This window comes from Heterocephalus glaber, unplaced genomic scaffold (genome assembly GCF_053883595.1).
Source record: "Heterocephalus glaber isolate CG9 unplaced genomic scaffold, H.glaber_assembly_v1.0 deba00001503, whole genome shotgun sequence".
Lineage (NCBI taxonomy): Eukaryota > Metazoa > Chordata > Mammalia > Rodentia > Bathyergidae > Heterocephalus > Heterocephalus glaber.
Genome location: NW_028258323.1, coordinates 2,367,598 through 2,439,686, shown reverse-complemented (window position 1 = coordinate 2,439,686; position 72,089 = coordinate 2,367,598). Strand labels below are relative to the sequence as shown.

At 39.8% G+C, this 72,089-nt stretch overlaps 1 protein-coding gene and 1 long non-coding RNA gene across 2 annotated transcripts; one reads left to right on the top strand and one right to left on the bottom strand.

Annotated features, from left to right (window-relative positions):
- Window positions 1-29,746: 29,746 nt before the first annotated feature.
- Window positions 29,747-64,875, top strand: Sparcl1 (SPARC like 1). Its single transcript, XM_004870552.4, has 11 exons — window positions 29,747-30,553; window positions 48,512-48,576; window positions 51,521-51,670; window positions 52,038-53,030; window positions 54,395-54,467; window positions 55,167-55,285; window positions 56,116-56,236; window positions 57,433-57,569; window positions 59,077-59,225; window positions 59,836-59,984; window positions 64,419-64,875. The coding sequence occupies exons 2-11, from the start codon at window positions 48,523-48,525 to the stop codon at window positions 64,445-64,447; spliced, it is 1,974 nt and encodes a 657-aa protein (XP_004870609.1). The 5' UTR covers window positions 29,747-30,553; window positions 48,512-48,522; the 3' UTR covers window positions 64,448-64,875.
- LOC147825472 (uncharacterized) lies at window positions 41,098-50,079 on the bottom strand. Its single transcript, XR_015440737.1, has 3 exons — window positions 48,947-50,079; window positions 44,044-44,195; window positions 41,098-42,564 (listed from the first exon to the last, which is right to left on the bottom strand). It is a non-coding gene; the product is annotated as an uncharacterized LOC147825472 (long non-coding RNA).
- Window positions 64,876-72,089: the final 7,214 nt, after the last annotated feature.

Genomic DNA, 72,089 nt, shown 5'->3' with positions numbered 1-72,089 from the left:
TTGTTTTTGCTAAAGTAAAACTTCAGTATTCAGGTTTAATTGTAGTGTTGGGACCTGCGATAAATAAGAGGCTTTTAGGTTACAGTTCAGGTACTCAGTCTCTAAAAGGTTCGCCATCACTGAATTAGGCTAAGAGGTCTCAAAATTGAGTGGCTAACACAGAGTAGAAAGTTTATCCCCCACTATGGAAAAGTCCAGAGGCAGACAATCCAAGATTGCTGGGCATCTCTGCCATCTTCCTTCCAAACATTTCATCTCTAGGTCCAAAACGCCAGCTCCAGTGTTCTCTATCATATCTGCATCTCAGGCATGAAGGAGAAAGAAAGGAAAAGTGCTCCTTGCCCATTCTTTTATGAGCATGACATGGAAGTGACACACAAGCCTGGTGTTGCCACTCAGTAGCCAATGACTCGGTCATAAGAGCACAACTTGCTTCCAGTGACTCTGGGAAATTCAGTCCCCAGCTGGAAAGCAGAGTACCAGCTATGACTTGGGAGGTTTAATATTGAAGGAAAAAGGAAAACAATTTTGGTAGACAATTCTCAGTCTTTCCCACAGTGCCCTGGTATTTCTCATTTATAGGCAGGTCCTCATCTCCGCCATTTTCAGAATATCACCAAGTCCAAGTACAATTGAAATCAGCTGGAAAACGGGGATGTTTACACTCACAGATGCTGTCCAACTTGCACCCCAAGGAGTCCCATGGTCCTCTCTAGAGACAAGAGCAAAGTGTGTTCTTCTCCTTCCTCTAGCACCCTGATAGCCTTACCAACTTAATAACAAGGCAACTGGGTAAGAAGATGAGAAAATTTGTTTTTAAACTCCATAACCAGAAGTCCCTTTGGAGAACTAAATTTATGGTTTTAAATTGTTTTCAACCTTCTCACATTGCCTAGTAAATGTAGGAGCAGCATTTGTAGTAATAGCAGTAATTGTTGCTGTAGATAGTTACTACCTCATTTATTAGCGTGACTACTATAAAAAAAAAGAAGCAAATGTTGGAGTACATTGCAACCTTGGGGTATTGCTGATATGAATGTAAAAAGATAAAGCCATTGTATAGTGGGTCCTCATAAAATTAAAAATAGAATTATTACATATCTAGCAATTGCACTTCTGAGTAGATATGCAAAATAGTTGAGAGTAATTCTTAAGGAGATATGTTTACACCCATGTTTATAGCAGCCTTATTCACCATAGTTACAACTCGGAAGCAGTCCAAGTGCCCACTGACAAATGGACAAGCAAACTCTTACATATGTATCTGATAGAATATTTTTCAGCCTTAAAAAGGAAGGAAATTCTGATACATTCTATAACATGGACAAACTTTGAGGACATTATGCTATGTGAGATAAGCCAATCACCAAGGGATAAAAACAGTGAGATTTTACTCAAGTGAAGTACCTAGAGTGATAAAGAACATAAAGGCAGAAAGTGGGAGGGAGGTTTCCAGGGGCCAAGGAGGGGGTGTGTTACTGTTTAACAGGGATAGGATCCCAGTTTTACGAGAGAAAGAATCCTAGAGGCAGATGTTGGTGATGGTTGCACATCATGAATATATTTAATACCATTAAACTAGGCATTGTTAAATGGTTAAGAAAGTAAATTTTATGGCAAATACTTTATATCTATAACCACAGTTTTTTAAATTGAGAGAAAAAAACAATAATAGCTTGTCTTTTGTGGGGGGCTTGCTGTGTGCCAAGGCTTTCCTAAGTTATTTATCTTAATGTCACTGGGTCTTTGTGACTATTTTGTACAGTGAATAATTTGCCCCCTTTCAAAAGCAAGGAAGCTGAGCAGAGTGAGGCGAAGCATCTGCCCAAGGAGCCCGGCAAGCAAGCAGCAAAGGCAGGATGCTAATGCAGGCTGTCAGACCACACATGCAGCACAGTGCGCTTAGTAGGGCCCCTCATGCAGGCCTGTGACGGACACATCACCTGTATGTTAGCTCCTGTCAGGCTCATGACACTCTCATGGGACATTTACAGGTGGAAAGTGGGAATTTTAAAAGTAGAAAATTTTCAGCTATCGAGTGAAGAGACAAGGATTAAACCCAGGCCATGTGATCCCCATCCTACATGGCTACACAGCTCCTACCAGCACCCACTGCAGATTCTGGGGCCAAGGGCCACATAAACTAGTGTGATTTGTCTTTATCTTCTCGGAACATTTCTGTTCTTCCTCTCATTCAGCCCAAGTGCATGGGGAGTGTCCACAAGGGTCTGTAAAACTAGATTTGTTTTGTCTGATGAGTCATCTTCGTCTTGTGTCTGTTAAAAATGAAGTTGTTTTGTCTCACTGTGGCCCTGACAGGTATTTAGGGTTATATCCAGAGATATCTTGAGTTCATCATTTATGTCTGACCATAAAAATAAAACCAAATGGCATGCTGCAGGTATAAGCAGAAAGGTTGGGGGTATAGAGGAAGAAGGTAGAAGAAGTCATGTGAGTGACAGGAAATGTCTTAGCCATGCTATTTCAATGCCTCCCCTTCTTCTGCCTGTCTCTGTTAGACACACACATGTCCTAAAATCCACTGGAAATAGCCGCCTCTGCACAGCGACATCCAGGAATCTACCCACACCTTGGTACCTGTCAGTGAGGCAAATCCTAGAGAAAATTAGGGTGCAATATATGTTACCCTCACCTCCATTGTGGTTCCTTCTCTTCTAGTTGTGTGGTATCTTCAAGCTCTCCTCTTCACAACACAGATTCCTCATCAAAGCCCCTCTGTTACTCCTCTGCCAGCCAAACTACTCTCTTACTCAACAGTCACATATGGACTGGTTGTAACCAGCCAGCGCTGGTTTGGGTTCTTGAGCCTGCTGCCTGTGAGAAGTCAGCATTCCTGCAGGGCCAGGCAGGAAATAAACACAAGGCATTATGAGTAAGTGAATTGGTTTGTTAGGAGATCACTAATGCTATATAAAAAAGGGGAAAAGGGATGTTGAGCAAAGAAGACAGATCAAAAGAGCCAAGGAAAGAAGGAAAAGGTGTAGTTTGCAGTATTGAATAGTGTGGTCTGAAGAAGTCTTCTTGAGGAGAAATTGGAGCCAAGACTTGAGGTTGATGAGAGAAGTGAGCCCATAGGATAAGCAAGAGAAAAACATCCGGGGCTCCAGGACAGCCAGTACAAATCCCTGGGCCACAGTGACTGGGCTGTTTGGGGAGCTGGGAGAGGCCAGCGATCTGAGGCAGAGTGAGTGCCCAGGCACAGAGCTGTGGGACATGGGACAGCGAGGTTGTGATGCCTGCAGCTCCAGGCCTTGGAGGCCAGTGTGAGGGGTTTGGATGTTATCTAAGAGTGATCAAGCACAAATGAAAGGTAAGTTTCATTATATTTCTCCTCTTCTAAGAAAACGTAAAAATATAAGAAATACCTTAATGGGGAGGACCCACGACTTATTCAATTTAATCCTCTATAGCTAAAAGCTTTCCAATCTGTGGAGGGGGCAACTTTTCCTAAGATCTCTCTAAGCCCAGATGCTCTGGCCTAGCCCCAAACCTCTTCACAACCATTAGAGGTCTTTGTAGAAGTGCACACAACCCCATCTCAAGACCCATTCTTTTAGTGAGGAGATGCGCTGTATGTAATAATATGAGCTTCCTGCCCTGCAAGGGGGTTCATTGGATCCTCCATTTGAATAAAGTCACTGCCACCATGCCAGCCTTATGTCCACAAGAGCCCAAGACCTCTATGAAATTAAATACAAACAAACGTAGTTTATTCCAACAAAAATTGGGAGATTTAGATGTCTAAGGCATTAGGAGACTAATTTAAAGCCACAAAACTATTTTTTAAACCTCAGTTTATATTTGTGAAGTGATTTCATTGATTTATATGTGCTAATTATTATTTAGCCATTAGCTAAGAGGGACTAGGTGGAATAAAATTATTAAACACTCAAGTGAAAATACTTATTAAAAACTAGGAACATTTTATTCATCAACTTCATCTGTAAAGGGCACTCTATTTGTTCAGAAAGTTTGCTGAAAAGCTATTGGCCAAAGCCTGAGACCTCACAAGGATGCTTCAGTTACAAAAGAGAGTTGATGAAATGCTGAATCTGGTAAATTAGTGGGAAAGAAATCAGAAGATGGAACGGAAGTACCCTTCAAGAAAAGGAAGAAGCCAAGAAAGCCAGGTGATCACCAGGAGGACAAGGACAGAGACTGCAAGAAACATTCTGCCATAAGAGGACCAAGGACAGACTGAGAAGAGCCAAAGCCCAGCTGTGGACTCCAGAGCGGACCTCTGCCCCTGTGTCTGGGCCTCTCTCTAAAATCTCTCAGGGGGAGAGCTGGCATGTAGAATCTGGGCTTCCTTAAATTCTTTAAACTTTGAAAAATATCAGCTCCAAGGAAATGAGCTGTACATGTGGAGAGACACGATTCTCTCTGATAAATACTAACAGTACCCTTCCTTAGGTCTGATTATACTTGGGTGGTTCCTGGCACCTGGGTCACTGCCCCCACCCAGTGGAAGAGATAACGGATACCTATGTGAACCCTGGGGTGCATGTGATGACACTGTTAAAGCAGCAAGAAAGCAAGCACTTTAGAAAGGAAAGGGGACACATTAACTACAGTGTGGGGCAAAGTTCTCCACCTCAGCACAGCTGGCATCCTGGAAAGCATGGTCTTCAGAGGAGTTGGGGTAGGGGGGTCGTCCTGAGCACTGTGGAACAGCACCCCTGGCTTCTACCTCAAAGAGGCCAGCAGCATTTTCCCAGCCATGACAGCCTAAAGTGTTCTCAGGCTCTGCCCAAGGCCAGACACCCTTGTAGAAACCAGCAGTCACAGGGCAGCCCTGTTGTACATCTATAACTCTAAGCTCCTGCTCCAAACCTATCCCAAAAGTACACCTGTGCTGACACAACTGTGCTCTTGAAAACTGAAACTAGGTAGCAATCAGAAACTGAACAGAAATAAAAATGTTTCAGAATATTAATTAGACCTTCTCTGTGCTTAATGCTTTCGCAGTGGCTGCTGCAGGTTTCACACAGATCCAAGACTATTTTATGAAAATTGGGGTTTGCTAATGTGATCAAGAAACATAACCCAGGCAGCCAGGGATTTAGCTCAGTGGTTCCACCACCTGCCTCTCAAGTACAAGGTCCCGAGTTCGATCCCTGGTACCAAAAAAAAAAAAAGAAACATAACCCATATAAACAATTTCATCAATGGCTAAAAGGAACTGGAAGGCCATGCCTTTTATTTTCTTGGTCAAAGGGTGACCTGGTCCCTTCCTCTCTTCTTTCAAGAGACATGAAGACCTAGGTTAAAAGCACTCAATAATTAAGTCTTGTCTGGCTACAGTGTAAAAATAGGCATTGCTCTGTCTGAACAGGAAAACAGCACTTCCCTGACAACAGCCAAACATTTTAGAGCTGTAAAAGATGTTTACTTTTGTAAAAAAGCCTTTTCCTCTAGTGTTTATTTGGGGACTGTGTAGGTGTCTGGAACAAGTAAGCAGGTATATAAGGCTCAGAACATTTCCTCAGAGATGGTGACAGTCCCAGCTTGCTACCTCTGTGGCCAGGAATACAGCTGGTGTCCTGCACAGCTTCCTCTTTTGAACAGTGCTGACTACAATGAAATAGTGACAATGGTCATAACCTCTGGGCTTGTGGCACACTTTATATTTATTCATGCATCAACTATTCACTCAACAAAGAGCTACTGATGATCTATGCACTGTTGACTGTAGGAATCCACTGACCAAACAAATCTCTGCCCTTGTGGAAATTTTTTAAAAATAAAATATAGAGGGCCAGAAATTTAGCTCAGTGGTTCCACCACCTGCCCTCCAAGCACAAGGACCTGAGTTTGATCCCTGGTACCAAAATAAATAAATAAATAAAATATAGATAGATAAATAGATATAGACATATAGGTATCTGTACAGTAAAAGTTATCAATGAAATGAGAAGAATTGAATGGGGCAGCACTGATAAATTTTCAGTAAAGAGTCAGCTAAAATTTATTTTAGACTTTGTGGTCCATCTTATCTCTCAGCTCTGCCACCATGGGCCAAGAGCAGCCATGTTTAAAACATTAAAAAAAATAAATAAATGCATCGGTGTCCCAGTAAAACTTGATTTCAAAAAACAGGTGGTGAGAAGTCATAATTTTCTAACCTCTGAGATGAGGGGAGAAGAATCCGAAGTTAAAGGGAATGGCCAACTTTAAACAGGGTTATCAAGGTGCACCTTATTCAGAAAACAATATTCAATCAAAAACTAGAAGAAGGAGGGAAGTTGAGCCGGTCCCGGGCCCGGAAGGAAGCTCCCCCACCACCATCCCAAGCTCCTAGGGCAGAGAAGGTGAGCCGGTCCCAGAACCCAGAAGGAAGCTTCCCCACCACCATCCCAAGCTCCTAGGGCAGAGAAGGTGAGCCGGTCCCAGAACCCGAAGGGAAGCTCCCCCACCGCCATCCCAAGCTCCTAGGGCAGAGAAGCTGAACCAGTCCCAGCACCCAGAAGGAAGCTCCTCCACCGCCATCCCAAGCTCCTAGGGCAGAGAAGGTGAGCCGTGTGGGTGCCAGAAGCACCCCCACCCCGTGGAAATGAGAAGACATGTAAACAAGTCTCAAAAACAGACTTCTGGATCACTCACCTACAGCAACCCCAAAGGGAAACAAGATGGAACAATCTGATACTCAACCACCTGGACTCTCTGAACTGGCAACAAAAGAGGATCTGGGAAAAATGAAATCAGAAATAATTGCTCAGGTAACAGCAAAGATTTTGCTCATGGTGCAAGACATGATTAATAAATCGAGAGAGGACACAGATAAAAAAAATAGAGGATCTGGGGAACATGATGGAATCCCAACATAGAAAACAAATGGAATCCATGAAACAGATGCAAACAGATTTCCAGGAGATTAAAAACTCCATCGAAGGGCTGGGGATTTAGCTCAGTGGTTCTGGCATCTGCCTTGCAAGTGCAAGGTCCTGAGTTCAATCCCCAGTACCAAAAAAAACAAAAAACTCCATCGAAAGTCTGAGCAGCAGAATGAACCAATGTGAGGATAGAATTTCAGATACAGAAGAAAAGATTGCAATTAGTGACCAGGAAAAGAAAAATTGCTTTAAAATTGTAAAAGAACACGAGAAATCAATCCTGCAGCTGCTAGACGATGCAAAGAAGAATAACAAAGGACTGATCAGAGTCAATGAAGAAACAGAAGAGAGTGCAGATGACATAAAAAAACTGTTCACAGAAGTGATGGCAGAAAACTTCCCAAGGAGGGGAAAAGAACTTGACATACAGAGAAGTAAGGCATATAGGACTCCAGCTAGCCTTGATCAAAAAAAATCTACACATAGGCATATAACAGTTCGGATTCCAGAAATCCAACAGAAGAACAAAATTTTACAAGCAGTGAGAGAAAAGAAATCACATACAGAGGAAAGCCCATCAGAATCACAGCAGACTTCTCAATGCAAACCCTCAAGGCAAGAAGAGCTTGGAGTGATGTATTTCAAGCCCTAAAGGAAAACAGCCTCCAACCCAGATTGATGTACCCTGCAAAACTATCTTTCAAAATTGATGGAGAAATAAGATCCTTTCATGATAAAGAGAACCTCAGGAACTTCATGAATATCAAACTGGCACTCCAAAAAATTTTAGACAATATGCTAGGAAAAGACAATGAGGATCACAACCCCAGGAAACCCAGCAGAATGAATCCATTGGGTGTGACAAATTAAACGCAAAGCGGGAGAATCTAACAAAAAGAAAAAGTCATGACAGGGCTTTTAAAACTTTTAAGTTCATCTCCCTAATGAGTATATAATTCAATCTTGTTATTGTACTGATTAGTATTTTTCTGATTCTAGAGTTGCACACCTTTCCTTGTGCTGTACTGGCTATTTATCATCTTCTTATGTCTACTTTTTAATTGGGTTGTCTATTAATGAGCTCTAAGAATTCTTTATATATTCTGCTCATAGGTTATATGCATTGTAAATATGGTCTGTCTAAGGACGACTTTTCATTTTAATGATGTCATTTAAAGTTCTAAATTTTGATGGAATCTCATTTATCAATTTTTTTCTTTTATACATCATGTCTTTTGTATACTAGGTAGTTCTTGCCTACCCTAAATTCATAAACATTTTCCCTTATAATTTCTTCTTAAAGTTTTATACTTTTAGGCTTTCATATTTAGGTTCATAGATCCCTTCAAGTTATTTTTATGTATGGAAATAAAGGGTTGTGGTTAATTTTTTATATATGGATACCAGGTGTTCTAGTGCCATTTGCTGAAAACACTATCACTTCCTCGGCTCCTGAATTGAATTTCTATTCTATAAAATGCTAATGTTAAATAATCTTTCAAAACTCAGTGGACCATATATGTGTGGTTCTATTTCTAGGTTCTCTGTTTTATTCCAATGATCTATATGTCTTTCCTTACACCAACACTGCCTTGATTACTGTAGCTTTAGAAGAAGTCTTAAAATTAGCTACTAATTCTTCCAACATTTTTTTTAACTTTTCTAGGTCCTTTGTACTCCTACATAACTTTTACATTTCAATTTCCAATTCTTCATTTATAGCAAGTATATATAGACCTGAATTTTTACATATACCTTGTGTTTTCTAATCCTGCTAAATTCAAATACAAGTTCTAGGGGCTCCTAGAGATTTCTTAGTATTTTCTCTGTAGATGATCATTTCATCTACATATAGAGATTTTGCTTCTACCTTGCCAATCCTATCCTAATTGTGTCGTTTCATTGCCAGACTATTTTGGTGGGGCCTAGGTTTCAAAGTTTAATAGACAAATAAAGAGTAAGCATATCTGCCCTTGTTCCCCACCTTAAGGAGAAAGCATTGTATCTTCTCCATTCATATAAGGCGTTCTCACTGGAAGTATGGACTACATGTCTTTTATCTGTTGAGAAGGTTCTGTTCTACTTCTAGTCTCCTGATAGCTTTTACCATGAACAGCTGTAGAATTTAGCCCAATACTTTTTCTCCAACTACTGACAGGATCATATGGCTTTTTCCTTTCTTCTGTTAAAATGATGACTTTTGGGGGTGGATCTTCCAATGCTGAACCAACACTGCCATCCCTATAACAAAACCACTTTCTACATACTGCCAGATCTGACTTTTAATAGTTTGTTTTGTTAAACAGATTTCTATGTTCATACTTTTTTCTTCTATTATCTTTATCCAGTTTTAGGATTAGCACAATGTTGAGTTCCTAAAATGAGGGGAGAAGTGTTCCTTCCTTTTTTCTGCTTTAATTATTTGATATAATTCATCAGTTAAAATGTATATGAGCCTGCTGTTGTCATATAGGTAGGTTTTCAAGCTAGGAATATACTTTCTTTAATAGGTGCTATTCAAATTTTATATTTCCTCCAGAGTTAGTTTCATTAATTTGTCTTCCAAGGTACTTCTTAGAAGTTGTCAAATTTATTTCAAAACAGATTTTTGAAATATGCTTCCTATATCTTTTTAAATTCTGTAAAATCTGTGGTAATGTCTCCTAGATCTTGATATTGTAATTTTTAAAATGTATAATTGATATTGTGTAACAGGAAGAAAAGGTCTAAAGGAGCAGGGGAAGTGGGAGGGGTAGGGGAATGGGAAAAAGGGAAAAGAAAAAATATGAGAAAAGGAAAAAAATGGAAACAAAGTCTTTGCAAATAGGGAAAGGTGGAGGGGTGAAGGGAGGGCAGAGGAAGGGGAAAACAATAAAAATCAAGATACTCATGTAATGGTACACGATCCCAATGATGAATGTAACTGTATTTTATTCCAAAAATGTACCAATTAACTTAATGGGAAAAAATTTTTTAAAAAAAACTAGAAGAAGGTGAACAAATCAGACTTATAGTTCTAAACAAAAAGAACATTCCAGGTAGTGGGAGCAGCTAGTGCAAGAGTCCTGTGGCAATGACATGTTTGGTGAGTTTGGAAGTCCGGGAAGGAGCCCTGTTTGGCTGAGGCAAAATGTATAAGAAACCCTATCTACAACCACTCTCGACTGGGATCTCCAATTGGTTTTCCTGTTTTTCATTCTTTTTCCTCTTCTATATTAAATCCAATATGTTACTATAATGAACAGTGACTCAGAAATAGGCTTTTTCCTGACATGGGAAAGGTAAGAGGCAGTGACAGGTTCTGTTTTATCTGCATGACAGCCTTGTTTCAACTGGGTACCAAGAAGAGAGGTAACAGAGGAGACAGGGGCGGGTGACCACGAAGTGTCCCCGGCAGCCTCTCTCCACCACACACTCAGCACAGCACAGCTCAGAAAACAACTCTGCGGAGGGGAAGGGGATGTAAGAAGAATTAATCTGTGTCATGAACACATACCAGCTCCTCACGATGAAGGTGATCATTGTGTACTGCAAATATATACTAATAGGGGCCGGGGATTTAGCTCAGTGGTTCTGCTGCCTGCCTCAAAAGCTCAAGGACCCGAGTTCGATCCCCAGTACCAAAAAATATATATATACTAATAAAAATTTCTTAAAACAAATAAAATTGATTCTAAAAAGCAACTATAAAACACTGCTTTCTTACTTACATGGGTTTATTCCTGGGATGCTCTGGAAGAGACAACTAAATGTCATGCCTACCAGGACCAGGAGGCAGAAGGCGGGGCTGTCATTTTGAAGCGGCCATAAACTGGTCCTCTACAAAGAGTTCTGTATCCTGCACGCTAGGAAGGATGGATACTACAAGCCTCCTCCCTGCAGCACAGGAAGGCCCCCGTGCTGTGGGGTCCCCCGGCTCAGCCAGGGTGGGACATCACGAGCAGTGACAGCCATGGGCATGAGCGGGCCTTGGTAGCCAGAGCAGTGTGTAGAACTGGTTCCATTCCATTCCAGGTGGAGTCTGCTCTTGATGCAACTTGGAATAATAGATTTTTGTTTATACCCACCTTGTTCCACAAACATGCTTCTCCTGAAGGGGAGACAGAGGAAGACAAAAAGCAGCAAGTGGAAAGATACACAGGACCTGCCGGCTCTCCCCCTCCAGTCTGCCCCATCCCTAACCCCCACTGTGTAAAGTGCAAGTCAGTTCACCTGCAATTCTTCTTCCAGTTGCCAGAATGCACATTGGTTCCTTCCCTCCCCACTGTGGTCCCCGAGGTCAGAAATGTCTCCTACCCTTTAGGTAGCACAGCTGTGGGGAACCCCCTGCTTCGCACTCAGAGCAAGTGCCCATTTTCATGGCACTTAAGTTTGTCGTGATACAATCATCTGAATGATAAATAAGCATCTGTTTCCTCCACTAACCAGAAGCTCCAGGAGGACAGAAATCCCTCTTTGTTCCTTGCTCTGTCTCCAGCACCCAGCAGTGCCCAATGGAGATGGACACGCCGCACTTACTGGTAGAATAAATGAAGCCCCAGCAGGGAGAGGAAAGAGTTCTGCATTTGAAGCAAAATTTCTCCCCTGGGTACTCAGAAAGAGAGCGTTTTGAGAAATTATAGACAAAATCCTTATCTTGATACAATAATGCATTTTAAAGAGCTATTTTTTAAGGAATCCCTCAACACAGGGACTGAGAGAGGCCAAGTCATGACTGAAAATAAATCATTCGAAAGGAGCCAAAGCAGGGGACCCAAGAACATGGTTTTCTCAGGGTTCTGGTTTCATGCAAAGGTGGAAAAAAAAACACAGCATAATTGAAGAACAAGGACTGCATGTCCTTCAGACTTCACCATGAGGATTTATTTCAGTCAGGAGAGTGGCTGTTTAGAGAGCTGACCACTGCCAGTTATATTCTCTGTAGATGCAGAAAGAGAAGACCCATGTTCGTTCTTTGATAACCAGCTGGAGAGAACATGATCGTTCCAATTTTAGCATACGTATTGCCGAAGAGAGCACAAGGAGAGAGCATGATCATGATGGGTCCATTGACTGCACATAGGAGGAAGAATGACTCAGTGCGCTCCTCTGTGAAGATCGCGGTGGCTCGCACTGCCCTCTTGTGGCCACTTCAAGCACACTGCCTGGACACAGAAGGCAAAGGAGAAAGCAAGGGCCTTCCTGCAGGTCAGGAAATCTAGGGATTGTATTTTCTTTAGTCCTTCGAGAATTTCAACTTTTAAAAACTGGTAAATGTTTAACAGCATGCTAAAACAAAGGCCTATCAACTTTGTATTAAATTTTCATTAGCCAATGATTTTTTTTTTTTTGCTTAAATTCTTTTATTGGTACATTTTAGGTATACAATACATTTACATTTGTCATTGGGGCTTGTACCTGTACATGATGTATTTTGGTTCTTATTTTTTCCTCATTACCTGTGCGCCCTTCACCCCCTCCACCTTTCCCTATTTATATAGAATTTGTTTCCATTTTTTTCTTTTCTCATATTTTTTCCTTTCCCTTCTTTCCTTTCCCCTTCCCCTCCCACTTCCCCTACCCCTTTGCACCTTTTCTTCCTATTTCACATTATCAATTATTCATTTTAATCATTTTAACTCTTGTTTACACTATCAGTTTCTCACACTAGAGAAACTATTCGGTATTTACACATGTGTGTCCTATTTATATCACTTAAGAGTGTCGCCTCAATATGCATCTATTTAGCTATAAATGACTCTAGTTTCTCATTCTTTATGGCTGAGTAGTACTCCATTTTCTTAAAAAAAAAAACCCATCTTCTTTATCCAGTTTCCAGTTGATAGGCACTTGGGCTATTTCCAAGTTTTAGCTATTACAAACTGTGCTGTTATAAAAATGGGTGCACATATATCACTGTGGTATGATCCTTTTAATTCTTTTGGGAAGATCCCCAGCGGAGGAATAGCTGAGTCAAATGGGACCTCTAGTCCTAGTTCTTTGAGGTATCTCCATACTGATTTCCACAGTGGTTGCACCAGTCTGCACTCCCACCAACAATGGAGAAGGGTTCCTTTCTCCTCATACCCCCACCAGCATTTGTTATTGGTTGATTTCTTGAAAGCAGCTATTCTTTCTGGGGTGAGGTAGAATCTCAGTGAACAAAACCTCAGTAGCACTGGAACTAGCACAAAGAATCAACAACTGGGATCTCATCTTATTAAAAAGCTTCTGCACTGCAAGAGAAGCCACCAACAGAGCTGAGGCAACCTACAATGTGGGAAAAAAAAATTTTAGCAGCTTCACCTCAGACAAAGGATTACTACCTAAAATATATAAAGAACTGAAAAAAATCATACCCCCCAAATTCAAAGACCCAGTTCAAAAATGGGCATCTGAAATGATCACTTCTCAGACAAAGAAGTAAAAGCAGCAAATAAACATATGAAAAAATGTTCAACATCACTGGTCATTCGAGAGATGAAGATGAAAACAACACTGGCCAATGTTTTAGAAATGTTTAAAAAGCTTAGCATTTGAGCCAAAGCAAACATAGGAGAAGGCTGGTGGTTCTTAGCTCATTGTCCTTCCTTCTATTTGCTTTCCCTCCATTTGGTCCTCTTCAAGTGACATAGTGACAATAGACCTGGAGCTCTTGGGAAGCATGGGAAGGAGCAATCAACAGAGTTCCAAATACTCATTTTACAAATATTTATTAAGTACTTGACACTGTGGAGAATCAAGACTATAAAAGAGATGATCCTCTGCACATTGAGGCCACACTCTTGAATGAAATAAATAGGACACACATGTGTAAATACCAAATAGTTTCTTTGGTGTGAGAAACTGAAAGTATAAATGAATAACAAAATGTATAACAGATAATGCGAAATAGGAAGAAAAGTTCCAAATGAGAAGGGGAAGGGGGAGGGGAAAGAAAAGAGGGGAAAGGAAAAAATATGAGAAAAGAAAAAAATGGAAACAAAGTCTTTGTAAATAATGAGGGGTGGAGGGGTTGAAGGGAGGGCAGGGGAATGGGGAAAAAATAAGAACCAAGATACTCATGTAAAGGTACAAATTCCCAGTGATGCATGTCATTATATTGTATACCTAAAATGTACCAATAAACTTAATGAACAAAAAAAAACCAAGTGATCCCTGCTAGAAGGTGTGACATAATAGGGAAGAGGAGACCCTTTCACAATTAATGAGGGTACACCATAAAAAGTTCCAAAGGTAAAAAGTAAGTTAAGATGCTCTTCCCCTGTGACCCAGGACAAAAAATCAGAGATGAACAGTGAAGGGAGGAGGTTGATGAGCCACCCCTTCTGAGCCAGGGTGAACATGGACACAGCGCTGACTCTGAACCAGGTGACTCCAGCTCTTCATCGCCAATCACAAGCTGGCAGAGTCTGCAGAAAGACAACTTCCTACCAGACACAGCAGAGGGAGCTCCTTGGGTAGGAGGCATCTAAACTCCTTGGGTACCAGGCCCTGGAAAGGTTGGGAGGAGTTAACCATGAAAGGTTCAGGCAGAAGAAACACTGGTCAATGTTTAAACATTTTACTTAATACTAAGTAAAAGCAGAGAGGCAGAAAACTACAAGGCAAAGAAAAGAGAAAAAGACTTTCAGATAAGCAAAGGGCAGAAGTTTTGTAAAGCAGCAGGTGGCTTCAAGTGCCTGGCTCCTGAGAGAAGCAGTGACCTGGTAGGCAGGAGGAGCTGCGCAAGCTTTTAACCAGGAAAGCAACATGATGGGAGAGGGAAAACAGTGAAAACAGTGTGTAGGATGAGCCAAATTGGGGTGAAGTGAATATCTGTAATTATGGCCAAAAGTGGGTGGGTGGAGGCCCAACCCAGCCCCCAGACTTGTTGTATTTGGCCTAAACAGGATAGATTAATATTTAATAATCACATATTTAGACTCTAGCTTCTCTTCAAGACAGTAAAATCCTCTAGCAACACCAGATAGATTTCTCTGGGACAATAAGACTGCATGGGTTGAGTAGCCACCAGCACCTGTGGGTGGACCTCTCATTTTCCAGTCCCCAAGTTCCACCTTCTCACCTGGTACAGAGACCGACCATCAGCTGCCAGGGATCCTGGCCCACTCCTGTGACCTCCCCAGTTCCTGAGAGCAGTGGCACTGGGAGTATGAGTCCCCAGCGAGGAAAGCAGCTGAAGTGAGTGATCTGACCAGGCTGATATCAGGAATGTGACTGTGGGAATAAAGAAGGGAATATACAAGAGAAGAGTGTCCTGCTTTTTTGCCAAATCTCAACCAACTTGTACAGCAAGTGCTAACTGAAGGACCCTAGTTAGCAAAACAGACTCCATATTGCTGCTTGACCCACCTGCCTGCCCTTCAGATGAACTCAGAAGAAGGAAGCTTAGCAACCTCCTCCCCTTAGAAAGTCTCTTTAGAAACAACAATTAACCAACTATTGTTCTAACTGCAGGACGTTCTGCTTCTATACCTTTTGCTTGCTTTGCTAGTTCTATCCCATAGGGGGCCTAGAAACTGTTGGCCTTAAAGGTGTATAAAACATGTTTGTCTCCCCCTAGTCGGGGCTCGAGTCCAGTGCTTGGCTCGGGTCCTGGCCAGTAATAAACTCCTGTGTGGATTTAATATCGGCCTCTGGTTGGTTCTTTCTCTCTGGGTCTAACACTAACAAGATGGGGGAAATCAGAGTTATGAACATTTGACTGCATTTCCTCAGGAAAACAACAATAATATTTTCAAAAAGTTATTCTGCCTTGTCCCTTCATAAAGGTTCATGGAGAAATAAGCAGAGTTCCACAGGAAAACACAGGTAACTGGGTTTTTCCAGCCAACATGATTCTTCCCAATTGGTTATACCACAGCAAACTGTGGACTGTGTGCACAAGGCATGTTTTAGCCAACTGGTGAGGCTCACTGATCAAGGGGGAAACACTGATGTGCAGAACAGATGGCTGGAATTCTACTATTTCATATATAAAATACAGATAGAGATGTAGCACTTAAGCATACGGTTTATCTGTGGTTTCATAATTTTATGGGGAAAAACATGTTCAAAAAGCCCCTTAGGGGAATGATACTGAAATTTTTGAAAAATAGGAAACTAGCAAGGACAGGCATTGTGTGAATCATTCACTCTGTCTCTTTTTGAGTTGTCAATGAGTTAATGCCAATGGAGCTCCACATCATCCTAATTTGGCTCTCCTGACACTGCTAGACCAAGCCAGACATGTAAAATCTGTATTGCTCCTTCACCACTGAAAAATCAACAAAAGTATGAAAACCCTTGTTCAAAGAAGAAATTTCCAAAGTAAGATCACTTCATTACACAAGCAGCCCTTCCTAGTCTAAAACATTTCACTCTGGGAACTCAATTCTACAGCCAGAAAGCATCAAACATTGTTGGAGGAGGACAGCTTTTGGCTACTAAGGGCAAAGTGACCTCACTATGAGAAGGCCCAAGCATGAACTTCTGTCATGGTGAGTAAGACACACCCTGCTAGTAAAATGCACTGAAAATATAATGAAGTCCAGCTGTTCTTCCCTTGGGCAAGAGATTGAGACACCAAGGATGCTGATAAGTCGGACTCCGTGTCTCTTCCCAGGTGAGATCAGAACAAAGGAGCGGCTGTGTAGCTCACATTGCTAGTCCACAGCCAACCCTGATTCCCACACAGTCAGTGAGGGCTCTGTCTGAGAAAAGACAAGGATGCAGGACTCCAGGGACCGTGTGAGCAGCTGCTGGATATGCAGAGCTTGACCAAAAGGATCCATTGCATTCCTCTGCCTGAAAATCATCATTCCTCACAGAGGGTGGTAGCAGTCCATGTGAAAAGAGGAGGTGTTCTACATCCTGTTCCAGAAGGCTCTGCAAAGCAGTCACCAGCCTCGATCATCCTCCTGACAGGTGGCAATCATCATCATTATTTACTGAGCTCAAGTACAATCATCTGAGCTGGGACTTGAACTCAATTTTGTCTGGCTTGGCCGTTCTTGCTATGCTTCCTCCAGGAGACAGTGATTTTGAGCATACATTCCACCCTCAGAGAAATTGGCTGGAATAATATAGCTAGCGAGGTGGAACTTATTCCTAGTTGTGCTCAATGGCATCAGCGATTAGCAAGGTCCCATCAGGCCTTTCTGATGTCCTTTGATGGTCAGCTAGGGAGGCAGTCAGGAAGGACTGAAGAGACAACAAACTGCAGGCAATGAACTTCAGCCCCAAATGTCCTGAAATATGTGCCCGAGTGTAACTCTTTGAGCTGGGACTCAGACGCATGTGCCTTGCACCTCAGCAGTCCACGTGGATGGCCAAATACCACCGGGCTGGGGCCTTCTGGAATCTTTCAACAGTGATTAAAATCCAAACAACAAAACCTTAAGATTCCTTGCCATTGTGATGAAGGACTTTGGGAAGATGGAAAGGAAACAATGCCTAAAGCAGAGGTATTCACACAGAGATGTGACATACTGTCATGGGTTCACCACATAAGCATCTGTAGACATTGATTAAACTGAGCCTAAGAGCACTTCCACAAGGAAAAACTCAGTGTGAAGATGTTCTGTTTCCTTCTCCACACCAATACAACCTTATCTCTTTGATTTTCAACTTTTATACCTGTAAAACTCAGCCCTACACCTCAAAGTTACACTTAATCATTATCTTCTGGACAACCTCAGAGACTTCTCACATGTCCACAGAGTCCCAATTATCCCATGATGTGACTCATTCCATGGTCTCTCACTTGGCCCTGTGGGAATATCCTCTGCCTGGGAAGGAAGATCCACGAGGTCAGCTGTGCTCTGAGGCCCACAGTTCAGCCACCTCTCACCGGGGATTGCCTCTGCTGCCAAGCTCCACTATCTTTGCCAGACACCACCACTTCTCACAGGCACCACTGCTTAATGCCACCAACCTTCCCAGGCACTGCCCCTACTGAGCTCTGACTGCCAGTCAACACCTCTACCGCTAGCACCAGGAGTGATGGACCATGCCAAAGCAAAACTGAGAAGCCAGAGTGGCTCTGTGTCCTCAGGAATTCCCCATATAGCAAAGCCTACTCTGCTTTTTGTTACAGTGAGCCACATGGGTAGAAAAGCAGGGCTGCGGAAGCCCCAGTGTTTTCAAGAGATTTCATGAAAATTGCTTGTTCTGTTTAAACCATTCCCCCCTTCCAATGAGTCCCTGACAGCTGGACTGGGGTCAAATCTAAGAGAAATAAATGATTCCACCATCCAGCTACTCTTACTGCCCTAATCTTGTCTGCCTCACTTCCTGCTCATTTAGGTCTCTGGCTCCTCCTCATGGCTCTATCCCACTCATCCTTCACATCAGGCCAACTCTCTGCAGTTGTCGATTAAACTAGACTCTAGTCACAGCCAGAGGACAGAGGTCAGAATCAACTGCAGATAAAAATTACATCTGGGGTTTTGCTGATGGCAACATTGAAGAATAAAAACCAAACTATCACCATTTCCAGAATTTCTTTTACTGAATTAAACTTTAGACTGATCTCATTACCTATTTGCTGGGATGCTGTAGGAAAGAGCAAAATTAAACTTAGAACTGTAGGGATCTGTAAGATCACTCTCTTCTCCTCTGTGAAATGTCTTTATGTTTTTTTACTGAAATTTTTTACATTATGGAACATTACAAATTCCACCATAAATCATATTTTCCTCCTACTCTTTGGTCACCCAAAATTTTAGTGCTAAATCTGTAATCCACCAAGTATGAGTTAAATTGTGTCCCTCAAATGTGGGTTAAATTATGTCCCTCTCACTGGTATGTTCAAGTCTCAGCCCCTGGTACCTGTGAATGTGGCCTTGTTTGGAAATAGAGCCTTTGTAATGTAGTCATAAGGTCATCCTGGATTGGGGTGAGGCTTAAATCCAATGCTCAGTGTCCTTATAAGAAATGAAGAGGATGTGCCATGTGGAGGAGAAAATACTATGTGAAGCCAGAAATATATTGGCAAAGACTGTTGGGAGCCATCAGAAGTTAGGAAGAGGTAATGATTCTTCCCTAGAGCTCAAGGAGAGGACGTGGACTTTCCTACACCTTGTCTTTTGACTTTTAGCCCCTGGAATTTGGAAAAACAAATTCTTATTTTTTTAAGCCATCTAGTTCTCGGAAACTGTTCTGGCAGTCCTTGGAAATCAATACACAGTTTGGCTCTGAGAGTGGAGTATACTACTATAATAAATTCTGAAAAATGTTAAAGCAGCTTTAGAATGGGGTGATGGTAATAGTTGGAAAAAAGTTTAAACACCTAATAGAGGAAAGCAAGGGTTGCCTTGAAGACACTGTCCAGGTGGGTGTGGTGGCACATGCCTGTAATCCCAGCACTTGGGGGGCTAAGGCAGGAAGATTGCCACAAGTCTGAGGCCAGCCTGGGCTACCTAGTGAGTTCAAGGTCAGCCTGAACTACATAATGAGACCCTGTCTCAAAAAACAAAACAAATGGGCCAGGGATTTAGCTCAGTGGTTCTACCACCTGCCTCACAAGCGCAAGGTCCAGAGTTCAATCCCCCCGGAACCAAAAAAAAAAAAAAAAAATTGTTAGTAGAAATATGGACATTAAAGGAGATTCTGGTAATGTCTCAAGAAGAAGTGACGAGAACTGCAGTTGTTGTCTAAAGGAATATATATGTTATCGTGATCAGATGTCGATAGAATATAAGTATTAAAGATGTTCATAGGGAAGACTAAAAGAAAGAGATAACATGTTCTTCAACCCTGGAGGAAAGGTAAACCTTGTTAAACAGTGTCAGGAATTTGGCTGAATTACGATCTGCTGTTGGACAAAAGCAGAACTTATAAGTGATAAACCTTGGTATTTGGCTAAGGTATCTTTTTCTTTTTTTTTTTTAATTTGAGGAGACTTCAAAAAAAGTGTGGAAGGTGTAGTCTGATTTTCCTTTGCTGTTTATAATAAGATATGACAGGAAAGCCATAAATGGAGCAAGAAACTATTGAGCAAAAAGGAACAGCAGCATCAGGTTTCAAAAATTCTCAGAGAGCAAAACTATGAGAGGCCACTCTAGAGAGAAGACTGGGCTGCGACAGGACAGATGAGGTTTGTGAGTGGACGAGGGATCCTATCAATCAATCTTCTTCGCAGAGGCAGAAACTCAGATGGATTCATTCAGACAGTGCTGTGTGGGGTCCTCTTGTCAGCTGGCTTGGACCCCATAGAGTACATCCAAGAGCAGCAGGGCCTTGGTGAGTACTACATCGGCAAAAACGCTGGCAGCCTGAGCTGGAAGGCACAGAGATGAGACAAAAAGGCTCTCAGACTTCCAAACTTCTTTCTGGTGGCAACCACTTGGTAGCCTTTAAGAGAAGGAAGGAATGACTGCTGCCATGGGCTGGATGCATGTTCCTCCAAAGTCCATCTGCTGAGTATCTCAGAATGTGACTGTATTTAGAGACAAGGCCTTAGTGTCAATGTGCCCTAATCCAGCACAGCTGGCAACCTGAGAGGAAGAGGCGATTAGGACAGAGACACCAAGAACAAAGACCACATGAAGATACAAGAAGGGTCAGTCATCTGCAAGCCAAGGAGAGAAGCCTCAGAGAAAACCAACTGTTCCACCACCTTGATCTCAGAGCCTCTAGTATTAAAAAAATAAATAAATAAATTTCTGCTATTTGAGCCACCCAGTCTGTGGTATTTTGTTATGGCAGCTCTAGCAAAGTAACACAACTGGGAGTATAATTCAAAAGCTTAGGCTGGGGATTTAGCCCAGTGGTTCTGCAGCCTGCCTCGCAAGTGCAAGGTCCTCAGTTCGATCCCCAGTACCAAAAGCTAGTGCAAGTCTTGAGAGCCAAGCTTCTGTGGGCCAGAGATCAGAAAGATCACAGCTCCAAGGCAAAAATGATAATTACCAAGCTGAAATATAATCAAATTCATTGTACTGCATTTGAATTTGCTTGGAACAAGTGACCCTTTATTCCTTCCATTTTCTCCCTTTCTGAAGGAAAATATTTCACCTGTGGCATCATATTTTAGGAGCAGATTGTTTGTTTTCCAGTTTCACAGATGAAAAGAAATTTTCCCCAGGATAAATCTTCCACATACCTAATTTAAATGATTTATATGATGTTATCTGGAACTTGAGCCAATAATATGTAGATGTGATTTGGAACTTAGAAGCGATGCTGAATTAAGACATTTGGAATCAGTTAATATAACAAGATTGCATTGTGCATCTGGGGAAGAAATGGATTTGGGTGGGCAGATAGTGGAATGTCACTGAATTGTGGCCTCCAGAAAGATATATTCAAGTTTCAACCTGTGGCCTTGTGAATGTGACTTATTTGAAAAGAGTCTTTGCAGATGTAAACTTATTAAGCTGAGGTTGTTCTAGATTACAGTGGACTCAAAATCCAGTGGCGGGTGTTGTTACGAGAAGAGAAGAGCACACACCGACATCAAGAGAAGCCCCACAAAGAAAGGCCCTGAAAAGATAGAAGCACAGATAGGTGAGATCCACCTACAAGCCAGGGGGCACCAAGGATTTCTGAGACCCACCAGAAGCCAGGGAGATACAAGCACATTTCCTTCCTGAAAGCATCTGGAAAGAGTGTGCCTGCTGACACCTTGATTTCAGACTTTGAGCTTTCAGAGCTTCAAGAAAATTAATTTCTGTTGTTTTAAACTCTTCAGTTCATAGCAATTTTTATGGCACCCTTAGGAAACCAAAGCACACCTCTTAAGACTCTATAGATCCATAGGATTGTTATTGGTCTAAGCTTCATTTCCTTTAAATTTTTAATTGAGAAATAACCTCATATGTTTTTATTGTGTGTAAGATCATGTATTAAAATAGAGTAATACATTTTTCAATGATGTGGACATAGTCTCAGAAGTATGTCATGTGATTTCATCATTACACAAAGAAAGGGGGGACTTAGATAAACTAAGATGAAAACAATACCACCAGGCAACACGATCTGTGGGACCACCATTGTGTATGTGCTCCATCATTGACCTGACCATGCAGCACATGACTGTATGTAGCGAAGGGCTAAATCTAGCTAATTAGTGCTTTACCACTCATCATTATTGTTTTTGTAGTGAGAAGACATATAGCCACTGCTTTTATATTTCTTTTCATTTGATGTGCATTATTTTATTTATTTATTTGTTTATTTTTCCATTAAGTTTACTGGTACATTTTAGGTACAATACAGTTACATTCATCATTGGGATCTTGTACCTTTACATGACATATCTTGCTTCTTGTTTTTTTCCCTTCCCCTGCCCTCCCTTTACTCCCTCGACCCTTCCCTATTTACAAAGACTTTGTTTCCATTTTTTTTCCTTTTCTCAAATTTTTTCTTTTCCCTTCTTTACTTTCCCCTACCCATCCCACTTCCCCTACTCCTTTAGACCTTTTCTTCCTATTATACAATATCAATTATACATTTTTAATTACAATATCAAGATTTAGAGGACATTACCACAGATTTTACAGAATTTAAAAGGATATAAAAAGCATATTACAAAAATCATTTTTGAGGGCCGGGGATTTAGCTCAGTGGTTTTGCCGCCTGCTGCGCAAGCGCAAGGAACGGAGTTCAATCCCCAGTACCACCCCCCCGCAAAAAAAGAAAATCTTTTTTGAAATAAATTGGACAACTTCTATGAAGTACCTTGGAAGACAAATTAATGAAACTGACTCTGGAAGAAATATACAATTTGAATAGCACTTATTAAAGAAAGTATATTCCTAGCTTGAAAACCTACTTACGACAGACAATACCAGGCTCATACACATTTTAACTGATGAATTATATCAAACATTTAAAACAGAAAAAAGAAGGAACACTTCTCCCCTCATTTTAGGAAATCAACATTGTGCTAATACTAAAACTGGATAAAGATAATAGAAGAAAAAAGTATGAACATAGATAAAAATTTATTTAACAAAACAATTAGAATTCAGATCTCTGCCTTTATATTTTTTAAGAGTATAATATACCCTTATCAACAATAACACCCTTGCAGATACACAGATACTTTGAAATTCATTCCTCTTATCTATGTGTAATTATGTGTCCTTTGACAAACATCTCCTCCTCCCCTCAACTACTTCAGCCTTTGTGTAATCACCATTATACTTTCTACTTTTACAAGATCAACTTTTTCAAAGTCTATGTGTGAGTGAGGCCATGTGGAATTTGTCTGTGTTTGGCTTATTTCACTTAACAGTGTCCTCCAGGTTTATCCATGTTGTAGCAAATGGCACAGTTTCATTCTTTTATTTTTTTATGGCTGTAAAGAATTCCTCTGTGTGTGTGTGTGTGTGTGTGTGTGTGTGTGTGTGTGTGTGTGTGTGTGTGACATTTCCTCTATCTACTCACCCATTGATGGATGTGACAGTTAAGCGTGGTTGTGTCAACTTGATTGGACTGGGAGCTGCCCAGAGTTTTGGTGAAGGCACACTTCTGGATGTGTCTGGGTGGGTCATAAAGGCATGGCCTGGGTACTGTATATGGTCCCTGGCCCCCTCTCTGGTGCTGGTCCCCTGCTCTGATTCCAGGCTGCCGTGAACTAAGCAGCTTTGCTCTACCACACCCTTCTGCCACAATGTTTCTGCTTTGGAGCCAGCTGACCATGAACTAAATCTCAACTGAAACCGTGAACCAAATTAAACCTCTCCTCCAGCAAGCTGTGGATGCCAGGTATTTTGTCCCAGTGACAGGAGAGCTGACTAATACAATGGACATTTAGGCTTATTCCGTATTTTAGCTATTGTGGATAGTGCTGCAACAGAAATGCAGGTGACTTTTCAACATACTGATTTCAAGTCCTTTGTATATATGCCCAGCAGTGGGATTGCCAGATCTTATCATAGTTCTATTTTTAATATTTTGAGGAACTTCCTTACTGTTTTCCAGAATGGCTATATTAATTTACATTCATACCAACAATCTGTTTCCTCTTCTCCACATCCTTACTAGCATGTGTTATCTTTTGTCTTGTTGATAATATCCAACCTACGTGGGATGAGATCTCATTGTGGTTTTGATTTGCATTTCTCTAATGACTAGTGATGTTAAGTATTTTTCACAACCTGTTGGTCATATGCAAGTTTCCTTGGAGAAATGTTTACTGAAATCTTTTGAACATTTTTTAATCAGGTCTTTTTTTCCTGTTTAACTAAGTTACTTGAGTTCCTTACATGTTTTATATGTTAACCCTTTATATTTCTATTGTCACATTTCCCTCAATCATTTGTTTGCATTTTTATAGAGGTGCCTCTCACTTTTTTCCTTACTTTCCTTCATCCTCCTCCCCTTATTTCTTCTCTCCCCTCCTTTGTAAAGCTTTGTTTCTGCCTTTTCTATCTTCTTTCCTTCCTTTTTTCTAATACTTTTTCCAAAGTGTCTTTTATATTCCCATTGCTGGTTAAAACCTATTTTCTGGTTCTTTTGCCTATGGTTCCTACACTGGATAGGAGGAACACACCTCCTCACTCCACTGAAGTCAGCATTTCTGATTGCTTTCATGGATGAAATGCAGGTAGAAGTGATGTATATCATACCTAGGCAGGGCTGGGGATTTAGCTCAGCGATTTCGCCACCTGCTGGGCAAGCACAAGGACCCGAGTTCAATCCCCAGTACCGCAAAAAAAAAAAGCAACCTAGGCAGCTTTAAGACCAAACATAATTTTCCATATCTTTCTTTGCTTCTAACAAGGGAACTATTCCATCAGCCTGGATCCCAGAGTGAAGACATGTAACAAAATTGCAAAAAAAAAAAATAAATTGCAGCAGATCTGTGATAAACAGGTAGAATGCATAAAGCAAGATAAAACAATAGTGAAAACCTTTATTTAATAAGTCTCTGATATTTTGGGGTTCTCTGTTATTGCAGCATAACATATCCTGATATTTGCTACACTTCCTAACCATCAACAGAAAGACTCTCCAGAGCTCTCTTTGCCTGATGTACAAAAGTTAAACTGCTTAGTCTGCCATCTAAAATGCACCTAGTCCTAACCCAAATTTACCATTTTATTTTTATTTCTTTTGCTTCAAAGAATATTATTAGGGAAAGTGGTTAATTGCATTAGTCACATTCAGTTTAACAAAGTATTGTATACATTTTGATACTCTCGTTTATTGCCCCCTGTGTGACAAACTTCTGCCTAAGACCTAATAGAGAATGTGACTGGTCCCATAGAAGGACTGGGCTGGGACAGGATGACTACAACAGACTCCCACAGGGCCGGGGATTTAGCTCAGTGGTTCCAGCACCTGCCTCACAAGCGCAAGGTACAGAGTTCAATCCCCGGTACCAAAAAACTCCCACAAAAGCCCATAGTCAGAAATTGACCAAAAAAAGAGAAAGAAATTGACCTAGGGGTTGATAACCAAGACTGAGCTGAGAAACCTGAGATAGTTCAGTGCCAGGATATAAGGGTAGTTCTGGCAGTTAGGAGAGACTGTACAGGCCGAGGTTAGTATATAAGCCAGAATTAACCCCTGAGTGTTGGCCTCTGAAGCAAGACTCACAAAGAATCAAATATGAAGGGTTTAAAGACACAGTGAGATATTCTGGACCAAGTTGTTTTTCCCCAAGAAAATTCATACAGTCTCCAATGTGACTCTTTGGAGACAGGACCTTTAAAGAGAAAATTAAGATCAAATGAGATCATAAGGTTGAAGCCTAATTAAACAAAGACATCAGAGTCACATACACAGAGGAAAGACCATGCAAGGACACAGTGAGAATGCAGCCATCTGCTAGGAGCAAGAGGGACCTCGGAGAAACCAAACCTTGGTGCTCCAGCTCCAGAGCTCTAGTTTAAACTACCCAGTTTGCAGTATTTTGTTGTAGAAGTCCCAGCAAACTATTATGTTGAGTAAGTAAGAAAGAGAGTCCTACAGGCCAGATCCCCCTAACCCCAATTTTTTTTTTTCCAGTACCGGGGATCGAACTCAGGACTTTGCACTTGTGAGGCAAGCATGGCTCCACTGAGCTAAATGAGCTAAATCCCCAGCCCCCCAACCCCAATATTGTTACATACATTCTGTTTTGTTTTGTTTTGGGGGCTTTTGTTTTTGTGGTTTTTGTTGGTACCGGGGATCAAACTCAGGACTTTGTGCTTGCAAGGCAGCTGTGCCACTGAGCTAAATCCGTGGCCCCAACAGACACTCTGTTTTGCCAGCAGATCTCTTCACTCAAATTCACTTCCTACCTGGGGCACTTGAGGACTCTGAGGGAGTCTCACCACCTTCTGGGAATAAGAGCGCGTCTTGTCTCTGAGACTCCTATCAGGCAAGAGTTATGCTATTTCTCTCCTATTGTGCAGAGACTTGTGCTGGCTGTCACAAAGAAGCTCAATGCCTCAGGACTGGTGGCAGTCATCCCTCCATATCCACAAGGGAGTAAGTGCAGGACCCCAGGGGTACTCACCTGGCAACGCTCAAGTCCCTTCTGTAACATGGCATAGTAATGCATGTAACCTGCACACATATATGTTAAACCATCCCTAGATTACTTATAATACGTGATACAATATAAATGCCAGATAAATAGCCGCTATACTGTATTGTTTAAAGAACAATGACAAGAATAATCAGTACATGTACCTTACTTCCTTTTCTCTTGTTGCTGGGACAAAATACTTGACACCCAAAGTTAAAAGAGGAAAGGTTTATTTAGCTCACAGTTTACAGAGATTTCAGTCCATAGTTGGCTGGCTCCAAGGCAGAGGGGCATATGGCAGGCAAAAGACAGCAAAAGCAACAAACAAAGAAACTTAATAGCATTTTTCTGCCCCTTTTATCTTATTCAGACTACTTAGGACGGGTAGTACTTGCACCTCTAATCCTTAGTGCCCTCAGGACTAGCATTGCACCATGAATCAATCACATATGCTAGATCCAGCCACCTCTGAAAAAGCCCCACCTAATGTGGGACTGCATAACTCTGTAATCATAAAACTCCCCTAGCCCCAACTCTGATTGAATGTGAGTAAATAGATAAAGATGCTTGTTAGTTCCGGGACACTAGATAAGATCTGTATCAGCCATAAGGTCCCAAAGTAAAGTACTCAACTCTTTGTTCGAAACTGATGTTCCGGACACCACTATCTATAGAACAATCTACAAACATCTGCTGACCATCAATACGTGTCAGCTGACCACTAACCTTTGTTCCTCTTCTGTAAATTTCGCCTGTTAACTTCCCCTGCAACCCCCTATAAAAAGAGCCTCGGACTCTGGGCTAGTCGCCTCTCTAAGCTACTTTGCTTTAGGAGTGCTGCCAGACTAAGGTCTGTCTTACTTTCCAACTTGTCCAGTGTGTTCCTTCCCGGGTGTTCTTCGCTGCAGTCAGCTCCTCGGAGCATTTGGTAAGGCCCTCAGTCTTACATTTTGGAGGCACCGCTGGGATCCCCGGGTGTGCTTCACTGCAGTCAACTCCTCAGAGCGTTTGGTAAGGCCCTTGGTCTTACACTAAGACCGCATGAGGCTTTGGGGGGACATCTAAACACAAGCCATAACATGTCAAGTACCACTGTAATTTTTTTCAAATATTTTTGATCCCTGGTCAATTGACTCTATGGATACAGAATCCACAGAAATGGAGGGCTAATGAAATACTGTGTCCTCTGGCTCCTTCCCTGATTTAGGGGCTCTTAACTTCATAGAAACCCTGAGTGATGGCAGGAGTCAGGGGTTGATTCATAGATGGGCTTCAGATGTTTACCCACAGCTTTCATCAAATTCTCAAAGGGAACCTCAGTACTAAAAGGTTAAAAAAAATGCTCCAGCTTATAAGGCTCTGAGCAATCAATGTTGATATGTGGGTGAGTTCATAGATAGGAATACAGTAAATTCTTTATCAAAATACTCCCATTACACTTAAAGATTGTATATGTTTTCTAAATCTGATCACAGCTCCATCTGGGAGGCAGCTATTGTTGTAGGTTTATTGTTCTCAGATTCATGAGCTGTAAACTATTTTAGAAATCACAGGTTCAGAAACAATAAAACTTTGGGTACCTGCCAATGAACGTTCCCAAAATAAAGTCATACTAAAAGATGATGAGAGTTTAAAACCCTTTCAGTTTTTGCTATTCATTTTTCTCTCTTATCTAGTTATAAGTAATACAGTGGATCTGTGTAACCATTTTACAGATTAAGAAAACATCCTGTAAAGATGAAAATAAAAATTCTCAAGTTTTGCTTTGTACAAATGAACTCTCTATATACGTATGTACATTTATGACATGAATCTAGTTTGCTTTAACAAAATTATTTTTATGTTAAACAAACATCTACATGAAATTTTATTTTGATCATTTCATAGAAATATGTGAACTTTAGTATTACAAAAAAAGATATTGTAGTTGGTCAAATATCTTTTCCATAGCTCTCTAGCTAAAACTCTGCGTTTTCATTGATTTGATGTTATTACTTGAATTCAACCTCCTAAAGCCATCTCAAATAAACAGGAAATGCTAGTTGAAATCAGAAGTTAATATTTTGGGTCCCTGGGAAAATCTTTTAGTCAACTTCAACAAAAATGTTTTTCCTACCTACCCTGCAATGTTCTCACCAGGCCCCTGAGGAGACTGTGGGAGAAACAGCGTCTGTGTCTTCTACACTTCTAAGACCAGATGTGCACGGAGACCAGGGAGAAGCAATACAAACACAGCCCACCCCTTCATCCTTCCTCCAAGGAGACTGCTCACACAGTGGACCTTGGCTAAGGAAAAACATCCCATTGTCAGACCCACAAGGACATCACATCCTTTCATCCTGTCCTTGGAAAGGCAGTTTGGAGTAAGTAATCCTGATCTTCGACACTGAGATTGTTCCCAGCTGCATTGTGACTTGTTTTTTGGTTCCTTGGCAAATTGCCCAGTTTCCTCTGCTCCCAAATTTCCCCAAGTGCAAAACAGAGATAATTCTTGTTACCTTTCTCTTGCAGAGTTCTGAAAATAAATAGGGCAAATGTTTCTAAGGTGCTTAGAGAGATTTGGCAGAGGGCATATTTACCTAAAATGATAACCCAGGTTTTGATTAATTTTTGCTTTATCTTGTGTTGTTTTTACTAGTTTCGCTTTTGCTAGACTTTGGCATACATTTGGAAAATCTAAACTATACTAAATTACCACTATTGATCCAGAGTTAATGGAGCATTTACAGCAGGTGGAGCATTTAGGCATCTGGAGGACATAGAGGACGCACATCCTGTATCTTCAAGGGGCTCAACGGCCTGCTCGAAAGAGGTGCTACAGTTGAGTGACATGCAAGTGTGACCATCCACCAAAGAATTCAGCTTGGATTCCCACTCTATTAGTTACAGCTGGAGACTGGAAAAACTGCATAGCCTTACCAAGCTTTGATTTCCTTTTCTACAAACCACAGTAGCTAATAACCTTTACTGAGTGCCTACTAGATAGCTGAGGGTGTTCTGTGCAGTTTCTTGTATTAAATTACTTAACACTCAGAACAACTGCCTGAGATAAACACTGTTATCATTTCCATATCTGAAGCCCCATTTTATAGACAAGGACAGGGAAGCTTAGATTATAAAACTTGCCTCAGGTCATACACTTCAGAAGTGGGAAAGCCACAGTGCAAGTCCAACCTGCCTGGCCTGAAAGCTGCAGACTTAACCAGGGTGCTACACAGACCCTCAGATGGGAACCCAGTAAACCTTACCTTTGATAGACTAGGGAGGATTTGACTGATACGATGCATCAGAAGCTGCCGGCACAGTGTCTGACACATCATAAATACGCAATAAATGCAGATGTGATGACATAAATAACCAGAATGCATATCAAAAATAAGCACACACCTCCAGTCTGCTTCACAAGACAATTTCTTGTTATGTACCCAACCTCCTGAGTCCTCTATGGACCTTACTGTGTTATAGCAGGCAGCTGTGTTGAGGAGAGAAGAGTGTAAGAACTGCAGCATCCCTGAAGCAGCAGACAAGTGGGCTATCCAAACCTACATGGCCAAAGCTCACTCCTAGAAATGTTCAAGTAACTGAAGTACTCTGCTATAAAATCCTGGCTGTATCTGTGAGAGCAACTTCCAAATGAACAACATAAAAATGCATCTGGTACAATTAGCCTTCTCTTTAACCTCTACTCCCCAGTTGCCTTTAGGAAAAAAATAACAGCATGAAGTTTATTTTCAAAGTCTTAAAATAAAAATCCCCCCAAAAGAGATCCTGCTTATAAAATCTTTCAGAGTTGTTTGAAAAAGAAAAATTGCATAAAGAGCCAACTGCTTATATTCTGGCCAAGTTATGAGCCTGTGAGAACGAGAGTTGAGGGGAGGGCTGTTAACTCCCTGCATGCCAGCAGAGTAGATCTCCCTTCCCTTTGGGCTCGCTCTGCCGGCAGAGCTCACCGTTCCCTCCAGGGGAGAGGCCAAGCTGCTAGAAGAGAAAGCCAGGAATCTGCAGTAAAATCGATTGACAGTCTGAAATGCTCACTGGTGCCAACCTCCAAAGTCTCGTCTGTCACTTCAGACCCTGACTAGTTGATAGGACAGCAGAATTTCAACTCCAGTGGGCTTGACTGCTTCTGGGCAAAGAAGCAGAGCTAACAAGGGAAGGGACTGAAAGAGTTTCTCTTGGGCATTTGTCAAACTTTTATTTCCTGGCTGTGTGCAAGGAGGAGATCCAACTTCAATTTTCTACTGAGGCTCTGGGTCCAGCCATCTACCTGAAGGTAAAAATTGGAATAGATTTATTGTATTGTATAATTGCATTTGTTAAACTGATTTGCATAATTTGACAAAACTGTTTAATATTTTTGCCTAAAAAATACAAAGCCATGTATTTACAAAAAGAAAAACATCTTACATGATTTACAGAAAAGCTACTTAATAGGGAATTTTACTATTTGTATTCATGTTTCTGTTTTTTCTCCTCCAAGGTTAAACAGCAAATATTGGTAAATGATAGTTTTAGTAAAGACAAAGGCTAGAAATGTAGAACTGTTGTTAGTCCAAGTAGCATTCAGATCTTGGGAAACCCTAAATCCTGAAATGAGTTTTATAGAAACTCTATATCTGCTAAATCCATGAATAAACCATAAAGAAAGTAGTTTTTAAAACCTTCAAATCAAATAATGTATGTTTTCCATGTTTAAATTATCTGAAGTTCTTCATCACCATCGTTAAGTCCACTTTGTCTCTAACAGCAGCATACAAATGGAACATTTTGCTTTTCTAAGAGGTAGGAAAATCCCTCAAATACTAAATTATTTGCTATTTCTAAATTATTTTAAATTATCTCTTCCTTCATTCTTTTTTATATCTTTATGAATAATTAGGTCTTATCTCCTACTATTATTTGTTAAGACAACTACTATAGACATAAAATTTCCCTAATTCCTAATGATATCTTACATAGAAAATCAAAAAGGGGGAAGAAGAATTAAAGAGCTAAGGAGAGGGCCAGGGATTTGGCTCAGTGGTTCCGCCACTTGCCTCGCAAGCGCAAGATCCCCAATTAGATCCCTGGTACCAAAAAAAGAAGGAGCTAAGGAGATTTTATCACTCTTATTCCATGAGAGTACTATCATTTCCGCCCTCTCTCTTACCATATGGCAATAATGCTCACTCATCCCTCCTAGTATTAAATAAAAAACCCTGCTTTCCACTGCTGATACTGTTGAAAGGTGCATACCACAAGGCAAAGCAGGAGCAGCAGCTCACTGGTATTGCCTTCATCTGCAGAGAGGTGAACAGTGTCACCTTGTCCTTGTCTCTGTGCTCTCCTCTGGCCCAGGGCCTCAGCACACTGAATAGATATGTTCATTCAGTCCAGCTCAGCAAAAAAATTTTTTTAATTCTCTCTGTTCTCATGGATACCAGCTTTTTCCATTCACAGCTCATTCAGTTATATCTTGATGGCTATAACTATGGTTAACTCTGAGTACATTTTTGGAAAGACACCCTTCTTGGGACAGTTATAAGTTTATGTGCCTGATCATGCAACAAAATCTAGCAAAGCAGCCTGTTTCACCTGTTTATCATCCAATCAACTAATGCTGCCTTCCACGATTTGGAAAGGAACATAAATGTTACTCATGAATCCTGCCTTGTTCTTTCAGAGACATTCTGTACGGCCTCAGAGCAATTATAGCACTGTGGATTCTTTTCCTTGTCCCTTAGGATTTAACCCCCAAGAACTTCTCATAGCACAGTTTCACATGTCAATTAAGGAAAAATAATAAATAGTGATGACAGAAATGAAACTGCACAGTGATCTATCCAGGCAACTCACTTCATTTCCTCTTGACTATTACTTTTATTAAGTTCTACACAATGTCCAATCCATGTTGGGTACATTTGTTCATCAAGAAGAACATAAACAACTTGTTAAGAAACTTGGAGTGTGTGTTACTCTCGCATATCACTCTGAGATCCCCTAAGTCCAGGATAACTGGCTGCCTAAGAGGCAGATGCCTGGCAGGACCCCTGTCTGGTTCTTATGGGTCCTGTGGGGTTGTCTTCCTTCTGCTGAGAGCTAGCTTGGCTTTTGTCACGGGCACTGAAAAATGTCCCGAACTCTGGAAAACAGCATGTGGTCTTGACTGATTGCTCTGTACGTCTGTAGTTGATCAGTAAAGTAAGACAATGGGCTCTAGTTTGTATGTGACCATATAGATCTGGTTTATACCTGGACTTTACCATGAAATAGTTCTATGACTTTGGGCAGATGTCCTAACCCCTCTGTGCTTCAATCCCCTCGTTTGTAGAATAGGGATTGTAAAATGAGTAGATGTTGCAGATATTTGATATGAGAATTAAGTGAAAGCAGCAGCTGTGCCTGGAACCTAATAAGCAATCAATCACAGCTAATACAGAAGTATTGGCCTAGCTCTATGTCCCTATCAAAACGCACACATTTTGCTCTACAACAAATGTCAACGCCAAGTCGAGGCCTCTGAGCCAGCCCACTGGAGTGGCAGCACAGGGGCTTCAGAGGCCAGCACCCCTGGCTGGAGCCTGACTCTGCCTTGATGAGCCTGGGCAGTCACATCACACCTCCCAGACTCAGTTTACCCACCTATAAAGCAGAATGGGCAACCCCACCAGTTGTAAGAATCAAGTGAGATATATTTTAAGTATCAAGCACAGCACCTAGCAGACTACTTGATACACAGGAAATTGTATTGGTTGCTCATAAAGAAATTTCATCTCTCAGTGAGGTATGTGTTATGCAGCTGGAATGATGTTTCGGGTAGTAAAATGGGAGATCAGGAAAGAAATTCTTTGAGTTGGCTTTTTAATCCAAAGAAATGTAAAGGTAAATCTGGCCCTCCTGGATTACCCTGGGGCCCTCAGCAGGAGGTATTTGTTAGACGGAGCCTTTATTGCTCCTTCAATTACCAGCTTCCTAATGGTCAAGTCAAATGAAACCAGGGAGCTTTTGGTTAGCCTGCATGAGGCCAGAGAAGACAGGCTGCTCTGCGGTGGCTCCTGCTTTATTGGCCTACTTGGACAGGGGAGAAGGCCCCCAACATTTCCCCTTTCAGATCTTTTCTGAAGGCAAGAATAGGGGTTTTGACTTCCTCTAGGGGATCTTTTTGCCTCTCTCACTGAAATTCAAAGGAAAGGGGTTGTTTGTGTTTTTTGTTTTTTGTAAAGCTCTCCCCTCTGTTCCTAGCATTGAGATGTCAGCTGCTTTTCCTGGATGTGGCACAGGAGCTCCCTGTCGTCATAGCGATGAAAAGGCACAGAGAGACTCAGGCGTCATGACCTGCTCTGTAAAATAGCTCTTAGTCAGCTTTAAAATCCTTCTTTAGAAATGAAGTCTCCAGTCCTGGCTTGTCTCCTTCCTATTATGTAACCAACTTATGTACACTAGTTGCAGTAGCTAAATGTTTCCTTTAAAGATTCAGTGAATAGGAATTAAGAAAACTACTAAAACAGTGGCTAGTCTACTGGGAAAAATAACTGGGAAAGCAAACGGGGACAAATAGAAATGATCTCACTTAGTAACACATCACTAACACCCTGCAATCAGCCCGTTTCCCAAATGCTTCCTGCCTCCTCTCTTCCTGATGGGCTACCCTGGCACCCTTGCTCTCTAGTTTTTTAACCTTACCTACTCTGGGCCTCTGCTTCTCACCTGTAAAACAGAGGTAATGATAGTCATAAAATTATCATGAGAGCTGAGTGAGATGCTGCAGGCTGGCTGCTAAGCTCAAGAGCCTCAGCTTCCCCCACTTATGAAACAGAGAAAACAGCTAATTCCTTAGCATCACTGTAGGATCAATGCAATGCTGGATGTGACTTCTCAGGAAGTAGTAGCTGTTACAGTTCTTCTCAGGGTTAGGTCTAACTCCCATAGGAATGGCGGTTTTGAACCTAGTGAGTAGACTATAATAGCGACCCCAGAAATATCTTAGCATAAATGTGAACAGTTTATTTTGCAAAGAGGAAAAAATGAAACATTTAATACATTTTTGAAGAGGCACGAAGATTCTTCTCATCTTGATTAACACTATGACTAAAGATATTAAAACATCTTACCTCTCATGAAAATGCTTCCTATTAAAATTTCTACTTTGGTTTCTCCACAGTTTTCTAGGTCATGCAATTACGTAAATAAGTAATATTTTTATCTGATGTCTCAGACAATGAATATATCCAGTGTGAAATGCCACGGATGTAACAGAAAGTAAGGCTAGAGAGCTGCTGTGCTCTTGTGGCACGCACTGTCCTTAGGGAGATGGGCCTTAAATCATCACAGTAGTGAAAACTGCATGTGCTCAAATTTAAGGTGACCTTGAATACAAAGACATCTTCATTGTTCTAATAAAAAGTTTTTGCCAACCTACATGTACAAATGGATAATGTATTGTAACATATACATAGGATACTTAATCTACTGTCACACATACACATTGAAAATCTCACTTTATTTTCAATATTTTAAACTCATAAAAGGGACTCCATTCTCCCATTTTATGAAACAAGTTTTTAAAACCCTTCATATACATCTTTAGCATCAGTGTCTGTGTATGCCAGGTCCACTCTGTAATTATCTAATCCTGGGCACATCACCAACCCTTCTGCAAGTTATTTCTAACACACCTTTACAAAAATATGCTGATGACACATTAGTTCTCATTCTGAGGCAATGCTCTCCACATTTTAATTACTTATGATACAGCTTTCTGCAGTGCTCTTCAAAGGGCTTATGTAAAACCACGTGAATCTCTAAGTGTGGTTTTTCTAAGATTGTGTAATTTCAATACTTGGATAATGAAGTCATACTTGAGAATAATGACTCAACCTGCTTTAAACAGCTTTACCTCCTTTATCATCCCATCCGTCAAAGTGACCTTGTGAAGAATAAAAACAAGCATTGCTTGAGATCATTTCAGATTGTTTTCCTGAATGGTAGTTTTTTGTTCAAAATTAAGTAATTGAGACAATGGCCTTTAATGTGTGAGACTTTAGAAGCACTAGAGTATACAACAAGTCCTAAATAGCATGATTGGGAAGGGTGGGGTGAAATATTTGCATTATATTCAAATGCATGCTGTTATAATTATATGCTAGGAAAAGTATTATGAGGACCAAGTATCTATGCTTTCAGAGAATATATAAGAAAAATGACCTCTATTCAAGGTCAGTGGTGACTTTTCTCTGATCTGAAGACTGAATAGAGGTTGACTCTCTGGGAGGAGGACTTTGAGAGGAGTGGGTGCTGACAAAAGAAGTCCTTGAGTGTGAACATCTCCTGCAAAAAGAGGCAGAACAAGAAAGATCATGCTATATTTGACAAATCAACAGACAGGTCCTCTAAGAGCAGGAACAGAGCAGCAGGAGATGTAAATCCTAAGTAACTCCCCATAAAACCTCCTTCCCTGACCACTAAATATACGCATTCTGCCTGGTGCAGGTTGAATGTGTATCTTCAAAATCTCTGTGGAATTCTGCTTATACTCAAAGCCCTGGCAGGCATGAACTATGTGTCTCTGTAGCTAAGACATACATGGTGGTAGGCTCAGTAGGAAGGATAATATACAGATGGACGCCAGGGGTCCAGAGAAGGCTGTATCACTGAATCTGAGTCTGTCATTTACACTCCCAACACAGGGACACCTGATGACTCAGTAGTGACTCAGCAGAGAACTCAAAATAGAAGAGCTTTGTTTCCCTTTCAGATGACTTTAATGCCAAGCCATAGAGCTCTCCCCAGAGGCTCATTAATACTTTAAAAGCTCTAAAGCATTAATGTTAACTCTGGGTCAGGTAACAGTATGCATTTGGTGGCCAAGATCTGACTACGGGATTTGCTCTCTGATAACAAAGCCTTTGATTATCACGTAAAGACAGGAGAACGTTCTGTTTAAGTCTGATTATGCAGTACCTATAATAATCAGTTTGTTTACTAGCTTTCCTAGAAAGGAAATTTTTCAGTTACAATAATTACTAAAAATAGCAGCCTACTGGCTTCCTCTGATACACACAAATTCAACAGAAGCTACCTGGCCTTATTTGGAAGTGTGGATGTACATACTCCAGGAAATGAAATGCCAATAAGAAGGAGAAAAGGGGGCCAGGGATTTAGCTCAGTGGTTTCGCCACCTGCTGAGCAAGTGCAAGGACCCAAGTTCAATCCCCAGTACCAAAAAAAAGAAGGAGAAAAGGAACAGATTAGGGAGAGCAGTCAAGACAAATGTCTCCATTTTCTAGGATACATGGTATGTCCTTTCCGGTTGTTTGACTTTAGGTCAAAGGAGATGCACAGGTTAAGTAGTCAGCATCTGCCTTGAAACCCAAAAGCACTGACACAGACTCCTTGGTCTGGAAGGGAAGGGACACTTGAGAGTCCTGCAGCTGCCCACAAAGGAGCCCACAACTCAAGGTCCAGCTACACCAGGGAACTCCAGAAAACACTATTGAAATTCAGTTGGAACTGTTACAGATCTTCCTTAGTGGGGGAACTCTGCCTGGAAACTTTGCAGATGATTGGTTTGCAGTCTACTCTAAGAGTCTAAATTTGGGCTCCAGTTCCTCTGGTCAGGCATGGGCCCATTATCCTTTCCATATATGGAAAATGCAGGCAAGAGTATCCATGTCTTATTGGAATAAATATAAAGAATTCAGGGTAGTGCCCTACCCTCTTCCTAGCCATCCATTCAGAACACACTGGGGTTTCCCATTCCCAGCTCTTCCATTGAAGAGCTGATCATAGCAGAGTGGGGTCAACTGAAATGGTTAAATCCTGGGCTTGGGTCTGAATTACAGCTATAGTTAAAAAAAAAAAAAAAAAAAAATGAAATTGCCATGTGTGGCGGTACACACCTGGAATCCCAGTACTTGGGAGGCTGAGGCAGGAGGATTGACACCAGGCTTGGCTACATAGAGAGTTCAAGGCCAGCCTGAACTACATAGCAAGACCCTGTCTGGGAAAAAAAAAAAAAAGAAAGAAAGAAAGAAAGAAAAAAGAAATTGAGAGCTATGAAAGGATCCTAAGTTAGAGGAATAGTTAAGGGTCTGTCTAGTTCACAGTAAGTGTCAGAGCTGGGAACTGATCATGTCTATACCTAGTTTCAATGGAAATCAAGAAGCAAAACAGGAAAAAAATGGAAATAAAGTCTTTGTAAATAGGGAAGGGTGGAGGGGGTGAAGGGAGGGCTAGGAATGGGGAAAAAATAAGAACAAAGATGCATCATGTAAAGGTACAAGTTGCCAATGAGAAATGTAATTGTTTTGTATACCTACAATGTACCAATAAAAGAATTTAGGCAAAAAAAAAAGAAAAGAAAAGAAATTCAGTTGGAAAAACTCGAAGCAAAACTAGCTACAATAAACTTTACAATGAGCTACTCCTGTGGCCAGTAGAAAGGAAGAATCCTTTCCAAGGGACAGGTACCTGTGTTCATGCTGCCTGCAAACACTGAGGAGAAAGGAAAGAGAGAGGAGGGGGAGGAGAGAGGAAAGGAGAGAAAAGAACAGAAGGAAAAACAGCTGTTTATGCTAAATGGGCTTACATGGCAAGGCAAGATGCAGAATTTCAAAAATAAAATTTATCTTTTTAAATTTATGTTCTAAATTAATAAATTAGTGCTTTAAAATGATAATTGAAAAGAAATCAAATACAAAAATCTATTCTCACCTAACCTGATTTTAATTTAAATTTCTAGAAAAGGACTATAGAAATTGAAAAGCAAGCAATTACAAAAAAGAACACCAAATGAACCAGACTACCTACAACCTATTCTCCTGTAAGTCTCTACTTACATCTATAGATGGAGAATGGTGCTTAGGGTGTGCCAAGCTTAGACACCCTGTCCTTCTCTAGGAAGTAGAAATTTCAAGACAAAGACATAGAGATGAGTCAGTTTCACTGGGAGAAATGTCCTACTCTCCCCACCAAATGTGACACCCCAGGGGTAGTTAGCTATTGCAGTCACAGCTTCCCAACCTCAACCTGGAGGACCATGTGCTTGGTTTCAGAGGCCAAAGCTGGAGCTGGTGCATCAGAGATTGAGAGTGGCTGGCACACGCAGGGGACCATTCCACTGAGCCTTTCAGACCAAGGTCTACAGGCTCAGCTGGGTTGCATTTCCAGCTAGAGGATATTTAGGCCTCTTTCCTCACTTTTCCAGGGACAGAGCTTGTGGAGCTGTGGAGAAATCTAATTACTACTTCTTTTCATGGTGAAATCCAATTACAATCTCTCCCATGGTGAAAGCCAATCCTTTTAATCCAAAAAAGAAGCCAAACAAATGGGCTTCAAGCTGGGGCTCTGCCTTCTCTCTCAGGCAACCATGCAGAAAGATTACAGAGACCTTGGCTTACCTCACTTAGGAACAATGGTCATCATTTAAGACTACTTCCATTCTCCCGTTGGATATTTTTATATCCAATGCCAGGAGTTGGGGAATTTTCTAAAGATCCTTTAGTCAGGCAAAGCAAATGTCAGCCAACATCTACTCCTTCCATACACCATTTTTTATTCAACAAGATAACTTTTCTTTTTGAACTTGAAAGGCTATGTTCAATAAGAAAAAGAATCAGGAGTGAGTTATTTAACAATATTCCCCTGTCATCTGTTTCTGACATACTCAGTACTCTGCCTAACATGTTCAGCCACCCTTTCATTTGAGGCTAGTGAGAAGTAGCAGTGTTGCTTGGAAAAGAGTCACCTCAAATGCCTAAAACATGCGATAAATAGAGACAGTTCTCAAAACAGTGATCTGTGGAGATCCATGTTTTATAAGTACCTGCCACAAGTTTATAATTGATGAAATAATAACATTACTAACCACGTTCTATTCAAATCTCTACCCCTACCACACAATCACTGTACTCCACTGGATATGTAGAACATCCAGGTTTGCTGCCTGTGAAGACAAAAATAGGCAAATTCTTGGAATGAGCATTCATTCAGCTTCTAGATTTTAACTGAAAGTAAATGGAGCGTGGAGTGGTTTTTTTTCCCCTAATAGGAACAACTTTATCCTATGTTCATGTGAGTACTATGCCCACAGTTTAAAAATCCACCGTTAAAATGACCCTTAAATAGCTCTGAAAGCAAAGCAGTTTTACTAATTTAAGTCAACCTGAGTTACCTAATCACTTACATAATGTGATAGTGATTCAGTGTGAAGGTAGTCTGAGATCTAAAAAAAATCAAAATTCACTTCAGTTTAAGTCAGTGAAAACCTGTAACTGGTTCCCAGACAGTGTTGGTCAGATGTTCCTGCTCTGCTCCTCCATGGGAATCATTTCTAACCCTACAGTCAGTGGATTCCCTCAATCTTATACTGGGGACCAAACAACATGAGCTAACTCTAAATTGATGTGGTGTTTTGTTGGAATTCAGAAGAAACAAAGCTGAAATGCTGAATCCCAAGTGCCTTCTTTTCCCCTGGTCCCATGTACAGCATGTAACAGTAGGTTTGTGGGCCTCATAATAGACTACCAGTCAATCTCTTTCTAGAAGAGGTTCACAATAATCTCCTAAAACATGAAGAAAGAAGCTTTTTTCCCCTAGGAAAACTTTTGGTTTAAACCTTGGTACCTCCAGAGATCTTGTAATTGGAAGCTTTCTGGATAGACATACAGGTAGGGGGAGGGAAGTACCAGCATCAGCTCCCTGACTAAAAACTGCTGATTGTTATCTTCTTGTCATCAGAACATAGTGTTTGGTTTCAAAAGCAAGTGCTTTCTTCTAATTTGAAAGTTGCTCCAGAAAGGAAGATATATGGTTACTATAGCCTGAAAGCTAGATATTGTTAACCTTTTTTCCCACAGGACAACATACAACATGCTTACATTAGTCTGGCCTTTTGCTGTTTTTTTTATTTTTCACAAGCCGTATGTGTTTGGATTGTGGTTACAGTCAGGTCCAAGGTTGTGGTCATGGTACAGGTGGCTGACTCACCACATGGCTTCTCGGTATCCTCATAACAGGGCTGACACCTCCAGGGATCCAAAGCCTGGTTCTTGAAGGTGATATGTACAATTGAGTATTGCATAGCCTAAAATGATCACTGTCCAAAAATATTAGCAACATATTTCCTTGAACAGTATTGGTTACTCATAATACAATTTTATTTCAATTCAGCTAGTTGAACTACTCCTGATTCAGTAAATTTTTGTGTGTTCTAGAACTAACCACCCCAAAGCAATGTCCTTAGGACAGTGTTTAAAATGTTTCATCAGGCTGAGCCAATAGTTGGGTTTTCTCTGATGTGGAAAAAAAAGAGAAGACTGGAAGGAAAGGCAAAAGAATAGAACTAACTTATTTCCTACCATCCTAGATCAATCCTAGTGACATAACATTCTAGAGAAAGCATGAAAAGAGAGTATTGTAAAGCAGAAAATGCCAATTTCCAACACAAAATGTTTCCAAGGCTAGTTGCCCATATTTCCTTCAAAAGCTCTTCCATTCCACAGCACCTTCAAATGTAATTACATCAGCAAATCATTTCTGTTAGATGCTGATTGCATTTGAATAGCTTGTAGCTTCTAATTCTCTTCAAAGATGAAGACTGCTATACTCTGTTAGAAAATAAGATGAGGCCCTGAGAGTGTGGCTTCGTGGTAGAGCGCAAGCTTAGCATACTGGAAGCCCAGGATTCCATCCCCAGCACCAGAGCCAAGAAAAAATAAAGCCCAAATATATATATTTAAAGTTTTTTAAAAGCACACCAGCTGAGGCAGCTCTAGGAGGCTTAAAACAGGAAACCCCTTAAAGCAGCAGGAGGCAGCTTTCTTGGGAGGATATCTGAAGACACACACACACCAGTGAATCCTAAAGTTTAAATCAAAGGTTGCATGGCCAAGACTCCAGGAAGAAAATGATAGGTCGAGGCAGGAAAGTCAATTTGGGAGCTTGAGGAGAATACAATTAAGACTGTATTTACCAAGGTGTGGCAGGTTGTACAAAAGCTTCAGGGTGCTGTGGAACATGCGACTGAGAGCTAAACTTGTACCTGAGAGGAGAGGGAATTTTCTGAACTCAGACAAGAGATACTAGATGAGGATCACCAGGAGAGCCCTCAACCTGCAGGAAAGGAACACAGCCCCAGGAAGGGAGCTGAAAAATACATAACCAAGCCCTATTCTTCTCCCTCCCTCCAATCCTTCCTCCCAGAGCTCCCCATTAACTAAAAACAACAGAAACCACTAGGCAGGAAAACCTGTTGGTCCTACTCTTACTGGACCAGATAACTCCAAGAAGAGAAGGAGAGAGTGGATGGGGAGAAGCACATGCAAGATACCCAGATATCCAGAGGGAGCTTCTTCCCAGGGTGGGAGGGGAAGAAGGAACAGCCGCAGACCAGCTGTGGACCAGCTGTGTCTTTTCCTCGCTTGAAGGAATCTTCCTGGAGTGTTCCCTCTGAGGGCACAAACAATCCACAACTTTCTACCCTGTTTTCAAAGAACTCCTCTAACTCCAACCATGAAATCCATTAGGGTTGACTGTATCTGCATCTTTCAGAGAAGCCAGATCATGAATAACGTTACACCACCAAGCCAACAGTTGTTTCCCCCTATTAAATGTGTTGGCCCTAATCAAGGTACATGAGAAGCTTTGACCATGAGCTGAAATCTGCAGGGACTTCTGCTTGCAGTGAGCACTTTCATTCAAGGTTCACACAGAACTAAATAATCCTCAAAGCACACCATTGTTCCTCAATACCATGAGAATGAGGCTACTTGGAACTGTTCTTAGGTATTATTTGCTGTTTTTCTTAATCCTGGACTCCCCCAATGAATAATTCTTGATCCATTCAGAGAGCTGAAAGCACTTGAAATTCCTCTCCCAACTAGCAGAATTTAACAACTGGCTTGCTCTATTAACAAAAGAGAGACAATGTCCACTGAATCCAAAGGAGTTTTATATTATACCAGTAGAGTTTAACTAATAAGGGGAATTCAAGTAAAAGCAGTCAGAGGAGAAAGCCAAGAACCATGCATTCAGAGGAAAGAAATTCTAGGGAAGTAGAAAAAAGTAAATTAAGAGATAGGGATAAGAGCTAAAGGCAGAAAAAGAACAGAATTAAACTATCTTCCCATTTCAGGGGCTAGGCTCCCAAAAGCCAATTTCCATGCTATTTACAATGAGCCAAATCATTCAAATATTATTAATTTCTGAAAAACCACAAATGCCATAGGCCTTCTGGTGAGTCATACTTAGGAGTGGATATAAAATCCATGAGGTAAGCAGGTCATACAGTGTGTCCAGCCTTCTTTTCTGAAAAATAGAAGAGTCAAAATCAGATACATGGGCTGGGGATTTAGCTCAGTGGTTCCACCACCTGCTTCCCAAGCGCAAGGACCTAAGTTCGATCCCCAGCACCAAAAAAAAAGAAAAAAAAATCAGATACATGACTGGGGTGGGGAATAGATGTAAACGTAAGGAAATCCTGCATTCACAGAGAAATAGTAGGACAGACTTGAGTATAACTTGAGCAAAGAAATCTAAATATGGTCAAAATAATTTCCCCTGGTGCACTGTGAGGGAGTGAGTGCTGTCGGTATGGAGCTCTGGAGAGAGACACAGTGAGATTAGCAAGTGTTATAGAAGCATGAAGAGCCCCAAATGGAATGATAAAGACATGTGGAGAAGTGGTCATCACACAATCTTGCCCACAAGAAACCTGTGGGAATCCTCTCAATATAATCATGGTAATCCCTCAATTATACAGTTTAGAAGATGAATGTAATAATTTCTTCAGAGCAAAAGAAAAATAGATCTTTGAGAATGTCCTTGAAAGTCACCTTTTTGGATGCCCTTTGATTCCCACAACCAGAATGAGAATAATGGCAAAGTGGGATGCTCAGGAGGTCCTATGGGTGACACTGCTGTGAAATGGAGGTGAGGTCCCAGGGGGAACAAGGGGTAGTACGTAGGGGAGTCCTTGCCATGGTACCTGGCATATACTATCAGCTCCTATTAAAGCCAATGATGAAAATGTACTTTTCAATAAAATAATATTTCGGTAAATTCAAATTCTACTTATGTTACACTTGAGTATAGCATAAAGTATTAAATATATCTGAGTGCTATTCCACATAAAATCATTAATATTTATTTCAATTATTTATTGCTAAGTACACAGTTAGTGACTTAATAATCAGTTTATAAAGTCTCAAGATTTTGTGGGTCTTGAGCTTGGGCAGGTCAGCCAGAGGTACTTAGCTGGAGTGTCCCAGACGTCTCTTCTCATGTGTCCTATGTGTTACAAGGTCAAAGGAAAGCCAGTGGGTCATCGGGGACTGTTAAATGGTGTCTCCTGTGGTGTGACCACATTTTTCAAGTGGCTAGGATTCCCAAAGTGAATGTTCCAAGATATTCAGATGAAAATTCCAAGGCTTCTTATGACCTGGCCTCAAAGAGTCCCAGAACATCCAACATTTGGTTGAGTAAGTCACCAAGGACAGCCCAGACTGAAGGGGAGGAGGGTAAGACTCCACCTCTCAATGAGAGGGGGAGCAAAGAATGTACTGCCATTTTTACTCTACCATGGTATTTATATATTACAGTAGAAATGTAAAAACTTGCCTCAGGAAGCTTCCAATATGAGTTAGAAGAGAGTTGGTATTTATGTCTGTTTCTTAGTGGGAGACCTACTTCTCCTATGCCAAATATTTCATCCAGACATTTGTTTTAATGATAGATTGGCTAGGCATTTGAAATTCCAAATGCTGGGTTTTCCCAGAAGGTGTTTACCTATAAAATGCAGTCTGGCTGTGGTCTGAGCTGAAAGTTTCAGCTGAAATTCTCCTCGAAGTCTGGTGATGAGACACACTGTACCCAGCAGTAGAAAAGGGACTCCCCTTTGAAGTTCCCCAACATTCCTCATCTTCAGGCTCTCTAGATTCCTGAAAATAAGCAGCGGTATTAAAAAAGAAAGAAATTATTTAAGTACACTAAGAAATAGATGACTTGTGAATTATTAGTTATTGGGATTAAGCCATTTTCTGCCAGTGTTTCAAGAAATGATAATTGCATGTTTATACTTGATGAAATTACCAAATGACTAATGATCATATTTCAGTCCCATAATAACTCTAGAGAATAAATAGAAAAGGTGCTATTGTTTTTTCCTATTTCTATAGATAAAGAAATCGGTGTTTTAACCAGTCTTTTGGGTGAAAGGCAGTTCAGGTCTGAAACTTAGGTCTTCCAATTGCATACCAAGTGTCCTTTCAACTATGCATCTGCCTTTGAATAAGCTCATACATTTGGAGAAATAACATTTATCTAATTTCACATCAATGTTGCACATTAAAATTTTCAAGAATAATAATTCGGCTTATTCAAAATCTGTCTCATTTTTGCTTGTTTCATCTGGAGTTTTCCTTTCTTTTTCTGCACAATAGCAATCTGCATTTGGTAGAGGCACCACACCAGACTTGGATGTCTCAAAATAAATCCCTTTTTACTTTTCCAAGAATAAATGTTATTCATCATGCTGAGCAAGGACATCATGATTTTCATTTTCAAAGTACTTTGCAAGCATCAGCAAATTAAGCCTCCCTGAATCTTAAGTATGATAGTTGTTTTCAAAAATCTCTCATTTCCCAGGAAGATTCTGCACTCTCTTATTTATACAAATCAGCACATTTGTGCAGTTCTTAAATAAGAATCTAAAGGCCATGAAATTATTTTGATCAATGAGTGGCAAATATACTCTGCTTGATGAGACAGACGTACCTAGTGACTTTCTTAAAGGATAAAGTAAAAAACAATAGAACAACTCATGGTTTTCTAAATTCCTTTTCTTTCTTTCTTTCTTTCTAAATTCTAAATTTTGGATTGTCCCACACAATCCAACATGGATGTCATCTTTATTATTGAAACTTGAGATGATTTCCTACCTGAATCATTCTACATGACAAGGCCATATTCTGTTTTTAAATTTTGTTTTCAATTTTAGGTTTGAAATAAACACACAACTCCTTAATACAAATAGTTCTATCCTAGGACAAAGTAAATAATCAAGAAAATGCAGGAAATGATGGGATCTCAAAGAGCCTGCAAAGCTACGAAATTGCATTACAAACTGTATACTTGTTCTATGCCTTAAAATGTCCCCTACAGCTATGGGAGGGATACCAGGGGTCTCAGCATTCCAGAATCTTCTTTGGGTTAAAACCAATGTCAAAATAGCTCTCGCTTGAGAACAAAAAGACATTAACTCAGGAATATTTTTATCTTCTAAATAAGGTTTATATTCACATAAAGACTACAATTTAAGTGTATAGAACAAAGGACAGGTAAGCTTGTTTTTAATGAGTGAACCAAATGTAAATACATTCTGGATCTAGAGCTCCTGGGCAGGTTGAAATCACAAAGGGAGGAAGGTATGTGCATTGGCCAGCTTTTCATTGCGGGAACAAAATACCTGACATACACAAATTAAAGGAGGAAAGGTTTATTTTAGCTCACAATTTCAAAGGTTTCAGTCCATGGTTGGCTGGCTCCCAGGCAGAACCATCATGGTGCAAAGACATGGTGAAGGAAGCTGCTCACTTTGAGGGAGCCGGGAACCAGAAAGCAAGGAAGTTAACAGAGAAGAAAAGGTCACAGACAAGTTATCCTCTTCAAAATGACATCCCCAGTGACCTACCTCATCCAGGTAGGCCCCATCTCCAAAGCAGCCCTTTGAGCTATGAACTCATGAGTGGATTAGTCAATGAGACTGAATTCAGGAAAACTCTATAGCTAGGTCTCAAATATCTGCTCTGCTGCTTTTTAGGTGTGTGATCTTAAACAATGCCTTAATCTCCTTAATAGCAAAATGATTATACCAAAATGCTTACCTCATGAAATTGTACAGAAGATGATAAAAGTCAGTATGACCAAAGTGCTAAGAACAGTGCCTGAGTAGGTAAGACAGTAAATGCTAGCTATTATTAACTGCCTGACTTTAAATGCTTATCTCTTTCCATTGTATTGTATATGTAATCATCACATCGTACCAAACTCATCCACTTACTTCCTCCTTTGTAACTCTTAGGGCAAAAGCTGTGTATGCCTGTATTTAGGTAATGTATAATAAGCATTCAATAAGTGAATAAAAGGGTGAATGAGTGATGCGTATTCAAGCCAAATGGGCACATGTTTCTTCTGGGCACATTCAGCTACATTTAGGTTTAGGGAGGTGGAGGAAATTTGTAAGATCTTGTGGTCAAATTAAAAGGAGAATATTTCTGCAAATTTAATTAGCTACCAAATCACTGCAAAAACCAAATTAAAAAAAAACTCAGCCTTCTACCCACAACACTTTTAACTATTCTTGCTATAAAAATATGTTAATATTCCCTAGCCTAATTCCATTGCTGTTTGTGATTAATGTAAGAAAGGATCCTAGAGTTAAAGGGAAATTTGGTAAATGTGTGGCCAAATGGACTTTAAATGTGCCACGGGAAAATTTTTCTCACCTATTAGCAAAATTTATATTATTTTCTTATACTCTAAATTGTTTATTTAAGAATCATAACTTCTCTGGAAGAGAAAAATTAAAATTTATTGAACAACTCCTTATGTATCAGGCATGTTTACTATTACCATTTCAAAACTTTACAAAACTACATTAGATATTATAGTGAGGCTCTCCAGAAGAATGGAACTGAGAAAGAGAGAGATTTGTTGTAAGGACTTGGTTCCTGTGGTTACAAAGCCTGAGGATTCTGAGGTGGAGAGAAGCAAGTCAGTCTGACCCTGAAGGCTGGAGAACCCGGAGAGCTGAGAAGTGGAAGAGTGATGCATAAGTCCCAGCTTGAGAACCACAGAAGATGGATCTCCCACCCGAGCAGAGGCAAACCAAATCCTCCCTTCCTCTGGTTTCTGTCCTCAGGCCTTCAACAGAGTGAATGATGTCCCCTCACATTGGGTAGGAAAATCTGCTTTGTTCAGTCTGTGGATTTGAGTGCTGATCTCTTCCAAAGACACCTCACAGATGCATGCACAAACAGTGTTTAGCACATATCGAGGCATCTGTTGGCCCAGTCAACTGACACATACAATTAACTGTCATGGATGTTATCCCCATTCTTAGGTGGGGAATCTGAGATTCAGAGAGCTAAGTAACTTGCCAAAGATCACACAAATGGCTAGTGTTGGTCCAGAGTTCAAATACTTGTCTTTCTAACCTGAAAGCACCATTCTTCTTCCACTGAACCAGTAGTTCTCAATATTGCTCCCCTAGGGACACTTGGCAATGTCTGGAGACATTTTTAGTGGTCATAACTAGGAGGGAATAGGATCTGGCTACTGACATCTAGTGGGTGGAGACCAGGACAATGCACAGGCTAGCCCCCTACAACAAAAAATAACCCAGGCCCAGGCCCAGGGATTTAACTCAGTGGTTCTGTTGCCAGCCTTGAAAGCGCAAGGTCCTGAGTTCAATCCCCGGTACGAAAAAAAAACCCAGCCCCAAATGTTAATAGTGCTATACTATACCATACTATATACTCTGTTGTATTTCTGTAGTTTTCAAAATCAATAAAATAGTATAATGTTGACCTAAAATATAAGTAACTACAGTTCTATAAATTAATAGATACTTGTGTAATGAATGAATCAATAATGAACAAATGTTAAATTTTGGAATATAGAGGAAAGCAAACTTTTCAATATTCTTTACAATTAGCATTTACTAAGAGAATAAAATATTTTAAATGATCATCAATAATAGACAGCATATATATTTACTCAACTTTAAGTTCTCTATATAAAAGATTTTATTTTGACACAATAATCACAAAATATATTTTAGAGGGTTTGGTAATTTAAGGAGAAAAGATAGCAGCATTTACAGGTTCATGAAATCATAAAATTTTTTTGAGTTTTAGAATCCTAAAATGTAGAGCGAGAAGATTGCCTAGGCGGCCCTTTTCACTGTCCCTCACATGAGAAAACCATTTCTAAGAAAGAGTAAGTGGCCTTCCCAGAGTCTTTTGCCAGTTAGTTTAATGCTTATTTTATTGTAAAGGCCAAAGAAGCAAGAAGCAACTTTCACAGAGAAAAAATTAGGCAATAATTGTCATTAATCTGTCTTTTCAGATCTGTTAGTCTGTAAAGGCAATAATAACCTAAAAGACAGTATCAAATTCACTCTTTGCTAAGCTTGTCTTTACCTTTTTTTAAGGAAACATGTACTCATCACTGAAATTATCTTCTTGGTTCACAGGTCTAGAAACCATGAAGACTGTACTTTTTTTCCTATGTCTCTTGGGAACTTCAGCTGCAATCCCGGTAAACTTCCCTTCTTCTGTTGTTACCTGTCTCCCTCCTAGCATCCAGTTTAGAAATCCTCCTAAAAGAATATTTTCTTAAACAGTGGCTTGAAATTCTCTTGTTTGTTTAAATTATAATTTTTATTACCCAAACAGTGGGCAATAAAACTTATAAAATCAAGATAAGACACATTTGAAAAATATTTCTCAGAACTATCTGGTTCTATAAGATACAATAAATAGGCAGCTAAAGGTGTTGGTCATCAGTTTATTAACTACAGAATATGGCCAAATACCAAAAGGACAGGAAGAAATAAACTCTCCTATTGATCTTTTCACATTGCTATGAGACATGGAAGAATTTAACTTGGAGTGTACATATAACTCACCAGCATTTTCTTCAAGGTCAAATACATACTGGCTGAGAAATTCTGAATCTGTAATAAAAATAGGAACCAATGGGTTAGGAATCAAAAATTCTATGGTCATAACAAATTGGTTCATCTTTGCGAGGCTGTCCAAGCAAGGGGACAGAACCAACACATTCTCCATCCCAGGGCCAGATAGATTGGTCCCCTCATTCAGAAACAGTAAAGCAGCCGAACACAAACCAGATCCTGAAGACCATGTCAGCAACGTAAACCAGCAGAGTGGAGCAAGGGTTTGGATGATTTTTTTTTTGGTACTGAGGATCGAACTCGGGTCCTTGCGCTTGCAAGGCAGGCAGCGGAACCACTGAGCTAAATCCTCGGTGGTATGATAATTTTAGATGTCCCAAAAAAGATCCGTATCATCTTCAGTTAAACCAGAGGATTTCTACCATTTTTTCTTTTTCATCAAATGGAAGAACAACCTCATTTAAATAGACGAAGTACTTTTTCCATTGTCCCTTGCCTCCCTTCCTCTCTTGTTCTAAAATTCTCTTCTTGCTTTTTGAATAACTGATGGCTGCTTCTGGTCGACACCCGTGTCATCAGAAACAAAGTCCGTGACATGCATTTCAAGTAGTTCTTAGGAAACAGAATTTATTACCACAGCTAAGAATCATGCTTAAGGGGTGGAGGATTTAGCTCAGTAGTTTTGCCGCCTGCTGTGCAAGTGTAAGGACCCGAGTTCGGTCCCCGGTTCCAAAAAAAAAAAAAAGAATCATGCTTAAGGAGCATGGAACTAGTCCAGCTGAAATTATACATTGTACTTGGAAATTACAATGTTGGAACAAATTATCACAGAAAGGAGTTGCCACCCACCAAACCATTGTTTACTCCTGAAAATCTGTTTTGCCTTTGCAGTGTTTTTGCTTCGTAAATAAGCATCAAAAGTGTCTTTGAACCAAATGTTAGATGCCATGCCTCCCTACAGACACGTTCCAGATGTTTCTTTTCTAGTGCAATGTGGTATAAGTAGACCCAGCCAAATGTGAAAAGCTAAATACTGTATCTTCTCAGAGGACTGACCTATTAAAACTCTCATTATCATTTTCCCACCTGCTTGGATCCTGTGTGGTTGGGAAAGTCCAAATAGATTTCCAGGGGGCATGTTAAATAAATATAATTGTGGGCATGATGAAAAGGGAGAATTTTAACTACCATGTATTTCTGAAAGAAGAGGAGCAGCTATGGATTTTGTGCATTTCTTTCTGCTGTGGTAAGGGCATGACAGAGTGGAAGAGGAGGGGAGCAGAGAGGGAGCGGGGTCCTCTACTAATGAGCTAATATCTCCCCCATCCATTTCTGTCGTGGCAATGCACCAAAATACATACCATTCTTTCTCTTTTTCCCCTTTTTTTATGGATCCTTTTGAAACTTTGTCAAAGACTATTAACTCTTTCAGTTGAAAAGGGGATAAGAAGCAAAAGAGGAAACCAAATCTTAGATTTATACCCCATGGCTTGCCTTATATAGTACACAGTCAGCCCTACAGGACTTGCTAATGGAATAACAATGAGTCTATCCAAAGTCTGAGCTTTGTAATTACACCTGGATATGCTTGCTGTCTGATATTCACAGCATCTCCATAAGAAGATCTATGGTGAATACCTGCCTCAGATATTGGGCAGTTCATATTATTACTACCCTATGATATTACCATTAGGAATAATAATTTTAACTTGGGTAACTCTTTGAAATTTAAGGTATATTTTATGTACATAAATTTATCTTGGCATCTTTGCTTACTTCACCTTGAGAGATGATAGTGTAGAAATTAACAACTTGTCAAACCACCCGTAGAAAGTAAATATCAGAATCAAGAACTAAAGGAATGCCCTAGCATGAAGTCTAGTTGTTCAACTTCCCCATCTTGCATCACTGCCTAGCTCTTCTCCCACATCCCAGACTTCACTAGAAACAGTCACAGCCATCCTTCCCATTGGGACAACCCTCCATGGTCATCTTTATCTACCAGGCCTGGTGCCTTGTTTCACATAATCTTTGAATTACTTCTAGATTAAAATGTTTTTATTAAAAGATTTCCCGGAGGATGTTAAGGCCTATCTATTAAGAACTAAATAAATATTTAATAAAAGATTTTATAACCTTTTCTGCTAAGTATCAGTGTAAATATTAAGGAAATTTACAATACTATATCCTATGGCTAATTTTATTTGGCTTCAAATTTATATTAAACAACACTTTTCAAAATTGTACAGTACTAATGCTTTGTAAAAGTTTGAAGAACAGAAAATAATTCCAAAATTCAAAGGCAATCATTATTGAACTTTTTTTTTGCTGTTCAATTTTCACCCAATCTTTGCATATACTATGTAACTTTTTCTTAAACACAATTAGAATTCTTTCACTTAACATTATATTCTGAACATTCACTTGTATCCTCAAAAATTCTAGAGTGTTTTAACTGATGATATGAATGAAGCATAGAGCTACTAATAATAATAACAGAAAAACTACCAACTTTTAAATGGGATCTAGATAAGAGTAACACAAACAAGTTTTTAATCTTTTCAGACAAATGCAAGATTTTTATCTGATCATTCCAAACCAACTGCTGAAACATTGGTAACACCCAACAATAAGAAAATCCCTACTGTAAGGGTTGAAGCTGCAGACAATGAAAAGGAAACCACAGTATCCACAGAAAACCATCCTAATCACAAGGTAGAAGTAACATCATCATATTAATATGATATTTTTAGTTCTCATCAGAATTTACTATCCAAAGCAAGGTCAAAGTGATTACCTTATTCATGTCTCCACTTTATTTAAACATGATATTCCATCAACTGCTGTAATCATTTGATGGGGATTAATGAGTTTTACTCCTCAGGTTAAATTCTATAGTTGTTTTATTTTAAGATTCAAATTCCAGTTGAACCTTGTCTATAGAATGTGAAGAACATCTTACATATATTTGCATGATAATACGTGAGGAAAAGGAAGAGTGAATATTAAATGCTACCTTAGGAAATGTTTAAATGTGATTGCATTGTCATTCATTTAACAAATAAGATTTTTTTCCTTTAAGGCTGAACAATCTTCAACATTAAGGTCAGAAGAAGGAACCCACGAACAGTCGGCCGAACAGGACAAGACTCACAGCTATGAGCTGGAATTGGTAGATCAGGGCAGTGATGATGACTTAAGTGTGAATTTAGAGTATTCACCAACTGAAGTTAACTTAGAGCCAAAAGAAGATACAATTGAGTCTCAAAAGAAAAAACTCCCAGAAAACATTGATTTCCCTGCCACCAATGTTACTCTCTTTGTGGATTCTAACCAACAAGAAAACATCACACAGGGAGAGGAAAACCAAGAACAGCCTGTAAATGATTCACATCTTCAGTTGAACAAGAACAGCACACAGAACCAAGACCTAAGAGAGGAAGAAAGCCAAGAGCAGGATCCAAATATTCCCAATGGAAAAGAGGAAGAGGAAAAAGAGCCAGGGGAAGATGGCAACCCCATGGATAACCCAGACAGGGAGGAAGAATTTCCTGAAGAAAATTCTAACAGCAAGCAAGAAGAAGACAGTAGGCACTCTGATGATACCTTGGACGAATCCAATCAACCAACTCAAGTAAGCAGGATGCAGGAGGATGAGTTTGAGCAAGGTAACCAGGAAGAAGAAGACAATTCTAATGCAGAAATAGAAGAGGACAGTGCCTCAAACATCAATAAACATGTTCAAGATACTGAATGGCAGAGCCAAGAAGGAGAAACGGGCCTTGTGGCTGTTGGCAACCATAAGGACACAGATAAAAAGACTGTTTCTGAGGCTCTACTAATGGATCCTACTGATGATAGTCACATGACACCCAGAAACCCTGGAGCTGATGCTGATGGGGGTAATGATGACTCAAAGCACAGTGCAAGTGATGACTACTTTGTGCCAAGCCAGGACTTTATAGAGGCTGAAAAGGCCCAATCCATTTCCTATCACCTCAAATATGAGGAGGAGAGAGAAAGAGCACGTAAGAATGAGAATGTAGACACCAGTGAGCCTGGAGACCACCAAGGGGTAAGATTATTTACAGTGATACTCATCCAATTATGTTGGTTACCAACAAATAGCCAGGCCCTTTCTCTGTGCTCTCACAGTGTCCCGTGTGCATTTCCATCAGTTAATTACTGAGATATAATATAGGCTGAGTAAACCTTGTTAGAAATGACTGGGACCAGAAGGGTTTCAGATTTCATATTTTTTTCATAATTCAGAATATGGAGGAGATAATGAGATATCTTGGAAAAGAAATCCATATCTAAACATAAAATTAACTTGTTTCATGCATATTCTGTACACATAGCCTAAAGATAATTTTGTACAATATTTTTAGTATACCTGTCTTTTGACTGCAAGCTATTACATGAGGTAGGGTATAGAATTTTCCACTTATGATATCTTGTCAGTCCTCAAAAGTTTTCAATTTTGGAGCATTTCAATTTTTCAATTTTCTGTCCTTTGAGCAGGTTAAGTAGCTTTGCATGGTCTTCTGTGACCAGAAATATAGATGCAGGCAGTTGAAAGTCCCTGGCAGTAGCAGGAATAAGTTCTAACAGACCCAGAAAACAGCAGCAGCTCCAGTGTGTGGAAAGCAGATGCCATATTACCTTCCAGTAAAATCCTCGATATCCAACAAGATGCCTCTGACGTAGTGAGAGAAGTCTGAGGAGTTAGCTATAAAGACTGCAGTTCTGCTTTATTAAGCAAATACACACCATAATGAAAATCCAGAAATCACAGGAAGCAAGAAGAAAGTACTTTATTTGGCTGTTTAATCATTCAGAGCTTTCCTGCAAAACTCCAGTAGCCACCCAGGGGGGAACTGGCACAGCCATGGGGAGCAAGGCCAACAGCAATCTCCATTGCTCAGAACTGTGCTGCCATTCTAAGGTGGGAGTTTTCTTATATTTTAAAAATCTGCTCAGAAAGCTTTATCAACAACTTTGTAGAGGGCTGGAGATTTAGCTTAGTGGTGCTGGCGCCTGCCCTGCAAGTGCAAGGTCCCAAGTTCAATCCCAGGTACTAAAAAAACAAACAAACAACTTTGTAGAGATCTCTGATATAACCCTGTCTTAGTTACAGAACAGTCACTAATAAATTTTGCATTGCTAGTGTTTTCCAACTCCAAAAAGGAAATTCTAACTCATGTTGAGGGATCCCCTGGGATACAGCTCTGAATGCAGTGCGTGAAGACAGGTGAGGTCCAGCCCTCCAAAGATTACCGTCTACCTCTGCAGCTGGTGCTGGTTCTTTCCGAAACCTGACATTATTTGGCCATGAGAAGTATGCTCAGTGGGGATATAAATTATAATTTATAATGTATAAACTAATTAACAGCTCTCCTCCAACAGGGCTTAACTTCTGCTCTTATTATCTTAAAGGCCAAGAAAGCGCAGAGCTCGTCAAATGAAGAAGAGACTTGGAGTGAAGACCACGAGCGGGTGCACAGTGTTGGTGAATATGCCGGCAGCCAGCCCTTTATGACCACACGCAGGAGGAGACAGAACCTGCCACTTTGAATCTGCCCCTTTGGCAAATTCCAATTTTGCCCTTCCCTTCCCTCTCCCCAGTCCTCTGCAAGGACAAGTTCCCATAAATGTTGATACATTCCTGTGTTTGTTTGATAAACTCTGGATTAATGTGTTGACAAACTAAAAGTCCCATTGAGCTATCACTGCAAACCTAATTGGCTTCTGACAATAATCAATTCAAATTTATTGATTGATTTCCAAATCTATAATTTACTACTGAATTCAGATCCCTTACTTAATGAAGGGCTTAATTCCTACCCCATTCACAAACACTTTAAATTTCAATACAATAAAATTCTCCTGGCTTATTTAACTTTTGAGGAATCTGCCCAACACACTTCACACTGTGCAACACAGGCAGGCCAATCAAATTTACATCTCCATTCTAAACTGCCACAAGAAATCTAAACTATCATGTTAAAATCTGATGCCAGAAGATTCCATCTGGGAATTAATACATCAGTTAAAGCAGTTACTCATGTTTTCCCACTGGAAAATTTATCAATTTCAAAAGTTTCAAATGCTCTGCCTTCTTTATGAAAATGAACCTGATTGTCTGGATGAATTTGCATTCATGCACTCAATTTCTCTGTCCATGTTCCTTTCCAAAATTTCCTGTTAGATTCCTGTGTGAACTTCCAGTGTAAAAGAGGGCATGTCTGCAAGGCCGAGCCACAGGGAAAGCCCCACTGCGTCTGCCAAGACCCAGTGGCTTGTCCTCCGGCAAAACCCCTTGATCAAGTGAGTGTTCCCCAAAGCAGTCCCTCAGCTGCACCACAGCAGTGACCTGAATGAAGAGTTGGCAAGTGACTTCTTTTATTTTTTGAAGTAGATGCACAGGTTATCATCTAATATTTGAAGTGATACGGAACAAAAACAAATGCCAGACAAATAAGTATTTTAGGTATTCCGTAAAAAGGTAATAATGAGTTCAAACTCATTTATCCCTGGAACATCTGCAACATCCACCCTTCTGAGCTTATCTAGAGCTCAACTGTCACCACCAGTGATATGATTTAGTTGAGGTTGGTTTGCTGTTTTGTTTTGTTTGAGCTGTATTGGAGAATTGCAATTTTTTGTGTGTCATTTTTTAAATTAGTACATGTTTGCAGTACATAATGTTTGCATTCCTTATGTATATTTGGTGCATGTACATAATACATATTTTTTGTACTGTAATTTTTTTGTTTTTTCTTAATTTTTATTTTTATTGGTACGTTTGTAGTACATAATGATTACATTTATTGTAGGGTGTTTGTACATGTACCTAACATATAATAATTTCTTTTTTGGTCCCTTTTCCCTCTCTCCATCTCTTCGTCTCCTTCCCCTTGTGAGAAAAGTGTATCTCCCTACTTCTTATTATCCATCTCATATTTTGTGCTTTATTTATAATTTAGGTTTCTCATATAAGAGAAACTATGCGATATTTAAGCTTGTGTGGAGAACTGTAGTTGTAATATTCTTACCTACCCAACCACATCCTCAGCACAGCACCATTTATCAGACATCCTCTGAGCTCTCGGAAGCAGTGTTTTCCATCTGCTTTTGTGTTTGCTTGCCTTTCCCAGGCTTGTGGCACTGACAACCAGACCTATGCAAGCTCCTGTCATCTGTTTGCCACTAAGTGCAGACTGGAGGGGACCAAAAAGGGACACCAACTGCAGCTGGATTATTTTGGGGCCTGCAAATGTAAGATTCCCTCATGACTACAACCATCATTTCTGGGAGGGTTTGGGATGAATCTGTCTATGCTGAATTCTATGTATGCAAGTAAGAAAAAGTTCATGTAGTTAGAAGCTCAGGGTGAACACTCAATTCAACTGGGGAGACTTAAAAAATGAGAATTCCCAGCCCTTTGCCACAGAAGACTCTGATTTAACTGGACTGGGCTAGAACCCTGACACTGTTTTTCATTTGTTTATCAAGTAACCTAGACAATTCTAATGTGCAGCCAGGGCTCAGAACCACTAGGATAATGTTATCCAATGAACAATAGAGATGAATTACTGGAATTTTGGTAAATTATTTGCCCTCTTCCCGATTTAAGTCTTTGCCTAGAATTTTATGACAACATATTCTCCCAGAAGTTTTCTAAAGTAGTTGTCTTTCCCCAGGATACTCTCAACTGTGTTTGACTCCTCTCAGGAACAAAAACTCCTGCAACCATGTCTCGGTTTTCTTCCCCTTCCTGCCTCCAAGAGGATTAAACCCATCATCCCCTTGATGTTAGATGTGGTGCTATGCCCTGCCCTGTTCACTGAATGAGCAAACTCATCCCTGTGTCCGGCGCAGAGGAATTTAAGAGCTGGTGTATGGTTCTCAGTGTCCCCCTCTTTGCCACCACCAACCTCAAAGTCTTTTGAGATGGCAGAGGCAAATGACGAGGCCAGAGGAGACTGCGAGACACAGAGCCCTCCTACCAACTTGTTCTGGACTTGTAACAAGATGGAGACATGAGCTTTTGTTTCTTGTGCCACTGAGATTTAGCATTATTTGTTACTGTAGTGTGTGCTACGTTTTCCTCTTCCTCTAAGAAACAGCTCTCATGCCCCGCTCTTCTAAATTCTAGCTCTCTGTTCTCAAGCACTGATTCTCAGTCTCAGCTATGCACAAAAAATTGTTTTTGGAGCTTTTGAAACATCTTGATATCCAGCCTCAACTCTAAACAAATCAAATCAGAAATTCCTTAAGTGGAATCTGGCACTTGATGTTTTTAAACACCCAGGCAATTCTGCTATGCCACAGTGTCAAGGACCACTGTTGTAATAATGGGCAGAGGGGAAGCACCATCAGTCTCCAGAAGTCGCTGAGCTTCCAGTTATGAGGACTTATCATAGGGCAGAAACAAGTTCCAAAGATCACAATATATTTTTTTCTCCTAACAGCTATTCCTGTTTGTACGGACTTTGAAGTGGCTCAGTTTCCTCTACGGATGAGAGACTGGCTCAAGAATATCCTCATGCAGCTTTATGAACCTAACCCTAAACATGCTGGGTATCTAAATGAGAAACAGAGAAGTAAGGTAAGTTATCCATGGCCTATGTGTCTGTCTGCGGGGCCTGAGGAAACAATGTAGTGGGGGCCACCTACCTCTGGACAGTGACAAAAGCCTACTCTGCCTCTGCACAGGGATTAACATCCTTGTCGCGATCACCCTTCATGTCACAGGACTTGGGACCCTGTCTAACTGTCCCATTCCCACCAAAAAAGCAGTGGCCTAAGCTCCTTAAATCATACCTAGAGAAAGCTGTGGTTGAGCTAAGTTAATATAAATACAGAATTTGTGTAGTCAGGTCTGTGTTAGCCAGCTTTCAGTTACTATAACCAGTATCTGAGATGATGAAACTTAAAAAGAGTAAAGGTTTGTTTTGGTTCAGTTTTGATGATTCTGTTCCTGATCTATTGCCTCTATCATATGGGCCTGTGCTGAGGCAACAGTCATGGTAGGCTGCTGTGGAAGAGCGAGCTGTTTCCCTCATGGTGAGGTAGGGAGGAAGGAAGGAAGGAAGGAAGGAAGGAAGGAAGGAAGGAAGGAAGGAAGGAAGGAAGGAAGGGGAAGGGCCAGCTATAAGGACTTGCCCTTGCCTTTCAAGGGCTCACCCCATGGGACTGGGAAATTTCCAGCTCAGCTTGTACACCTCCCACCCTCTCCCAGGAGTGAGCCCCAGGCCAGGAACCTGGCCTTAAACACAGGGGCCTTCAGGACACTCCAGATCCTAACATGTTTTAAATCTGAGATTTTTTTTTTTGCCCTCACAGACAAGATTTAGATGTATGATACAAGGGAAACCTATTCTCATACTGTCAATGATATATTAAGGTTAAAAAGTGCAAGATGAGGCTGACATTAGGAGCACAGGAAGCTCATTGCTGGTACCAGGGAGGGAAGTCATTAAATGGGTAGGTGGGACAGGGTGGAAGTTCTGTGTAATTACTTCCAATTGGTCAGTAAATAGGTAATGACCCAGGGTAAGAGTTTCCTGTGCATTGCTCATGGGTAATCGCTGTCCTCCCTCTTTAATACATCATTGCAGACAGCCTTGAAAACACTAAGTTTGAAACAGAGGAATTTCAAGGGCCAATCTTTAAAATTTCAGCAGCAGATCAGGCTACATGGAGACTGAGCAGACACTGGTTGGAATACACAGAGGTTTAAGGATGGACTGCGCACTTGGGGAAGGAGCGGGATTTTTCACTAACTAATCAGGAATGTTGCCTAAGTCAGTTCATCTCTTTTCATTATAACCTTCTGGAGTTTTAAAAACATGTGATGAACTTATTTGGTTAAAAGAGAAGATTTTTTTAAAAGCCTCGGATTGTTTTGAAAACCACGTTTCTTCCGTCAGCTTTATTCTATAAAGAAAGACTATAGTGTTGATTAGAAGACATTTAGTTGGGTTGCACAGGATGCCCTGGATAGGTTTTCCTCTGTCATGTTTTGTTATCCTTCAAGTACAGTTTAACAAGTGGCAATTCCATTACCCTTTTCTGATGATGTTCTGACAATCATCTCCCTTCTTTAATCTTAGGTCAAGAAAATCTACCTGGATGAGAAGAGACTCTTGGCTGGGGACCATCCCATTGAACTTCTCTTAAGAGACTTTAAGAAAAACTACCATATGTATGTGTATCCTGTACACTGGCAGTTTAATGAACTTGACCGGCATCCTATGGACAGGTAAAAACTCTTTACCTCCCCATTACCAGGTCACTCTATGATATAATGGATATCTATGCAAAGGAGAAATTGAAATAAAATTAGGAAGATTTCCAGTTCCATTTTCAAACAATGAAATGCCAAATAATCATGATTAGGAGTCTAAACACAAAATTTTGAAAATAACAGAATATGGCTATGCCATACCTCCTAATGTTACATATTAAGATCTAGTTTCCCATAGAGATTCTTTCAACTTTCTCATTCTTGACTCAAAATTTCTAAGATACTCTGATGGCCAAATGTGGGTAGGTGCCTACATCAGGAATAATAAAGTGTCACCAGTGGGTAAGAGCTAGGTTGCACAAGCATGATTTCTGGGTGTACATCTACAGATTTAGGGCAGAGGGAGGACAGTTTCCAGTGGAGACAGACACCAGAGGAACTGACATCTCAAAACCTATCAATCTTACCCACAAACTTAGCCACATTCACAGTTTTTACTCTATGTACTATATGTCTGGCATACACAGCACTTTGGAGAAGGGAAATGTTCTCAATGATCCTAAGATACAATCTTCATACACAAGCTACTCTGGTAACAAACAGGCTGGCATTTACTTCACTGCAGGGTCTTGACACATTCTGAGCTTGCTCCTCTACGTGCTTCTCTGGTGCCCATGGAACACTGCATAACCCGCTTCTTCGAAGAGTGTGACCCCAACAAGGACAAGCACATCACCTTGAAGGAGTGGGGCCATTGCTTTGGAATTAAAGAAGGTAAATTCATCATTGGCCAAAGGATAGTAGAGTTTTCTTCCTCAAATAAATCCTGAGCCCTATAGGCCTAAGAGCATAGTCCTGCACTGAGGGTTCAGCAGCCACCTAAGCAATATGAATCCAGAGAGCTGTGCCAAATCTCAGAAGGCTTTGTATGCTTCCTTACTTTATATCCCTCTTCAACCTGAGTATTAAACTTTTAAAACTCATACATGAAAATAAAACAGCAAGCCCCCTTCTGAAAATGGGAGATGTCAGAAGATACCTTAGAAGTCATTACCAACCCACTAAAGATGGGATCTTACACCACAAGTTGAACCCATATACTAATACTTAATCCAAAATAGACTCATGGCTGCATCTTCAGTAACTGGGGTAGGCGTGGAGATATGGGGGAGATTAGATAGTTCTTTCTTTTTTCTTGCAATAGAAGAATTTAAATTCAGACACGTGTTGTTATGTCTTGATCTACTTCCTTTTCTTTTCCTAAGTTTGAGTTGAATTTTATGAGACAGTATGTTTTCAATAATCAAGTTATCAGGCCTGGGATTTAGCTCAGTGGTTTCGCTGCCTGCTGCACAACTGCAAGGACTTGAGTTTGATCCCCGGTACCAAAAAAAAAAAAATCAAGTTATGAAATATGTTTAAAAACAAGCTTTGAAGCTGTTCACAGAATGTAAATAATAGTGAACATCAAAATGCTGAAGCAGAGAGAGGTTTTATGTCTAACCCTAGCCAATCAGGAAAGTAAAGCAAGTTTACCAAAGGTCAGAATTTCCCAAAAGGAGGTAACCTGTGTGACTTTCACTTTAAAAACAGTCTTCATGCCAGTATATAGTGTCTTGAAATCAGAGAAAGAACTGAGAGGATGAGAACATATTTACTGATAAATAGGGCAGCAGAAATGGTTAGTCCTTTTCCTCTAAAATATTATTCTGTAAAATGAACATAACTGTAATGAACAATGTCTATTTTAGCAAGAACTTAGTTTTGTGTATTAGCTGTCTATGCTGCATAACAAATTAGTGCAAATTTAGCAGCCTGAAATTTCCCTCATAGTCTCAAGGGTCAGGAATCTAGCAGTAGCTCATTCACTGGATGGTTCTAGCTAGAGACAGACAGAAAGATTGAAGCCCATGCTATTAATTCTGTCATATTATGTCAGTCACACTGGAGGTGGGGATCATTGAAAACCATCTCAGAGGCTAGATCTTGTTAGCACTGATGTGAAATTGATAAGCTATTAAGATACAGACACATACAAATAATGTTAATTTTTTTCTGGCACCTATTCTACAAGTACAGTACTTATAAAAATTCAATTCTGGGCCTTAAAAAGGCTAAAACTATATTTCCCAACTCCCCTATTAAAAAGACAAAGGGAGGACCTGGGATTTAGCTCAGTGGTTTCGCCCGCCTGCTGCGCAAGCGCAAAGACCCGAGTTCCATTCCCTGTACCAAAAAAAAAAAGACAAAGGGTACCAAGGTCAACTTCCCCACACCCTACCCCCATACCACCATTATCAAAAAAGAGGAACTTAAGTGAGATGGGACATTTCTACCTAGGCCCTTTTACAAGACGTGTAATTTTATTTTATTTATTTATTTGTTTGTTTGTTTGTTTATTTATTTATTTTTGGTGTTTTCATACAAGGTCTCGCTATGTAGTTCAGGCTGTCCTTAAACTATGTAGTCGGAGCTGGCCTCAAACTCATGGCGATCCTCCTTGCCTCAGCTTCCCAAGTACTGGGATCACAGGCGTGCATCACCACGCCTGGCAGAACATATAATTTTAAAGGGCTGAAAAAGGGCAAATTTGAATGAAGGCTGCTTATTTAATTAAGGAAACCAGTTGTTCTTGGTCATTCCTTTTGCAAAACTGCTGGCAGCTCTTCAACCTGTGAGCTCACTGAGTTTGGTGCTGGGCGCTGTCTGGGAGGAGCAGGAAGGGCTTACAGGTCACTGCCTTGCAAAGCTGCTAATGATCTTGTTTGTGCTCTGTGGTTTAGCCATCTTTAGGTTATTTTGAAGAAAGGAAAGAATTAACACATAATAAATCACTAATCAGTCAGAATAAGTAAAAAAGTTATCGCCTTGGGATACAGGTAGGGAAAGAAAAAAATAAAATAAAAATCATCAGGTTCCCTGACTTGGAGCTGAGAAATCCACGAAGGAGATAGCCAGTGTTTTCCTGAATGCTAACTGTCCAGGATTTGAACCAGAATTGTTGATATTTCTTTCAGTTGTGTCATTCACTAGCTATGTGCAATAGGCAGGCCACTTATCTTCAGTGAGTCTCATCTTTACCTGTAATAATGGGGTTTGCTAGAGTGATTGGGGGGCTCATGACATACCAGGTATTGACATCTATCCATATTAATCTTTAAGAAAACATTCGAACTGAGACTACTAGGGTGAACAAGTCAGATCATGCAAGTCTCACTAAGCTATTCAGAGACACTATCTGAAGAGTGCTGAGGAATTACCAAACAAAGGAGTGAGTTTTTGCTGAAGACAGACTTTTCTGGTCCCATTGTGGAGAGGCCAGAGAACAACTGAGAAGTTATTGTGATAAATCAAGGCAAGAGATGCAAAGAACTTGAACAGGGGAATGACTAGGGGGAGATAGAGATGTAACACATTCAAGATATTTAAATATAACCAACTGAAAGTATACAGTATGTAGAAATAAGAAGGCAAGGACGGGGGATTTAGCTCAGTGGTTTTGCCGCCTGCTGCGCAAGCGCAAGGACCCGAGTTCAATCCCCGGTACCAAAAGAAAAAAAAAAGGAGGCAAGGTTCCATGGAGAATGTGGGATAGGGACATCAGAAAGTTGACAGATAAATGTGGGTCTGCATTTCAAGGCAGAGTTTTGGAAATGAAATATATATCTGGGAATTGTGAACATACAGAGAGTAATGTACATGAGGGAAGGGAACTGATTCTCCCAAAGAGAACTTGCATGAAAAAAGGTCTAATACAAAACACCCAGGAACAGCAGCAGCTAGACAATGGATACAAGAGGAAGGAGTTTACTAAGGGAATGGGGAGTCTCTCCAGAAATGAAGGAAGGCAACCAGGAGAGTCGCATGCCAAAGGAGATATTTCAAAGAGGAGGAAGAGACTGACAGTGCCAAATGCTGCTGCAATACCAAGGAGGATGAAAGAATGAGAATGCTCTTTCAATGTGGAAATAAGACACCTGATGTCTTTGCTAAGAGTAGTTATGGTGGAGTGGTCAGGTTAGAAACCAGATTCTACAGGCTGAGAAAGAATGGAAGATGAGAAAGGACAGAGTGTATGCTTGAAGACAGGAAAGAGTGAGGGTTGCAGGAAGCATTTTTTAGAATGAAAGAGGCTTGAGCAGTTCATGTATTCATTCCTTCATCCACTCACCTAGTCACTCGCTCAACATCCACTTTACTGATGGTTTACAATAGGCACTGTTCTAGAGGTTGGACTTACAGTATTTAAATGCCAAGGGGAAGGGGTCTAGTCAAAAAGGAAAGGTTAAGAATATGGGGGTGGGGACTAGAAAGAGAATCCTGAGGTCAGAAGCGATCTTGAGCACAGGTAGAGGAATTAGCCTTAGGTCAACAGGACAGCTCAAAAACAGCCAAAAAGTATGTATTCAAATATAAACTTGTAAGTAACGAGGCACCTCTCTCTTGAGGGCCCATCTCCATTTTCTTTGAGTGTGAACTTCAAAGTTTGCCTAATAAAGCCTTATGTTTCTCAAAAAACTTAAAAGTAATGAAATGAGTATGCCCATTTTAATAATGAAGCCAGTACTCAAAAGAAATATATCAAAGTCTATAATCTTTCCACTGTTTTCGTTAGATAATTATATTGGCCAGTAAAATTACCTGCTACTGAAACAGAGTAGTTGTTTAGTATGCCTCAAATTAACCTGCTATAAGTATTTGTTTAACAGTTGACAAAACACATCCAAGTACATTTGGGTGAGCCATGCTGTAAGAAGTAGTCTAATGTTCCCCAGAGGATGCTGTCATCTTCCATAGGATGGCAGCAAGTTCTTCTACAAGTTACTGAATTGAACTAGCACTATACTTTGCCTTTTTCTGTTGTATTTTAGCTGCCCTTATATGAGCATATTTGGCTGGGCTTTCTCTTAACCTGTCCTTTCTGTCAGTGGTTCTCAACCTTGCACCAGCAGTACCTGCAGGGATGTCTATTTGTCTACATGTCATTAGTCGACCCCTAGAGATTCTACTTCCAGAGACCAGGGATAAGGCCCAAGAATATACATTTTTTAAAGATCATGAGTAATGCCGGTGCCCACCAGGGTTGAGTCACCACCGTACCGACGTATTAGAAGTCTTCTCTGATCCCCTAGTTCTAACAGTTTGTTCATGCTACCACTTCTTTGACTTTCTAAAAGTAATATTTTGTTTTGTTTTTGTTTTTTACAGAAGACATAGATGAAAATCTCCTGTTCTGAATTAAGATTTGAAGGAACTCAAACTTTCAAGCATCTTCCTCTGTTCTAACCACTTCTGAAATATATACAACCATGACACTGGTAGATTTATATATAGCAAAATGTCTGCATGTATGAGAAGAAAATGAGAGTAAGTGCTTGGTAACAATATACAAGTACCAGGCAATTAACATTAACTTAGGAAATAAATCTTTTAACTCAGTATATACGAAAGACTGTATACTGTTTGTGAACAGCAATTTAACTCATAGTAATTTCACTCTCTGTATCAATTTGTAAGATAATTATTAATTATAAAACTTGAAAAAACAGTTCACATCATCTATAACATCATGCACACTTGATGAATTTAATATTGCTCTTTTGTGATTAGTATGTATTATTTTCAATATCTTAATATCCTAATAAAGAATCCATAAAAATCCAAATGTCTATTCATGTTTATTTCATCATTTATTTAAATAAACAAATTTAAATAAACCTTCATGAAAGATCAAAACAGGACTCACAGTTCAAATCAAATTACAGTTATGCTTCCTAGACCTTACTACCTTGGAGAGAAAGTGAGGGTAGCTGGAGAAACATGAGACAGCTCTTAATACCTGCTCATGAATTTTGTTTGTTGTTATGTTAAGTTCAAACAAAAAATGAATTCAAGTGCTTTTTAGCCAAACTCAATTTAAAATGCAGATGATTATCCATGGCTTGATCCAATTAGTTCTAGCTTTTGTGCAGTTCTGTGTGTTCGTTGAGAAGAAGCTCTGCAAAATTTCTATACATTTCATTTTTCGAAAATAAAAGCACAGCAAGGTGAATTAGGCAGGTGGAGAACAATAGGTGTCATGATGGCCAATGTGGTGAGACATAAGCATTACTGCTACAAACTGATGGTCAGAAATGTATTGCAGGGCCAGGGATTTAGCTCAGTGGTTCCTCCGCCTGCCCCGCAAGCACAAGGACTGGAGTTCAATGCCTGGTACCAAAAAATAAAAACTGTATTGCAGAGGGCTGGGGATTTAGCTCAGTGGCACCATGCCTGCCTCACAAGCACAAGGTCATGCATTCAATCCCCAGTACCAAAAAAAAAAAAAAAAAAAAAGTAGAAAATTTGTGTTTGACTTGAGATCTTCTTTAGTAACTATTACAGTGAAAGCTAGGTCACAAAAATACAAATGGCACCAGATAGAGTTTTCTAAGCTCTGAAGCAAAGCAATAAAAAAAGAAAAAACTCATCCAATTCATTCCACTTATAATATTTAAAAGAAACGGGTTCTGTTGGGGTTTTTTGGTACCGGGGTTCAAACTCAGGACCTTGCGCTTTCGAGGCATGTGGCGGAACCACTGAGCTAAATTCCCAGCCTGAAACAGGTTTTTTTAAAAACATATTTTCCTATCTGAAATATAAGGTTTCAATCTAATTATCACTGATATTTTTATCTCAGCTCCTTAAGTCTTTTGCTGTTAACCACAACCACATTAAATCATTAATAATTAAGTTCAATTTGATTAATCAAAATTAATTTGTAATTTTTTCCAACTACAAAAATAGTTTTAGAAATATTTGATATTTCATAATATGTAGCTGAAAAGGATTTAACCAATTAGAACCCAAGTTTTACAAATTGTTTCAGAAATTAAGAAATTAGAAATTGTTTCTCTAATTAGAAACCATAATTGGAGCTATTAAACTTAAATTATCTTTTAGCCTCAAGCGACTTTAAAATGTTGTAGAATAAGGAGAAGTGATTTTAATATTAACTAGTTACTACAAAATTTTTATTTAAAAATAATTTTCAACTTACAAGGAAAATATTTAATAATAAAAAATTTCAAACTTCAAATTTCTCTATCAGTTTTATCCCTGGATGACATATTATGGGCATACTTCAATATTCTTAGTGGTTACAATTTTTAATTATTAGTTGGTTGGGATAAAGAACTACTCTGACCCCAACCAAGGGGTTATTATTTTAATAATTGGGACTTAAGTCTATCTCTGTGTAATTGAAATACTTCAGAAGTTGGACTTTCCAGCCTGAAACCAAGGGTAGGCTCAAGGGTAGGTCTAGTTCACCTTTGAACTATATGACTCATCTTGCCCATGCCCATGAAGGCATTAGTTACATGGCTTAAATAGTAGATGCGTGCAGAGATCCTGAGAGAGTGCTCTGCTTCCTGAATGTGTTGCTCCAAGGGCCGTGTGAAGCAAAGGTAATTAACGAGATATATATATATATATATATATATATATATAATGAGATATATATATATATTATCTATCTCCTATACATAGATAGATAGATATGATTTCTACCTGGTAGACTTAAGAAATGAAGAAAGAATTTTAAGAGTTTGAATCCCAAAGGAAGAAAAATACAGTACTTGGGGAAAACATGAAAAAGAAGAAGGAGGGGTTAAATTACCTAAATTCAAGTGAAGTAAAATAGCGAATCAGAACTGAGTTTTAAATATACATGAAACAGCTTGAAAAGGATTTATCTATAAATTGATGTAACTTGCCTCAGATGCTTGAAATATCTTAATAAGAATGTGATAAAATTGTTTTTCTCCCAAAATCAAATTCCAGAGTACAATGATTTGAGTTGATACTTTCAAGGTAAGTTAATTTGAATTAAATATGACTTTTAAAAATGTAAAAAGTTTACTTTCAGAACAACCAGCCAGTAAAGACCATATTGAGTTGCTCGATTGAATTTACTCATATTATGCTTATCTTCTACCAATCCATTATGCCTTACATGATCTCCTTTCTCCTTCCTGAGAAACTGTAATTGCCAACAACAGCATCCAGATTGTATGTAGTCTCAAGGTGACACAAGCTTCAAGTGGATTTTTTGTGTGTATTAGATTAAAACTACCCTCTCATTTAAGCCAGTGATGATTAATCCCAATAAACATTGAGCAACATTAAATATTTGTGAATAGAGATGACAAACTTAAATAACATCAAGGGCCAAAGAGATATTGGCTGAACTGTGAGGTTATAAGAAAGAGTCAGAGGAAGTGAAAAATGTTATGAATAAAAGAGCGCAGGTCTGGTCTAAAGTGTTTTAAAGCTCTCTTTTAGGCTTACAAAATCTGAATCTGGAACCAGGATTCAGCCTGACCACTACTGAGTATCTATACCTCAACAATCTAGTTACAATGGAAATTAAGACTTAGCAGAAAACTAGAAGTAATCTCCTAACCTTTAATTCTAGGCTCTCCCTTCAGAATGAAATGTCTCATCTTGGCTGGCCTTCTGAGCGCTGTGTGTGCCCTGCCTATCCCTGTGAGTACTCGCTCCTTGGTGGCCAGCTCAATTTCACATTTGGAGTCTTCAGAGTTCTGGCTTAGAAAGCATTTCCCATATCTTTTCATTTCATGCAAAGAGGAAAGTGGAGTCCAAGAAAGTCATGGGATCAGGAGTTCACTCTTCCTCATTCAAAGCTCTGCCCAACACAGATCCCAGCTCCACGAGCCCTTTCCTATCTGCACAACCTTGGGCAAGGAGCTAACCAATTACTTCCCTGTCTATACTCCAGAGTGATATGGACATGATACAAATGCATCTTAAGTACTTAAGTCTTAACTTATACACAGAAAGCTCTCAGCAAACTTAGCAATATATAACAAATATTCTGCAGTGCCCACAATTTAAATTAAGCATTTGAACTGAATTTCATTTATAACACCCTTGCCCTAAACCAGCTCAGGTTTTCTTAAAAGCCTCTGCACAAATGCTCTGACACTAAAGGACTATCTACTTCCTTTTAGATTTGATTTTACAGAAAGGAATATTTAAGACTACCTACACTGGTTATTAGTGAATGTAAAAAGAATATTTGTCCCTGAGTTATATTTGAGTCCAGTACACAGATAAATTCTAGAAGGATTACATATAGTTGTCTTTAAAAGTCCAAATTCTAAAAACCAGATTTGGATAACAAGTTATATTCATATATCATACCCCTGGATACCAAACCTAATTTGTTTCTTTAAACCACAATCCTTTTTTCCAAAGTTGACAGGTTCTGTTTGGTTTTATTGTTTCCAATGCTGGGAGTCAAGCCCAGGGCCTCACACATGCTAGGCAAGTGCTCTACCACTTACACTCCCAGCCCTGACAAGTATTACCAATTGTCTAGAGCTCCAGACAACTCATGTGGTCTTTTCTTTATGCTCCTAAAAAGGTTGTAATATATTTCCTTAATTCTCCTATTGGCTTTTGCATATTTTAAATATCTCTGAAATTGAGATGTGTCCCACAACGTGATGTGATAAAGTATTGTGTCAGTTTAACAGGATTGTTTTTCTTTTTTGGTGATATATGAAACAATGATCCATTTTACAATGTGAGCAATTTAGCATATATGAAGTATAGTAATCCTAAAGTACCATTCATTTCAACTTCATAGACCTTTTGCCATTCATGCTTCCCAATCTATATAAATTAGATCTATAAATCCAATCTGTGTTTATTGTAGTCTACACATGTATGTAGGGCATGAACTAGGCAAAAAACACTCTCCTCTGCATATTCTGTAACCAAAGAGCTTTGGAAGGAGTGATCTTTCCAAAGTTGTGTTTGGGTATACAAAATTTAAGTTTATACTCCCATACTCCCTTCATTTTGAACTTACAAACGCTGAAAACTAAACTGAGAACACTACTGATAGACTATGTAATTGATCTTAAGAAATGTAAATAAGAGCATTCTTTGGATATACATTTAAGGTAAAAAGTACTTTGTTTTCTAAATTAGACAAAATAAATTTGACTTTTCCCTATTAGATATTCAACTGCTTTTTATTTCAGAGGTGAAGCTACCTCACTGGCAGGCAGAATGCTCAATAGAGGCTTGCAACCTATTCTCATTTAAAACCAAATCTCTTTAATGGATAATATATTGCCCTATGCTGTTTGACCTTGTTGCCATTATTATTTTTACAAGCTTGACCAATCTGGAGAAAGTTCCAGTGCACAGGTAAACTTCTAGTTGCATTTTCAAATGACACATTATTTTAAAATTTTTTACAGTTGTCTGAAATCACTAACATCACGTTCTTTTTAGAGATTTAACTTTTACCCACCACAAGTACCTGCAGTTTTTCCTCCAATCCTACTTCCCCAGCCTCAACAACTGCCGCCCCTGGTAAGTATAGATGGGTTTGGGGAAATCTCAAATTTATTAGTTTGGTGATAGTTATGAAATTTCCCAAATTTTTCTACAAAAAATATGAGGAGTTAAGAACTCACCAGGCATCAACTACTCCTATTCCTCTCCCTTTGTAGCTTGCAGGGATTAACAAATTTCCCCTCAAATCATCAGCAACCTCTTCCAGTGTCTCTCTACAACTGCCCAGAAAGGTGTTTATGCTGAACTTATTTCTTCAACTATGATAAGCCTACTTTTCATAGAAAGAACACTAACCTTTCTATAACAACTGATCTTTTATTAAATTACCTTCCTAATTTCTTTTTTTTTTTTTTAAGTACCAGGGACCGAACTCAGGACATTGCGCTTGCGAGGCAAGCATGATGCCACTGAGCTAAATCCCCAGCTCCCTTCCTAATTTCTTTTCACTAAAAAGTTTTCCCTACATTTCTATAACTTTTTCTCAAAGTCAAGCAATAAAATTATTTTGTTCTTCTTGATGGACACTCTCCAATCCTTCCTAATATCTGGAATTTTCTAATATTTCTTTAATAAAGCCCAGAACAGCACTAAATATATGAGTTTACAAATATGACCCTTTAGTAGATAGAGTCAGAGAACGTTCTCTCAGCTAATATTTACTGAGTTATCTACTACATGACAGGGTCGAATGAGAGCTAGAAATATAAAAGGCAGGAGATAAGTTTATGATCTGATGAGGAAGATAGATTCACAAATGAAAAACACCATGTAGTTTGATAAGTGCTTCTGGATGCAAATACAAAGCAAGGTTAAGCCGTGAGTCAAAGAATCCACAAAGAAGACAGTACTTACCTGAGCCAGGTCACAAAGGGTGAGGAGTAGATGGACCCTTCTGAGAGGCACAGGGCAGCTGGGGCCAGAATGACCCACACAATGGGGCTGCATTAAATTTGGGGCATTAAAAAATGGGGCCACATTAAATTTGAACAGTAAGAAGTGATGTTTTGAAAAGATCACACACATTTTAAAATAGCATCTTACCTAATTTCATATCTGACATACCAAACACTTTAAAAATACAAACATTATTTTGCATAATTTCATATATAAATGTAATAGATGTTTCCTATACATTTAATTTCAAACTATATCTCTCATCTATAATTAGGCTTTGGAAATTTGTCATTAAATTCTTCATGGAACACTTCTTTAATTTTTTTTTAAGGGATGACAATTATCTTTATGATAAAGGTAATGTCAATTTTTTTTTATTAAATTATTTTATTGGTACATTGTAGGTATACAACACAATTACATTTCTCATTGGGAATTGTACCTTTACATAAAGCATCTTGGTTCTTATTTATTCCCCATTCCTAGCCCTCCCTTCACCCCCTCCACCCTTCACTATTTACAAAGACTTTATTTCCATTTTTTCCATTCCTCATTATTTTTCCTTTCCCTTCTTTCCTTTCCCCTGCCCCTCCCGCTACCCCTACCCCTTTGGACCTTTTCTTCCTATTTTACATTTTCGATTATTCATTCTAATCATTGGTACATTTTAGGTATACAATATAATGACATTCATCATTGGAAATTTGCACCTTTACATACTCTCTCTTGGTTCTTATTTTTCACCCTTGCCCAGTCCTCCCTTCAACGTCTCCATTCCTCCCTATTTACAAAGATTTTTTTCCTAGTTTTCCATTTTCTCATATTAATCCCATTCCCTTCTATCCTTTCCCCTAGCCCTCCCACTTCCTTCCCCTTTGCCCCTTTCCTTCCCATTTCACATTACCTATTATACATTTAGTCCTCATTTACACTTTCAGTTTCTCACACCAGAAAAACTATTTGGTATTTATACATGTGTGTCCAATTTATTTCACTGAAGAGTATTGCCTCAATGTGCATCCACTTAGCTATAAATGTCTCTAATTTCTCATCTTCTATGGCTGAGTAGTATTCCATTTTATTAAAAAACCACATTTTCTTTATCCAGTCTCCAGTTGATGGGCATTTGCGCTGTTTCCAAGTTTTAGCTATTACAAACTGTGCTGCTATGAACATGGGCACACATATATCACTGTGGTATGACTCTTTCAATTCTATGGGGAAGATCCCCAGCAGTGGAATAGTGGGGTCAAATGGGACTTCCAGTCCTAGTTCTTTGAGGTATCACCATACTGATTTCCACAGTGGTTGCACCAGTCTACACTCCCACCAGCAGTGGAGCAGGGTTCCTCTTTCCCCACAGCCCCGCCAGCATTTGTTATTGGTTGATTTCATGATAGCAGCCATTCTTTCTAGAGTGAAGTGGAATCTCAGCATTGTTTTCATTTGCAACTCTCGAATGACCAGTGATGTTGAACATTTTTTCATGTATTTATTTGCTATTTCTACTTCTTTGTCTGAGAAATGTCTGTTCATTTCAGATGCCCATTTTTGGATTGGGTTTTTAAATTTGGGAGGTCTGATCTTTTTAAGTTCTTTACAGATTCG

What these genes read in the sequence shown, in the direction of transcription:
- Sparcl1 (XM_004870552.4), top strand. Translation starts at nt 48,523, where the DNA reads ATGAAGACTGTACTTTTTTTCCTATGTCTCTTGGGAACTTCAGCTGCA. An exon ending in AAAACCATCCTAATCACAAG is followed by an intron (nt 51,671 to 52,037) that starts GTAGAAGTAACA and finishes TTTTCCTTTAAG; the next exon opens with GCTGAACAATCTTCAACATT. An exon ending in ATGAGAAACAGAGAAGTAAG is followed by an intron (nt 57,570 to 59,076) that starts GTAAGTTATCCA and finishes CTTTAATCTTAG; the next exon opens with GTCAAGAAAATCTACCTGGA.